The sequence below is a fragment of the Mirounga angustirostris genome, unplaced genomic scaffold (assembly GCF_029215605.1).
Source record: "Mirounga angustirostris isolate CCGP_5_RB_7025 unplaced genomic scaffold, mMirAng1.0.hap1 SCAF_7, whole genome shotgun sequence".
NCBI lineage: Eukaryota > Metazoa > Chordata > Mammalia > Carnivora > Phocidae > Mirounga > Mirounga angustirostris.
The window spans coordinates 133,664,279-133,736,367 of NW_026991715.1; the positions used below are offsets into that span (position 1 = coordinate 133,664,279).

Here is a 72,089-nt window from a genome sequence, read left to right on the forward strand (position 1 = left end):
AGTATAATCAATTAAAGATTTAGTTCCATTAAATAATATAATTTAAGTATAAGACAAAAACCAGGTTTTAGGAGTTATATCCTTGTTTTACTTCTATGACCTGATATTTAGCTATTTACCTTCATCACATATCTTAGTTTGCTGGTTTCCAGGAATAATGTTCCTTTGCTTTACAACCATATATTCCATTTTCCTTCAATGCCTTCACCATTCTACACCTAACATTTCTTCTTTAGGACTTTTTAATTCTACTTTAGAGTTCCCAACATTTAAATTGTAATAAACATGGCTGTCAATCATCACTCAACAATGAACTTAACATTAATGAACTCTATATTTTCTTCACACTGCATTTCATATCCAAAAAAAGAGGGCTATAACTCATTATAAAATATGAGGTTTATTTCTTTTCAAAATATGAAGCTTAAAGTGATTATTTCTGCTTACAATAATCTAGCATTTCCTACTCTGAGAAAATTCTACTATGGTATCAACTGTATGAAAGCAGAATCAAGAATGGAAGAACCAACTTCTGTGCAGAAAAAAGTAATAATTTTGTACAGTTTTTCTCAGTGAACTGATTAAATGAGACTGTAACTCTCATAGAATGAGCATATGTTATAGAGTCAGCCATACTTATTATCTATCTGAAATGTATTTTCAACATCTTGCTTTCACAGTTCAACTACACCCACATACTGAAGTGGATGCTAGTCCTTCCCATTAAAATAAACAAAACAAAACACACACACACACACACACAGAGCAATAACAAAGTATCTCTTTTTGCCACATACTTCTCTATTCTGCTCCTAGTCCATTTCTTTCCTCTAAAGTTCTATATTCACAATTTCTTTCATAACACTTAACAACCTACCATAATACATCACTGAACCTAAATTTCACCCCCAAAGTTACTGACTTTCACAGTGATAAATTCAATGGGCGTATCAGTTTTCATGTTTATATTATCTCAACATTCTTCTCTTGCTTTTGATGGTTCTGCATTATGTGTGTGTATGTGTACACATATAAGTTTTTAGGAATTGTCTGTTCTGTTTTTAACTCCATACAAAAAGCATAACTTTTTGCCTTAAAAACTGCTCAATAAATGCTTACTGAGTGAATAAATAAAACTGTAAATTAATAAGTTAACGAATAGGAGTTAAAAAGTTGCCTAGAGGAATAATCTTAGGTAAATTTATCCCTAAATTTATATTCTCAAACGTAGTAAAGGGAGAGACGTCTTCTATATTGAAGAATTTTTACAAAAATTACATTTGACTATTAAAGTAATACTTAAAATATACAATTATTTCAATCTGCAGACCTTAAGGTACTTACAAAAGATTAAAGTGAAAGTCCAAAAATATTTGTAAATTATTCAAGAGAAAGCATTACTTAAGAAATAATCAGAGAGAGAAGTCTGTACATTCACTGTCTTAGACAGCCGTTCCCCATTGTATAGTGGAGGGGAAGGGAGGTATGCAGTGTGCACATGCATGTTTTGGGTAAGTTTCAATTACTGAGGCTATATATTATTTAAAGTAAAAATGCTTATGCATGGTCCTGGATGCAGTTTTTGCTTACCTACATCAGAGAATCTCAATGTTCTTTAAGTGGCTAAAAAGAAAAAAAAATCCTTTGAATTATTAGCACTATACTCTATCCTAATGAGCTTACTGACCCAAAACATTCTGTTCTTATCTTGCACAGAAAACGGGGAAAAGAGATTAGAGATAGCCAGCATTCCATGACTATTCAAATTTTACTTTAACTTTTATGGGAAAACTTTAGGGTGTTTGAAACAGAAAAGTAAGTTGAATTCATTTATACTTTACAAAATATCCAGGAAGATTTTTCTCTAAGATTGGCATTATTCACCACTGCACCATTGGCTTTAGCCAGTGCAATAGGTAAAGAAGAAGAAAAAGATGGTATAAGAAATTTTAAAAGGGGGCGCCTGGGTGGCTCAGTTGTTAAGCGTCTGCCTTCAGCTCAGGTCACGATCCCAGGGTCCTGGAATCAAGCCCCACATCGGGCTCTCTGCTCCGTGGGAAGCCTGCTTCTCTCTCTCCCACTCCCCCTGCTTGTGTTCCCTCTCTCACTGTGTCTCTCTCTGTCAAATAAATAAAATCTTTAAAAAAAAAAAAAAAGAAATTTTAAAAGGAATTATTACCAGAAGATAGTATGTTCTATTCTCTGTAATTAAAAAAAAAAAAAAAAATGTCCTGAAGTGTCATTCAATTTAAATGGATCCAAAAACTTACCTGTTTGCAAGGCCACTGATTATAATCAATGCATTTCAATATTTCAGTGATACAAAACATGATTTTTAGAAATGATATAATGCATATGAATGAAAAATATCAAATGCCTGGGTAAAAATTCCAAAACAGATATGCCAGACTCTGTGCAGAAAATTATAGGACATTATTGCAAGACATTAATGAAAACCTAAATTAGTGGATGGTTGCTAAAAGTATTATAAGTCTTACCGTTGTAAAGATGTTTTTCTCAAAATTGTCTATTGATTCAACTGCATCCCAATCATAACCTCATCAAAAATACTTGCTAGATTTTGAACATCTGGTTCTAAAATTTATATGGACTACATTCCTACCAGAAGAGCCAAAATATTCTTGAAAATGAAAAAAAAAACTGGGGATTTACTCTGCAAGATTTTATAAATGCTATAACAATGAAATAATGTGGGTTTGTCATAAGGACACACTTATAGCCCAACACATAAAGAGACCAAAAGGACACCAGTATTTATAAAAATGTCATTTCAGAGCAGAATAAGAAAGCCAGTCTTTTTAATAAATGGTAATTATTAAATTAGAACATCCATATAAAAATATAAATAAAACACTTGATGCATACCTTAACTGTTCACAGTAATCAGATACCGGTAAAATTTATATGTAAAAGAGAATGTTAAAAAAATGATTACATTAGATGATATATAAGAATGTTTTCACTAATTTGATGAAATATATTTTATTATTAACCCAATCTTTTGGCATATGATTTTGCATTTCTCCCCTAAAGACATGAAGTAGATTGACCTCCTGTCCCCTCTGAACTTTGGATTTGATAATTTGATTTACTTTGTTAATTAAAATAAACTAGAGAGGCGCCTGGGTGGCTCAGTCAGTTGAACGTCTGCCTTCAGCTGGGGTCATAATCCCAGAGTCCTGGGATCCAGTCCCAGCTCAGCGGGGAGTCTGCTTCTCTGCCCCTCCCCTGGTTCATTCTCTGTCTCTCTGTCCACGCCCCCCGTCTTGCTCGCTCTCTCTCTCAAATAAATAAATAAATAAAATTTTAAAACATAAAATAAACTAGACATAACAGTACCGTTTGCAAGCTCTAGACTTAGGAGGCTTTGAGTGTTTCCTCTTCCACTTTGCTCTTGCCTAGAGAAGAAGGTGCACCAGCAAGCCCTCTGGTCCTGGGAGGAAGATGAGAGGCACTTGGAGGGCCATTCCGTCTGAGCTGAAGCCTGAAGCAGAGGCAACACAGCTGTACCACATATGTTTGGTGAGAAACAGAGTCACCCTACCAACACTAACCCTCCTGCATACTTGTTAGGAAAAATTATTGTTGTTTGAGGCCATTAAATACTGGGATGCTTTCATATGGAGCACCACTTTCAGAATAGCTAACTTATGAATTTCAGGGGAAAAACTCTTTTTAAACAGAAATCAACACTAACATGAAAAATATTAGTAACTGAGCTACATTAAAATTAACAACTTTTGTTATCAAAAATTATCATTAGGAGAGTAAAATTTAAAGGGGATCTTGTTTTCCAGGAAACATGAAGAACTTTCACAAATCAACAGAAAAAAGACATTAAAATAGAAAAACATGTAAGAAATTTTCAGACACTTCACTAAACACTATATGCAAATGACCAATAAACATTTTAAAAGATGCCTCATTTTATTATCAATTGCACTTATATAAATTAAAAACAAATTCATGGAAATTCATGATTCATTAATGAAAATTAAAAGAAATATGAGATACCATTACACACCCAATATTAACAAAATATAAAGGCCCCAAAACAACAGATGTTGGATGTGAAGCAACTTAAACTCTCCTATGTTGCTTGTGGTACTATAGATCAGTAGGGCAACTTTGAAAAACCATTTGACACTATCTAGTAAATTTATGAATGCATGCACTCACAACTGATCATTCTACTCATAGGTATACATGAGTGTTCATGAATACTGAGACATCACAAGGACGTTCAGGGCCCCATGATTTATAAAGGGAGGTAGGTGGAAACAGACCAAATGTTCACCAAAGTGTAATGATAGAAAATATATGAAATATACTCAGCAAGGATGACTCTTATGAGATAATGTTGGAGAAAAAAGCCACACAAAGTATGCATATTTTATAATTCATTTTATACTAATTTAAAACCACATGGAAGTACCATAGTGTTAGAAGGCAAGATGGTAGCTATCATCATGGGGTAGGGAATGTATAATTAACTGAAAAACGAGAATAGCTTCTGCAATATGGGTAACAGTCTATTTCTTGACTTGTACCATGATTATAGAGGTCCACAAATTATGAAGTTTGTTCAACTGCTCATTTAAAAACCATATATTTTTGAGATTATTATGCTTCGGTGAAAACTTAACTTGTAATGCCCTGTAGAGGAGAGACTATAGTCAGCCTCAGGTAGAGTCAGAAATGCCAGTCAAGTGCTGGTTGGGATTAGGTTATTAGTAGTGAGGATGTTGAGTATCCATGAGCTGCAGTAGGAAGCTTTGGATGCAATTAACCCTAGGTTGGCTTATGATTATGGTAAACATGAACCTCATTTAATGATTTTGTTGCAGCCCATGAAAACTCCACCAAAATGCCTTTTTTCCTCCTATATTTGGGACCATTTTTGGTTTAAGATTTAACAGAAAATACTTGTTCTGAGCATTGTAAGTATAGACATTACTACAAGAGTTCTTTTGATTTTAGAATATCATCACTTTATAGCCACTGATTATGGAATTGATTAGCAGGCTTTTTGACTACTCCACATTTTTTTGGATAATCTGGCACACTATAAACCCATAAAAAATAAATTTATTTATAATAGGCTACCTTGACAGACCATGTATGTACTGCTAAAAGCTTTTTATAAATCAAGACCCTCCATTAACATTCCACTAGTGAAAACCATTACACTGTTTATCAGGAATTCTGATATAATATATTTTTCCCCAAGATTTGACTTAAATTTCTCCTTCTGAGACATCTGTGGTAGAGTACAAATAAAAATCAATCACTAGAAAACTCCACCCACTTGGAACAAAACGCTTCTATGTAACCTATGATTTATAAGAAATATTAAAACAAAATTAAATGAAGGATAATGAAGAAACAACATATGAAACTTATAAGATACAGTTATACTTAGCTCAGAGGATATTTCATAGCCTTTAGTGCATACATTTATATCAAAACACAGAAATTCATTGACTAAATATACCATCTCAAGATGCCAGAAAAAAATAATAAAATGTAAAAATTCAGAATGGAGGAAATAATAAAAAAGAACATAACTTAATAAGAACAAATAAACTGCATAATATAGTAAAACTGAAACAAAGATAATAGTTCTTTGAAAATATTATTAATTTTGGTAATTCTTCCATAAAAATGATGAAGAAAATGAACTTAAAAAATATAAAGCACAGGGACGCCTGGGTGGCTCAGTGGTTAAGCGTCTGCCTTCGGCTCAGGTCATGATCCCAGGGTCCTGGGATCCAGCCCCGCATCGGGATCCCTCCTCCGCGGGAAGCCTGCTTCTCCCTCTCCCACTCCCCCTGCTTGTGTTCCCTCTCTCGTTCTGTCTCTCTCTGTCAAATAAATAAATAAAATCTTCAAAAAAAAATTAAAAAATATAAAAAATATAAAGTACCAGTAAGAGCAATGAAAAAGGGAACTTCCTCATGCATTTAATAAGAGACTAAACAATTTAGAGTCGATAAAGTCGATAATTCTTAGTAAATGGAAAATTATTTTAATAAAATTATTAAAAAATATAAAATTATAAAAACTGCTAGAGCTATGGCAATCTAAGTGGAACAGTGGAAAGAAAGATAGCAACAAATAGATCTTGTAAAAAAAGAGCACAGCAATACATAAACTTTTTCTGCCAGAAATTTTATGAAATGATTGTTTCAATCTGGTTGAAATGATAAGTGAAATATCTTTTAAAATGGAAGTGAAAGAGATTTTAAAGATGTGATAGTTTTTTCTGGAAGAAAAAAACAAAAAACAAAAACCTGTCCTCTCTCATGGCTTAGTGTAACTTCTGTTTCTACATTAAGAAATGCAAAAGTTCTTAAGTGACACAGACTCATTTTTAATACATTTTTATGAACCTCCACAAGTTGCTCAGCCTCCAATTACTATTTTTATTGCTATATAGGGAAAGTGTTATATTCCAAAATACACAGGCCTGTATTAAACTGCATTTTGTGTTTTCCAAGGAAAATTAATCCCCAAATAGTACAAGATGATTATTATGACTTAAATGACACCAATTTTGAGAAACACAGCTTTGTCACTGTGCACAGGACACTCTTTCACCAGTCAGTTAAGATACAAAAGATAATAAAATTAAATAATATCTTGGTGGCAAATTCTTTTCCAAATATTAATATATTACTTCAAAACTTTGAATCCAGCCACAGAGTTGGCCAAGTCCAACAATTATCATTCAAATTAATTCTAGCTCTACTAATTTTGAAGTCATTAAATATAGGATTTTTTTTTAGTACTTATAGAAAAGTCAACACTATCTTGACCAAATAAATTCACAAGATATATAATTTATACCATGTAGGAGATATTATTTGAAATGTACCCTAACATTATATGATATGTGTTTAGACCAGACACTGTAGAAAAAATACCATAGTACAAAACTTTTTCATTCTAAAGCTTGGCTTCAAAATAGAAAAAGAATATATCTAGAAACAAAATTTATGTTTTTCAAAACAATTTAATGACAAATACGCCACCTATTTCTGTATAATGATAAAAGAAAAGATGCTTAACTTTATATTAATATATTGGAGATACTTATCATTTCCTTGTACACGATTATTTATCAAACACTGCTAAAACAGAGAAAAGCTCTAACAAATTACAGAAGTAATTTTGTGTCTCCCAAACATTAATATCAAGTAGAAAAGCAGCAAGGAATGATGAGCTATGTTCATACACTATTTTAATAACCTAAGAGGTAACTTTGAATACAACTACTTGATTTTTTTTCACATGATTTTGTTAATGACATTATTAAAAACATCATTTTAAAGTATGAATTTTATCATGTCTCTAAGGTTTCTACATGGTTACATTTTGATTAATCCCACAGTGTATTTTTGTAATTGGCAAAACAAAAAAAAATTAGAAATAAGAGTCAATATGTTGGGTTGTGAAAACAGTAAGTGGAATTATATATATGTGTGTGTGTATTTGTGTGTACTCACAAAAGCACAGTTACGGCTAATGAATTAAAATGAATGACATTGGTCTGGGCATCAAAATGAAGTTGCAGGTGTTCATTCATTTTTTCCCCCTCAATTAAATTTTAGTTGATTTTTCTACTTAATTATCTCCTTTAAGGCTTTGGAAGCTACTTGACTCTTGTACTTTATCACAGTGAATTTTCTTCCCCACCATGAGCTCTCGGCAAACATCCAATAATGATAGGAAAGTTGTATGAATCTGTATGAACCAGTGAAAGCAAGGCTGTGGAACTAGTCAGAACATAGGTCTCTCCTCCTTGCCTAGATACCCACTTTAATAACAGGAACCATCTGTTATTAATTATGTTTGTTTTTCTTCTATTAAACATAGTTCCTGATATTTTTAAAGCATTTGTTGTATATTCATACATGAAGGAGAAAGTAGATGAACAAAAATGTATATGTTCACTAACACGGTTAGACTTTTACAACTTTTGTATGTTTTTGTTTTTGCTGATGCTAATGTTGTTTTAAAAATAGCTGCATGTATTCACTGACCCTATCTTAATATTTAATGGTTTATTTATTATTTTTCAGGGCCTGATTGAGAGGATGCAAGTGATGCCTTACAATAATAGCAATGATGATGATAACGAAAAAAGATCACATTACCTTTCTATTCAATGAAACTATTACTACGCAAATTAAAACAAAGGCTGATGTGCAGTATAGCCTGATAAATGTCATGGTAATATACAGGAGTAGTTGTGTTCTCTCTCCTGGTATCAGCAACTGTTAGGAAAGTCTGCCGAAATGAAGTAATTAACCATCTTATTCTTAAAAATAAGAAATATTTAGTTCTTCAGTGGTTGGGGGATGAGTAATGAGTAGGAGATGAAACTGAAAAAGGAGACAAGAGTCAGTTGCGGAAGGTTTTATGTCAAATTAATTAGCTTAGATTGTACTTCATTGCTGGTGATTGATTTTAAATAGAGCAGTGGCAGTGGAGATGAATATTTTTGACTGACAAATTACTTGACTAACGTTGATACAATTAAAGAATATATTAATTTTAGTTGATCAACATTCCATGGTAATTTTAAAAACTAGTCAGTGATATAATACATAAATACAAGTGAAGCTATATTTACCCTAAGTTTGCTGTTGTTATATCATGCTGTTATACCTAAATTGTCTTTAACCAACTGAGCCACCAAGGAGCCCCCCTAAATTGTCTTTAAAGAAAGGTAATTCTTCCTTCCTTGGGTTTCTTTTTTTCCGGCTTATTAAGATATAATTGATATATAACACTGTATAAGTTTAATGTGTACAGCATGAAATGACTTGACATGCATATATACTGCAAAATAATTATAGGAAATTTAGTTAACATCCATCACCTCACAGAGTTGCAGTTTTTTTTTTCTTTGTGATGAAAACTTTTAGGATCTACTCTTCTTAGAGATTTTATTTATTTATTTGACAGAGAGAGAGACACAGCGAGAGAGGGAACACAAGAAGGGGGAGTGGGAGAGGGAGAAGCAGGCTTCCCGCGGAGCAGGGAGCCCAATGTAGGGCTCGATCCCAGGACCCTGGGATCATGACCTGAGCCAAAGGCAGACACTTAATGACTGAGCCACCCAGGCGCCTGAGGATCTACTCTTTTACCAACTTTCAAATATACCATACCGCACTGTTAGCTATAATCATCATGTTGTACATTACATCCCAGTATATCTTATAACTGGAAGTTTGTACTCTTTGACCACTTTTACCTAATTTTCCCATCTCCAACATCTGGCAACAACAAATCTGTTACTTTTTTCCATAAGTTTGGTTTCATTTTAGATTCCACATATAATTGAAATCATACAGTATTTGTCTCACTTACTTCACTTAGCATAATGCCCTCAAGATCCACCCATGTTTTCCCAAATGGGAAGATTTCTTTCTTTTTTATGGCTTAATGGTATCCCTATACATTGCTATATATGTTGTGATAGACAGATAGGTAGGTAGGTAGACAGACAGAAGAATAGTACATTGTCTTCATCCATTCATCTGTTGATTCACACTTAGGTTGTTTCCATGTCCTGGCTATTACAAATAATGCTGCAAGGAGGGGCGCCTGGGTGGCTCAGCCGTTTAGCGTCTGCCTTCGGCTCAGGTCATGATCCCAGGGTCCTGGGATCGAGCCCCGCATGGGGCTCCCTGCTCGGCGGGAAGCCTGCTTCTCCCTCTCCTGCTCCCCCTGCTTCTCTCTCTCTGTCAAAAAAATAAATAAAAAATAAATAAATAAACAAATAATGCTGCAAGGAACATGGGGGTGCAGATATCTCTTCAATGTAGTGATTTCATTCCCTTTGGATAAATACCAACAAGTGAAATTGCTGAATCATATGGTATTTCTATTTTTAATTTTTTGAGGAATCTCCATACTGTTTTCCATAGTGACTGCATCAACTTACATTCCCACCAACAGTGTAAAAACCATCCTCACCAGCATGTTATCTCTTGTCTTTCTGATGGTAGCCACTTTAACAGGTGTGAGGTGCTATCTCATGGTGGTTTTGATCTGCATTCTCCTAATTATTAGTGATGTTGAGCACCTTTTCCTATACTTGTTGGCCATTTAAATATCTTCTTTAGAACAATGACTATTCAGGTCCTTTGCCCATTTTTTAAATTGCTTTATTGAAGTTTTTTTTGCAATTGACTTTTATGAGTTCTTTGTATATTTTGGAATATTAACCCTTTATCAGATATATAGGATCTACAAATATTTTCTCCCATTCTATAGATGTCTTTTCACTTTGCTGATTATTTCTTTTGCTGTACAGGAACTTTTTAGTTTGTTGTAATCCTTGATTTCAGATTTTGTTGCTTGTGTCTTAGGTGTTATTTCTAAAAAATCATTGCCAAGACCCATGTCATTAAGCTTTTTCCCTGTTTCTTTCTGTGAGTTTCACAGTGTAAGGCTTTACATTTATGCCTTTAATCCATTTGGAGTGAATTTTTATGAGTGATGTAAGGTAGGGGTCTAGTTTCATTCTTTACATGTAAATACCCAATCTCCCCAGCACCATTTATTAAAGACACTGGCTTTTTTTCAATGAATATTTTAGGTTCCCTTTTCAAATATTAGTTGACCATATATCCATGCATTTATTGAGTTTCTTTTCTAAAATTTTACATGGTAAAAAAACTAGATAAAAGAAAACTCAGATAATAGAAATTGGGACAAATATATGTATGGCTTATAGCTGATGATAATAATGTTTCTTGTGTGAATTAGAAAATTGCTGCTTTTTTTGGATTATGAAGTGGCAAACTAATTTTATACCTATGAACAATGGACAATATGCAATATATTATAAAAAAAAATGGTATCTCTTGGGGCGCCTGGGTGGCTCAGTCATTAAGTATCTGCCTTTGGCTCAGGTCATGGTCCCCGAGTCCTGGGGTCGAGCCCCGCATCGGCCTCCCTTTTCAGCGGGAAGCCTGCTTCTCCCTCTCCCACTCCCCCTGCTTGTGTTCCCTCTCTCGCTGTGTCTCTCTCTGTCACATAAATAAATAAAAATCTTTAATAAAAAATAAAAAAAAGGGCACCTGGGTGGCTCAGTTGGTTAAGCGACTGCCTTCAGCTCAGGTCATGATCCCAGGGTCCTGGGATCGAGTCCCGCATCGGGCTCCCTGCTCTGCGGGGAGCCTGCTTCTCCCTCTCCCACTCCTCCTGCTTGTGTTCCCTCTCTCGCTGTGTCTCTCTCTGTCAAATAAATAAATAAAATCTTTAAAAAAATAAAAAATTAAATTAAAAAAATGGTATCTCTTTTAATTCCCGTAACAGATATACCCACCTCTTTTTCACATAGGTATGTATTTGCTGAATGAATGAAAAACTGTCATTAATAATTCTACTGATAATCTAAATCTTCTGAATTGAGGGAGGCTGGGATCGAGCCCCACATGGGGCTCCCTGCTCCGCGGGAAGCCTGCTTCTCCCTCTCCCACTCCCCCTGCTTGTGTTCCCTCTCTCGCTGTGTCTCTGTCAAATAAATACATAAAATCTTAAAAAAAAAAAAAAAATGAATTGAGGGAGGCATTGACCTCAATTGTCTGTTTTTAGGAGGTAAGGAACATCATTTGCTGATCCCAAAAGGGGATTTCACTATTGCAAAATTATTTCAGAAAGACCTTTGGCAACACTCCTCTTTAGAAACTGCATTTGATTATGTGCTGAAATTATATTTTTCTGTAAATTCATAAAGACCTTACCTTATACTTTTATAATCTACTCTTAAAATACACTTTCTTTAAAACAGTTAAAGATATTTTAAAAAATTGGGTTATAGTCTCAACATTTATTTTTCCAAAGATGCTGAGAAGAGCACATTATAATTTACCATTGCTGGGCGCCTGGGTGGCTCAGCCGGTTAAGCGACTGCCTTCGGCTCAGGTCATGATCTTGGAGTCCTGGGATCGAGTCCCGCATCGGGCTCCCTGCTCGGCGAGGAGCCTGCTTCTCCCTCTGACCCTCCCCCCTCTCATGTACTCTCTCTCATTCTCACTCTCTCAAATAAATAAATAAAATCTTTAAAAAATAAATAAATAAATAATTTACCATTATCTAAAATTAAGGAATTATGGTAATAAAGGTAGCAGGAACTTATAAATCTCCCCAAGTAATCAAAATATTTTAACATTATATTATGTTCAATTTCACAGATTTTGTCTGAATTCCTAAAGAAAGTAATGTTTCTTTTTATTTTTACAAAATCCTCTAACTATATAGATAGATCTACCCAAAACATTATAAATTTGTTTCAGACTATGTTTTACTGTCTTAAGGACCAGATATTTATATAAGCCATGATGATGATTTAGAACTGGAAAGATAGAAAGGTTAAGATACAGAATTGTAACATTAGTAATTTAAGTCTTTAAAAAATCTATTTATGGTAGCATATAAATTCAAGAAATGCTAATCTCAAGATAATAGCTCTATAGCAAATTTGTTCAATATCCATTTTGGACTGGTTGAGTAGAAAATAAAATTGAAGAAGGTATTTTCTGTGACCTTCAAAGACACATGAATTAATATTAACATAAATTTAGCAGTTAAATTAGGAGTGCCCACAGAAAAGCCTTGTGGTATCTATTATAAAGTTGTGTTTCCATTAAGTCTGAGGATTTCAGTGAGTCCTTGTTTTACTTAGAAAAAATAAAATAAATTATGTATGAGTAATGAAAATATTACAAGATAATTTGTACAGCTATATCATCAAAATGAAATACTTGAAAATGTAATTTCTTCTCTAAAGTCCATACCTGAAGTAAATTACCATAACTTGTGTATGCTTATCTGTGTTATGATATGCATGTAGGAAAAGTATTATCTACTGGATAAATTACCATTACTATGAAAAGATGATGATTTCTATATATTTTCAAGCACAAAAATATCATGTTAAATTTAAATTTATTGCCTTTTTTAGCCCCTAAAAATAATGTTTCTGTTTTATTAAATCATGCCAAGGATAAAATTTTTTTTTAAAATCCAGTATTGAAGACTCTGATTTGGGATTTCAATTAAGATAGAAAAGAAGTGATGTTTTTGCCCATTCCCCCAGGCTAAAATACACTGTGAATAAAGGAATGAAGGAAAAACAGAAAATAAAGCTACATATCCTATAAAACAAGAAAACACACAATTCTAACAGATTATATATGAAGAAGAACTGTTAAGAGATGTAAAATAAAAAACCAGACACAGGGAGATCATGCAGTGAGGAAGTATGTATGTGGAAATCTGGGCAAAAACAAAAACAGTAAAAGACAGATACAAATTAAAACCCACAAAAATTATACTATGAAACAGCTTAATGATGATTATAGATATTAATGATTTATTACATATTATATATAAATATGGTATATATAATTATTATCTGTCATAATCTATAACAGATATAAATTATAAACAATTTGGTGGAGTAGGAAGCTCTAAGAATCAGTTCCTCCACTTAAATAACTATTGAGCTAGCAAGAGCTGTCAGTATAAACTATTTCAGAAATTTGTTATCTTGTCAAACACTTGCAGTGTCTAGGGGAGTGCTTATTGAAGAAAGAAACTGGTGTATTTTGAATTTTGGTGTTTTACGTAGCATGGCCTAATTCTTAGCCTATGGCAGACCGTACTGGAGAGGGTTGTTTGCATTCTTCCATGTGGTACACTGGTGCCACAGTGAACATAAAGACCTTGTCCTCCAAAAATTTGGGTTGTGTGTTTTGACCAGTCTGAAGGTTCACAGGTATACAGGCTGAACATTGTTTCACCACACTGGGCTGAAATGACTTCTTGGAAGGCATCTATCAAAATAAAAAGGAAGAATAGTTTTTTATTTAGCTTTTATTATTGAATCCAGACATTTAAGGAGATGTCTCTGAGGTTACTGAGTGACCACCAAGTTAATGAAACAGAGATTTGAGTGACCACACAGAACAAGGAATACAGTCATTGCAAAAATAGTTTGGAAAGGTCACTAAACCAAGGTGAGCTGGATGACTGTAGCTCTCGAAAAACAACAGCAAACACTAGGGACAGAGAAAATCTGATTTCTAACATTACCAAATATAATTTTCAATATATTCAGTTATCAACAAATATAAAAAATTACAAAGCACACAAAGAAACACAAAAGAAAAAAAGAATGAAGAAAAATGACCAGAGTTGGGACCTATGGGACATCATCAAAGGTACCAACATACACATTATGTGAATTTCAGAAGAAGGTGGGGGAGAGGGGCAAGACATTTGAAACTCTCTGTTGACCATCAAAGCCAAAGAGTGTATCTTGAAAGTAGCAAGAGAGAAGTGATTCAATAAATACAGGATATTTTAGTCAGGTTTATCCAGGGGAAAAAAAAAAATTGGGATACAGGAGATGATATAGATATGGATATAGATATATGATATCTATCTATCTATCTATCTATCTATCTATCTATCTATATTGAGATCTTTTGGACATTTTTTGCAAGATGGGGGTGGAGGGTGCTGGCACATATGCAGGGCATGCTGGCAGGTTGGAAATTCAGGTAGAAGTTGATATTGCAGTCTTGAGTCACAATTCCAGAATGCAGAGATAAGACAAACAAGTATAGTCAACTGAATTTTTCCAAGGGGACCAAGTTATTCAATGGGAAAGAATAGTCTCTTAAATAAATAGTGCCAAAACTTGGTAACTACATGCAAAATAATGAAATTAGATCCCTACCTAAATGCATATACAAAGATTAACTCAAAACTGATTAACAGCCTAAATATAAGTTGTAAAACTATAAAACTCTTAGAAGAATACATAGGGGTAAATCTTCATGAGCTCTGATTTAGCAGTGGATTCTTGTATTTTACACCAAATTAAAAAAAAAAAAACTGATAAGTTGGATGGCATAAAAATTTCTAATTTTTGTGCATCAAAGAATATTAAGAAACAGAAAAGATAACATAGGGAATGGGAAAATCCTTATAAGTTATATATCTGATAAAAGTTTAACATAAAGAAGATATAAAGTATTATAAATTAACAAGACAACACAAATTAAAAGGTGCAAAAGACTTGAATAGACATTTCTTGAAGAAGATATACAAAAGACCACCAAATACATGAGAAGATGTTCAACGTCACTGGTCAAAAAGAAAATGCGGGTGCCTGGGTGGCTCAGTCGGTTAAGCAACTGCCTTCGGCTCAGGTCATGATCCTGGAGACCCTGGATCGAGTCCCGCATCGGGCTCCCTGCTCGGCAGGGAGTCTGCTTCTCCCTCTCCCACTCCCCCTGCTTGTGTTCCCTCTCTCACTGTGTCTTTCTCTGTCAAATAAATAAATAAAATCTTTAAAAAAAAAAATGCAAATCAAAACCACAATGAGATGCCACTTCACACCCACTGGAATGGCTAAAATACGAATAAAGAAAAATAGCAAATGGTGGTTTGTCTCCTCCCTTCATCCTCTCATTTGATTAATTAGACCAATCATTTTCAATCCTCATTCTGTTCCTATCCAGTTCTTACTCAAACCACAGATTTTCAGGCTCCAGTGACTGTGAACTGCACAGTCACCTGGTTGAAAAATGATGGGTCTAACTTTGGGCTTTATGGTCCTTGTATCTATGACCTCCATATCTGCTCAAGGCAACCTGTAGTCTGTATATAATCCAGCCACCCAACCACAAGAACTGTTAGCTCTCACTAACGTGCCCTCTCAAAAACATTAATCACCCACTGACAAGGTACCCATTTCATTACTGGCTTTTCTGAACAAATATTTCATCATCATGGGAGCCCATTCAATTCCTTCAATCATACAATGGCACAGAATCTACTTCATATGAGCAGCCACTGTGCTTCCTATGAATACCATCAACAAGTATCTCAGGAAAGAATTAGGCTATTACTCATCAGCAGAAGAGTTAGCAGGTACATGGACACCATTCTCAACATCCTGTGAAGAAATATGCTTTGATTTCACAAGTGCGTGTACTATGGTTCTAGAGTCCAGCAGAGAACCATCTCTTTGTGGCTCTTTCATTTTATAAACATGCTTGAGAGGTGGTAGTCAGGTTGTGGGAGATACTTGTTTGGGGTAAAAACATCAAGCAGCCTAAGCCTGGGAATGGCATGTTTAGGGAGTTCTTAGAAATACCCAGAAAAAGCAAATTTAATTTTGGTGCCATGGGAAGTTGAGTCTAGGTAGGAATTGTGAGGAATTCGAAGATTTTGTTATCAGGCAAAGAGAAGGATGGTTCAGCAATCATATTTTTCTTCAAAATATTCAACAGTAGTATGTGAATTTGATTTATCGTTATTGTATATAAACAACTATGTATTTTAAAAATCAGAATAAATCAAAATTTTAATTATTTTTTAAACTTAAAACTTTTTATAGAGTTGGAGTTGCCTCTAAACTGCATTAAATATCTACAATCTTTTGATAATTCGGTAAAGGATTATAGACACTAGGAAGGTACATTTAAAATAAGGGAGAGTGTATACTTTTTGGATACTAAACTTAGAGTGTAATTGAATGCACTTACATATTACCAACTTAGTTCTGAGGCCTGATTGTTCACAGGGCCTCCAACTTTCCACTCTATTTCAGGCAGTGAATGGAAAAACAGCATGAAAATGCAATGACTCTAAATTCTTTTACTTGGAACCATTTAAATAAGTGAAGGGATATTTACTCTAGCTCTTTCTATTACTGTATAAGGCATGCTTTTCATAGGGCATTGCAACTCACTCAAGTTAACTATAGAAACCATAAAATAAAGCTAACTTAGAAGACAGGAGGAAAAGAACTAAATCCTCTTCAAACTATCCTCCCGAGACAATGTTGAAAAGAGACCTAAGTTTAAACTGTGACACTAACACTTACTCTTTTTTAGAAAAATTTCCTACATCTCTAAATTTTGTCTTTAAACTGGCAGTATGACTCTTGCTGCACTGTATTATTCAGAGTTCTCCAGAGAAACAGAACCAACAGGGTATGTATACATACAGAGAGAAAAATGTATTTTAAGGAATTGGCTAACATGACTGTACAGGCTAACAAGTCCAAAATCTGCCAGGTGGGCTGGCAGGCTAGCAATGCAGGGAAAAGCTGATGTTGTAGTTTGATTCCAAGGGCAATCTGGATGCAGAAGTCTCTCTTTCTTGGGGGATCTCAATCTGTTTTCTGTTAAGGCTTTCAAATGATTGGATGAGGCCCACTCACGTTACGGAGGGTAGTCTGCTTTACTCAAAGTTGGCTGATTTAAATGCTAATCTCATGTAAAAAATACCTTCACAGAAACATCCAGACTGTATTTGACCAAATGTCTGGATGCCATGGCCCAATCAAGTTGACACATAAAATTAACTGTCACATATACCTAATAATAAAGTAAGGTGGACTAATGAATAACTGATTTTCTTCTCTGGACCTTTAGTTTGCAGAGCTTAAGGGATATACATAAACTTACAGGTGAACCAGCTAGTGTTGAGAGTGTCTTCAGTTGTATATGCTAAAAATAAGTCAGAGAACAGCACAAGACACCAATGGCAAGCATTTCTGTTGTAAAGCTAAAGAAAAAGGGGAAAAAATAAGAAATCACTGGAAAGAAAGAATTTTTCAAAGTATGGGAGGAAATATACCTATATTAGCAAATCAAATTAAGTCAAAAACTTTTGGTCTTGTTAGAGAAAGTATGTATTATCAGCTTGTATCTATCTTCCTTTTCATAATTCTATGTTATTTACATTTTCATAGCATACTTTCAAGCATTTTTTTATATATATATGAAGGATTGATATCAACTGAATTAAAACTTCAGTGGTTAGATACTTCTCTACTTTAATAACCATATCAGCTTTAAGCAGATGCTACCATCTGTTTTAAAGCCTCTAGGAAAATTTAAACTAAGTTTAAACTATAAACAGAGGATGACTTATTTCTCATTAAAGAGAGGGGGAAGCTGATGATGTAGGTAAAATCATTTAGAACAATTTGCCAATGTTCCTCCAATTAAAATACTGTCAATCAAAATTGGTTATAGAGATTCCACAATGTGAAAAATTTTACTTCATTTTATGCTCCCTCATTTGCAACCTTTTGCCTTTAGATCTGAATGTTCTCAAATCTTTCCTTTCCACATATTTATGTGCTACACAAAAGTGGGGCAGGGGGAGAGCGATAAAGATATGATATCCAATAAAGAGGAAATACAATCTGGAAAAGAAATGAGGGAAATAGCTTACAAAAAGGTAAGAGTATCTTGGAGAAATACGTAGAGATCAACCCATGCAGATAGAAAGACATAGAAATCTAGGAGAAACCAAAAAATAGAATATTTGATATAGACTATTTCATAGATGTTTCCAAATTCTGTCAAAGAACTAGAGATAAATTAGTGGAAAAAATATATGTATATGACCACATAGGGGAATGATTCATCTAAATCACTGTACAAGAAAATGAATGTGGTATTACTTCAGTTGGCAGTAAATAATGTTTAAACTTAAAATAAATAATAAATACCAATACAACCAAAAGCTGTCACTAAATTATATTGTGAAGATAGGAGAAAGTAAAATGTTTTTGTTTTTACTGAAACATGTAGAAGAGAGTAAAATTCAAATTGACTATTGGAGAGATACAACAGATAATGTATACAATAAAAGTAAAAATCAAGAAATAATTGTGTAAGTTAGTTAAAAGAAGGTAAATAGCAGAAGAGAAAGAGGTAGTGACATTAAAGGACACCTCCATTTCCTAACTCTAGTATCAGAGCTGTGAATTTTCTCTAATAAGCTCTAATATTTAATTTTAGTGGGAGACACCCAGCAGTTCCTGTTTGGAATGACAAATGGTGAGTGCTCTTCACTGAAGTCTTTTATTACCTTCAAATCTATCTAACTTGGCTTTGTTCTTCATGTTTATCCCACAATCTTAATGGCTAAGATTATATAAATTCTCCAGAATTTTGTCTGTATGTTACAGATAGACCGTGGTCTTACAGGTGAGTTACAATTGAAGCTTTTCCAGTAATTTGTCTTTTAATTAGCTTTTTGGTAATTAGAGGAACAGCCTGAGATTATTTCCAGAGGGGCTGCAAATCATTCTTCTTTACAGCAGATGTCCAGAGAAGAGGAAAGGAGGAACTTCAGATTGGAAAATTGTAACCTTCCCTTCTCTATCCTATCTGGTAATTTTATCTGGCTTCTTGTACTGAAAGTCAGTCAGATTTTGAACTCTATATTTTTCTGCAAATATATATATTAAATATAAAAATATTATAAATTTATACATATAAATATTAACTTATTTATATATAACATATAAAATACCCTTGAGTTATTAAGATTGTATAAGTTCATCTTTTTGAAGATATGACACTTCTTTTTAAAATGTTTAATGTTTAAGAATCAATTCTTCCCTGAAATGTATACAGAAGTTTTTTCTACAACAAAAGGTAAGGTACTCAACATTAGTCATCATCAGGGAAATACAAATCAAAACTACAATGAGATATCACCTCACACCTGTCAGAATGGCTGAAATTAACACAGGAAACAGGTGTTGGTGAGGATGTGGAGAAAGGGGAACCCTCGTGCATTGTAGGTGGGAATGCAAACTGGTGCAGCCACTGTGGAAAATAGTATAGAGGTTTCTCAGAAAGTTAAAAGTAGAGCTACCTTATAACCCAGCAGTTGCACTACTAGGTACTTACCCAAAGAATACAAAAATATTGATTTAAAGGGACACATGCACCCCAAATTTTATAGCAGCATTATCAACAATAGCCAAATTATGGAAAGAACCCAAATGTCCATCGACTGATGAATGGATAAAGAGGCGGTATGTGTGTGTACATATATATGTATACACAATGGAATATCACTCAGCCATAAAAAAAGAATGAAATCTTACCATTTGCAATGACATGGATAGAGCTAGAGAGTATTATGCTAAACGAAATAAGTCAGTCAGTGAAGGACAAATACCGTATGATTTCACTCATAGGTACAATTTAAGAAACAAAACAAATGAACATGGGGGTAAAAAAAAAAAAGAGAGAGAGAGGCAAACCAAGAAACAGACTCTTAACTATAGAGAACAAACTGATGGTTACCAGAGGGGAAGTGGGCAGGGGGATCGATTAAATGGGTGATGGGTATTAAGGAGAGCACTTGTGATAAGCACTGGGTATTATATATAAATGATGAATCACTAAATTCTACACCTGAAACTAATATTACACTATATGTTAATGAACCGGAATTTAAATAAAAACCTGGAAAGAAAAAAAAAAAGTAAGGTAGTTACTGATTTAAAACAACATTAAGAATGGTAGCCAACCATCAACAGTTGGCAGCATGTCCATTTCACTATGATGAATTTGAGCCATTTTCTTCCTTAGGGTTAATATTATTTTTACACAATTTAAGTTAAGAACCATAGACTATTTTCAACTTGACAAGTATCGGATTTTATTACCTGATACAATGTTTGTCCCCTGGATGGAGACAGAATTTTATCTTATTTATTTTATGGAAAGACTCTTGGCTCATCCTATCTGGAATGCAAAATTTCTTTTTTCTTCAAATTTCAGTGCGCCATAATAAACCACAGCATATTTCAAAATTACATATAGGTCAGCAAGTATAACAAGGGAAAATGGGAATGGGAAGAATGACCAAATGTTTTACCCACCATGTTTCAACAAAATAATTACATTCTCACAAAGGAAGCCTCACATTTTTACTTAATAACCTATCAGAGCACTGAATTTACTCACAATCTTATCAGGCTGACCATGCTAGAATTTTTATAAAATTCTTGGCTAAACAGCAGAAGAGCATTCTTTCTCCATGCCAGGCACTATATTCAATGATTCATTTTATCATTCAAAGATTCAGACATCAACAAGACAAACACAATTTTTATGATTTGTATTAAAAATTATTTTCCCTTTTATTGTTTTACTCAAGATAGTGCTTCCTGGGATTTCTGGTCATTATATTTCTTTCCTTTAATTCTTTCACATATCTGAGCAGTGACGATCCTTCCCATTAACAGTTGCAGACAGGGCGCCTGGGTGGCTCAGTCGGTTAAGCGGCTGCCTTCGGCTCAGGTCATGATCCCAGGGTCCTGGGATCGAGTCCCGCATCGGGCTCCGTGCTCAGTGGGGAGCCTGCTTCTCCCTCTCCCACTCCCCCTGCTTGTGTTCCCTCTCTCACTGTGTCCCTCTCTGTCAAATAAATAAATAAAATCTTAAAAAAAAAAAAACCAAAAAACAGTTGCAGACAAACAGGGATTCATTCCTTGTGATATTCCATGGACAAGTCCTCTCTACGTTGGTTGTTAAAAGTGAAACAACCACTGAGATTAATATTTTTAAGAAAAAAAATAGGTTTATTAGATTGACATAAAACAGTAACACTCCATTAGAATACCATGTGTGTAGGAGATATTAAATAGCGTATTTTCCCATCTAGCTATCTTTTCCTCCTATTCTTGTCTGACACTCATTTGTTCAGTCTGCTTCTGCTTTCCAGTATGTCTGTCCCTGAAAACAGGCTGAGTCAAAAGAAAACTAGTTAATCTAAGCAACCCCTAACATAGCCTTTTTGTAACTCAGTGTTGAAATAAATGTGAATTATGGTGAAATAAATGTGAATCATTTAACTTAAAATGATTATAAACATGTAGGAAGTATCTTTTTGATTGGCAAGAAAGACATGTTAAGAACTGTCAAGTGTATGTGGAATACATATAGAAAAAATATATAATGATATAATTTATATATAAATATATACTTAACCAGGAATAGGCCTGCACAAGCCATGTCTTAAGTAAATGGAGTTTGGACTCCAAAATGGACATCTCAATGACATAGGCATATATGCTGAGAGGAATGAAAGAAGTATAGCCCTATTTTTGCTAAGTGTATATATAAAAACACTCTATGTATTAATCAAGGATTTGCTTCTAGCTGCTTGATATATGCCTAGACCAGTTTGACTGGATAATGGAGATAGCATCGTGAAAAACTCTTGGTAGAACTATTCCAGAACTCTTAACATATCCCAATAAGTACCAGTAGGTCTGAAAATACATCTTACCACTTGCAGTTTAATCACCATACAGATATCTGGCCTACTACTTTGGACACTCACGGTTTGTATCCACGGACACATTCTTCAGGAATTTCTTCCTTCCATAAAACTGGAAACTCAAACATTCTTGAGCTAACTACCATAAATATTTAACTGAGAATTATAAGCTCTTATGAAAAAGCACACTATTGGGCTTTTACATTTTTTCAGGTTTATTGAGATATAGTGTAAGTTTAAGGTGTACAATGAGTTGATTTGATGTGTTTTATATTATCAACTGCTTTTTAAAAATTGGTTTTGGAACACTTCTGGATTTTAAAAATTTAGGCAGTGTTATATGCACAGAACATGCATAATTCAGTGAAAGTAACACAGCTGAGCCATGAGGTTTTTCTTTTTTGGCTTAAAAGTAAAATTTTCATTGGGAAATGGTCACATAAATATAAGAAATATTAGAGTAAAAACTGCCAAATAAGAACTATAAACTCTATCACCACTAACAAACTATTCTGAAAATTGAGCAATATCTGGAAAATCAAATTGTAATTAGATCAAGGTTAGCTTGATACATGACTACTGCATATTCCTAATTATTCAATATATAAGAATTTATTAATTCCTAAATAACTGATTAATCAAACCTTAATTAATCGATTTATTTTTTTTAAGATTTTTATTTATATATTTGAGAGAGAGAGAGAGAGAAATCACGAGCAGGGGGAGGGGCAGAGGGAGAAGGAGAAGCAGGTTCCCTGTTCAGCAGGGAGCCCAACATGGGGCTCCATCCCAGGACCCTGGGATCATGACCTGAGCTGAAGGTAGACCCTTAACTGACTGAGCCACGCAGGCACCCCTAATTAATCAATTTATTGATATCGCATCAATAAATTAAACTTTAAACTTTCTCAACTCTTTTCTTGTTTTCGAGAGGGAGAGAAAGAGGGGGGCAGAGAATCTCAAGCAGGCTCCATGCCCAGCACAGAGCCCCACACAGGGCTCCATCTCACAACCCTAAGATCATGACCTGAGCTGAAATAGAGTTGGTCCCTTAACTGACTGAGCCACCCAGGAGCCCTGAAAGGTTCTGAACTCTTGAATTCCCTTTTTTCTTTGCAGTCATGTAATTTAAGAAATTTTAAAATGTGATGTTGAATTTAAGTATCTTGAATTACAAGTGATAACTGACTTCCTAACTGTCATGCAAGATAAGTCCATTCTACGTCACTACTTGCATGCGGTAGCACTGTTGGTAAATTCCACATTGTCACATATCATGGGTTAAGAAACTGGTTCACTTAGAGAAGGAGAAAAATCACAGAGCCAGTTCAAAAAGTAAAAGACGCAGGTTCCCAACTCTCCCATTGTTTGCATAAAGATAAGTCAGGGTTGAGGTAATTTGTTATATAGTAAGTGTATATACATGATTTAGTAAATGAACTGTCTTCCACATTACTACAATTGTATATTCTACTAACACAAGTATAAAAGTGGCTTTATCCATGAAAGGTTCTACTAGATGACCTGGTACCAGCTTCTAGATTCAGGTACCAGCAATTCACAAGAGTTGTCTGGCATCAGCTGTTTCCCACATCCTGGAAGTCTTGGGGGCCACCGGATATTGTAGCCCCCCTACCAGAATGTGGAAGCCACAGGACACAGGGGAAACAGAGGTTACATGCATGCTCTCTGACTATAAGAAGTCTAAGGCAAGTTCCCTTCAACTAATATTGTCCAGACAACCCAGATCAAGCACACAGAGCTACTTTTGGATAACCTGCTTTCTGAAATCAAGTAACATCACTATTAATGGTGACATATCTAAAATACAACGTTCTGTTATGAAAGCACTCCAGTTACTACTACGTGTAACAAACCACCCCAAACTTAGCATCATAAACTGACATTTGATTATTCTTATGAATTCTATGGCCAGGAATTTAGAGTAATGTGTTTCTACACTGTGACTTATCACCATGGCACTAGAATTATCTGGAATTGCCTTTAATCATATGTCTGAAATTGCATATGTGCTGGAATCTGCAACCTCAATTAAGCTGTCAATCCTAATAACCACACCTAGCTATTCCACGTGAGCTTTGTGCACAGGATAGTTTAAGTTTTCTCGCACAACTGCATCTAGGTTCAAAGAATAAGCATCCTAAGAAAGAAAGGTGAAAACTTCATGACATTTTTATAATATAGTCTCAGAATTCAAAAACATCACTTTTGCCATATTCTATTGATCAAAACAGACCCACTGGGCTTGTGGGAGAGTGAAATCAAGGTGATTCTCATGATAGAAGAGTGTGGAAGTTCTAGAAGAGCTAAAGGATTTGGGGATATTGTTTTGGCATCTTTGGGAAATGTAATATGCCACAGAGAGTTAGATGCCTTTATATCATACAATTATGCTCAATTATCATAAAGACATTTGAATTTACCATTTCCAACCTTTAATCAAGTTTATTTTGTTTTTGCCTGGAAAGCATTATTGTCACATAGGTAAAAGAAACTTAAAAGAGACCACTGCAGAAAAGCAAAATGACTGGATTCTGAAAGTGCTAAGCAAAGTATATTCTGTATTTGTCCACTGACCAACAAATACTGAAACAAACCTAAAACAGGTATTAAACCCAGGTTAAGAGAAACTTCCTTCCCTTCCTAATTTTCTTTCTTTTTTTTTTTTTCTGTTTCTTTTTGTGCATATATATTCATCAGCCTTTGACTTTGGAGTTGTTTTTGGACCTCTAGAAAAACTCACGAGAAACTTTATAAGGAACAGGTATTTTGTCATCTGGGATTTTGTGTTGTGCTTGTTTTTTCTTAGCACTTAATCTTTAGTGCTTGGGTTTTGAAGAAAACAAAGCCATCAGAATATTTCTTATGGGAGTTAATTATGTAAGATTTGTTCTACTTAGTAAGAAGGTAGCAAATAAATATGTGTCTGATGAATGTATTCTCTAGATTTCCTTTCATATTGCTTGACTCAAATCAATTGGGAGGAAGGCAAACAATGATTGATTCTATTTGAACAGATCACAGAATTTAGTACATAAAGGTAGAAAAGCATAACAAAGTCTAATAATATTTAAACATAATATATAAACATTATTAAATATTATTATTGAATTTATTAACAGATCACTTTACATGATAGTTATACTGTAGAGGTTTGGTGTAGCATTCTAGATATTGTTGTTTATACTTCTAATCAAAATAAATTATCAGATTTCATCTGATATGCCTGATAAGGCATTCCTATGTGCCAAGATTTGACTATCGTTCATGGAGACGAACCATGAGAGACTGTAGACTCTGAGAAACAAACAGGGATTTAGAGGGGAGGGGGGTGGGGGGAAGGGTTATCCCAGTGATGGGTATTAAGGAGGGCACTTGCTGCATGGAGCACTGGGTGTTATATGCAAACAATGAATCATGGAACACTACATCAAAAACCAATGATGTATTATATGGTGACAAACATAACATAATAAAATTAAATTAAATTAAAAAAAAAAAAAGACCTACACCCATGCCAATGGATGCAACCTGACCTCCTGGTTTTAACTTCCTGTAGTTATGCCAGACTCTACTTTCAGATGGCATGCATCCATTATTGTGTAATTGTAGCTTAATTAAGATTGATTTATGACTCTATTGCTCTAATTAGATATTTTGATATCACTGTTATCTCACTGCGGATTATGACAGAGATATGTCTTATTAATAAAGTATGCTCTATTCTGATCCCAATTTAGCCCACTGTTAATTTTGGTTTGAATCTTTGAACACCCTAATAGTACATATAATTCCATATGAAAAAGGGTCTTCCATTTAGGAAGAAAAAAAAAAATTCTCTCGCATTTTCGATTCCCACAATATCTTTCAAGGAATAGGTATAATTCCTATAAGGGCTTTGGGAAATAAGGCATTCCTATGTGCCAAGATTTGACTATCATTCATCAAAATTAAAAGAAATACACAAAACTAACTAGGAAGAAATGAAATACTGAATAGATTTTATAATGTTGCCTAAATTTACCAAAGAATCGTTAACTATTTTCTGTTAACTTGTAGTTGTAATGTGGTACATAGCTTACCTAGATTACCAAAGATAAAGCCAAACTATTTGATTAGAAAATTTAAATCATCATCAGAAAAAAAAACGTAGTTTAAACTAACAAGACATTATTATTACAACCGTCTGAAGTTCTATTAAAAGCAAGATTCCACAAAGTATCTGACATCTACACACACCCCAAAGGATTTAACTACATAACCCATTGCTGAAATGAATGAATACACCTACCTAAGGGTCAACATTTTTCAGATATGTGAATTTAAGTGTTCTCATTCACATTCATAGTTACTCATGGTGATATGGAAGAACACATATGACAATGCAGCTCTGATCCTTAAATCATTCCTATTAAGTACTGATTTTTTTTCCTGTTTCTAAATCAAACCTTTTCTTGTATCATAATCCTAGTCCATTAATATACTGACATATGTTTAGATTACATATCTCACCCTAATTGCTATAAACTGTATCACTTACTTATTTCCCTTCCATTTCCAATGGAACCATGTAGTTTATGTTTTACCTTATGCTAACTCCCTCTTGCTGATTTCTCAGGATCCCATCTTCCCTAACTTCAACCAATTCTGTTGTCTCCAGTGATCATTTCTAAGGACTTAATGATTGTATTGAATTTTTCCACCTCTCAGAAACATTTAGTGGGCTTTTTATACTATATTAAAGAAAAAAATCCTACTCTCCTTACCAACTCTAGTGCAACATAGAGTTGCATATAAAAGATACAGCCTCTGTATTTTCTATGCCTCCATAATCCCTTCAGCCAAATCTGCTTCTCAAAAACCTACTCAGACTTATGTTATTGAGTGAACACTGAACAAAGGGATTCCTACAGGGCTAGTGTTTCTCTACCAGTAATTAGCAATTTGGTCACAGCAATCCGAGTCTGTCTCATGAATATTCAACCTCAGAAGACATACAGAAACCTGGAGTAAGCACTTTCCATTTTTTGTGTAGAGGAACACTGGACCATTAAACTGTATTTACTGAGCAGCCAATATGTGCCAAACACCATATTAAATGGTATTAATACAGTAGTACCCTCAAAACAGTCTTTCCCTTTTTAATCTTGTGTCAACACCCAATCCTCAGTGAAAAGAATGTAGTAACCACTAAGAGAGAAGGAAGAGTGACAGTTTTGCTAAGCAGGTGCAAAATCATAGCTGGTTCTTTAGTTTCTGGTTGCTTTCCAGTTTCATGTTCCAATCTGTCATTAAGTCTGACATAAGCTGTTTCCTTCATTTTTTTGGTGAAATGCCAGAATTCCACTTCACAGATGAGCCAATTGTCCAGTTATGCAATACAGGCTATGCAAGACGCTCCCAGTTTATCTTACATCGATGTTTCCCTGCTGCTGTATACCAGTATTGCTCCAGCCGGTGATGGGATATAGCTGAAGAGCTTTTTGACTTTGGGGCATTTGGATATCCACTCTATTATGAATATGTTATCTTGTAGCCAGATTTGATTTATGTCTCACAATGTGCTACCTAACCAGCCAGCCTCATGCCATAAACTCCAAGGCTTAAGAGCTACATTTTCCTCTTATAATACTGGTTTTTTGGCAACCTGCCTCCTCTTTTCAGGTGCAAACATTTAATGTAACTAATTAGTCACAAGAGAATATTAGAGAGTTACAGTGATGAGACCTAGAGACATGTAGGATGGAGGAGGGGAACACAGGGATACTGGACTTTATGAAATTAAATACATCTTCATTAAAAGTGAGTAAAGCTTAGTCACCAGAGACCATCACCCTAACAAAAGATATTACTTTATATATTTTTTAAAATTTTCCTGTAACCAAGTGGCCCCTGACTACAATATTATTCAATATTATCATATTACTGTTAGAATAATATATGCTCTCCATAAAATAAGTTAAGAACACAATACTACTTATCTCCCTGACACTGTATCCCACAGAGACCCTCACTTACCACCTCTCCTATTTCACTAGTATGAATCCCACCTATGCTGAAATTAGCTCATCTTTCTAATCATTGATTTCACCTACAATACATATTTTGTCTGTTTCTTGACTAGTGCTTTAATGGGCTAACTTCTACTCTTCCTTCTTATAAACTATGGGTCTTATGTTCTCTAGCTGATCTTTAACTGACCTTTTTTGACTACACACTCCTCCCCAATTTGCATTCATAAATTTTTCTTAAATGTCTCTCTTATGTACAGCTATAACACCCTCTCCATACTGATACCAGAACCGTGATAAAATGTTGTATATATTCCTTATTTTTTTGCCTATTTATGTCACTGAACTGAGATGGTATGAAAAATGAATGATACTAATTCTTACATTATCTGTGTAAAGCACCTTTGGCAGATAGGCATTTGGTAATTATTTGTTGAATGACAGAATATTCTGCCTCAATCACATTGGTCTAGACAAGTCATTGCATCCTTTTACCCCTAAATTCTACATCGCTACCTTTGGATTAACACTGCCTTGAATCTGAATTTCAGCATAGCAACTAACTGTAGGTCTTTGAGCATGGCTTTTACACCAATGAATCCTAGTTTCATCATCTATAAAAATAGACAGCCAGTTTTGATTCTTTCATATTTGAGGTGATCAAGCCACCAAAGATGAGTGGGAGAGTACAGAGAAGGAACAATAAATATAAAGTATATAATGTAAAGCTGCAATGTAATTGAAGCATACCCTAACTCCTAAGCTATGTGAAAAGTCTTCATTTTATAAGGTATATAGTTATAATGCAGTGATGTAGAGGATAAAGAATAATGATGGATGGAAAGATTAATATAAGACAATGAACAACAGAACAATATCATCCTTACCTTTTTCCCCATCACTATTCCACACTATCCTTATTACTATCTTATATATCCTCTTATTCTTTATTGTATTCTTCATTTTGCTAACTTCCTCTGAGTGTGACTAGTACTAGATCTTTGTATAAAATGTTTTTCTTTTCATTTTCCTTTGTTGTACTTGCATATTCAACTTCTCAATTTCTCTCCTATTTTCCATGTAATTGAGAATCAACTTAAGAGCTTTAGCGTGCATAGTAATTTAAAAAGGAAAAGAATATTATGGTAAAACCATCTGTTTGTATACTGCAATTCCTCAAAGAATTTTCTTGTGTCCCTATGTATTTGAAAAATCAAGTACTGCATTTGATCAGATTGGAATGATTTATAATTTATTAGCCTTATTTATACTAGAAGTATTTCAAAATAAAATTTACAAGAATATTTAACATCTTATGGTAGTGTAAAATCTGGTGACACAAAAGTTGTTACAGCATTTTCTCTTATTTCCAAGAGTGAGAAGACCAATAGTCCACAACTAAATAGTTTTGCTTATTTGCTATTAAAAAGTAAACATCATTTTACATGATCATTTAACATATAAGAGGACATTTAACTTTATTAATAATCAGGAAAAGCAAATTAAATTCACAGTGAGAGTCTGCAGTACTGATCCTGCCTGAAAATATGCCAGCACTAAATATGTGGTAGCTAAGCTTTCATTTGGAGTCCATACTGTTTTCTAGTTCTTCACCGCCAAAGAAGCCATACCATTAACTGCTATTTCTATGAGGCCTCCAGATTATCCTTACATTTGTATTTATACCTTTCACTATTAATTAATTTTAGATGATTATATCATATTGCCCTCCCTAGCTTGTAAAATCCTCAGATATTTAGTAGAAGCTAGCTTATTTCCTTATACTAAACAAATATTGGTTGAACGACTAACTAGTTTATCCATCTATTTTAGTTAGCATGATTAAAATTTTCAGTTAATTATTCCTCTTTCCTCAAGAGCTAATCTCCATTCCCGTCTATGGCATTCCCAGCCTACCATACATTATTTAATTTCCTCCAAGGTTACATAAATAAACCTTTAATAAACCTCTTGGATTCCACTTATCATTCCCCCACTAACATGCACTGTAGCTAAGCAATAGGGAAAATACTTCCAGGAAGACGGTCCAAAGGTAATATCATTCTTACCTTACAGCTTTCAACCTTCTTTCACATTACCATTTTGTTTAATCTTCACAGAAATGAAAATTATTGTTAACTCTATTCTGCAAAAGAAAAAAAAAAAACTTTACTTTTTTAAAGTACCTACTTCAAAACACATACTTATTTTTAAGGCATTCCTTTACGCCTATAGTATATGTGACCCTACCTAATACATTAACTCATGTATTCCTTTGAATATTGGGGTCACCTATTTAGCTAAATAATCTTGTCAAGATAATAAGTACAAATGATGGCTTCTCTGTTTTCTTTTAAATGACAACTATTTTGGTAATCTTTGTCAACATGAAAAGTATAACTAGGTTTAAAGTCCAATTCAAGTAATTAAGAGACATCACTTCGGACAAGATAACTCATGCTAATTTTGAAACCAAACTACTGAAGTCTGTAACTTAATAACAGTGTTTACTTTTTAGCTAGATAAGGTGCTAATATTTAGAGATTTAACAAACTAGTCATGTCAAATTCCTCAATGGTTACAGAATCTTATAAATAACAAGTTAGTAAAATCCTTTCAATCCTTTCACTTTAGTATATAGTATGTGCTCTAAATAAATATACTAAGAGTCAAATTGGAGTCTAGAAACCAATGAGTTAGTGTAATGCCAAATGTACATAAAGATAGGTTCTGTAAATTTTCCATGCGAGATGATTCATTACTTTGAAGATGTCGATCAGACAGATGTTACATTTAGTTATTTCCTCTATTTTCTCTCATTTATCCCTCACTTGCCAGTATGTGAGAAATAAGTTTTTCTAGACTGATATTCCTCCCTAATGTTCATCTTTTGCTCTCAGTTCCTGGGCTTTGAACATGCATGCATCTATTTTTGCAAGGAAATGATGGCATAATTAATCTTTAAATAGTAATATTCTCTGAATAATTATTCAGTAAATAATCATCTAGCATTATTCACAACTGTATATATTTGCAAGAGAAACAGTTATACTTTGAAATCTTGTCTGAGGTACATCAACATATTAAAAGTGAATTATTTTATGTGTTAAGTCTATATTTGTTTACAATTTCAGTTTTTATTTCATTGTATTAAGGATATTTATTGTGTTCATTATCATCCCTGCCTAGGGTTTTATTTTTCTATTTCTGTCAAAAATACCATTGGGATTTTGACAGGGATAGCACTGAATCTGTAGATAATTTTTGGTAGTATGGATGTTTTAACAATATTAAGTCCTCCAATCTATGAACATGGATATCCTATTTATTTGTGTCCTCTTCAATTTCTTTCATCAAAATTTTGTAGTTTTCAGTGTATAAGTCTTTCAGTTCCTTGATTAAGTTTATTCCTCAGTATTTTATTTTTTTGGATGCTATTGTAATAGGATTATTTTCTTAATGATTTTTAGGTTAGTTCATAGTGTATGGAAATGCAACTGATTTCTACATGTTGATTTTTGCATTTTGCAACTTTCCTGAATTTATTAGTTCAAACTATTTTTGTGGAATCTTTAGGGTTTTCTACATGTAATATGTTATCTGCAAACATGTAATTTTACTTCTTCCTTCCTAATATGGATGCTTTTTATTCTTTGTCTTATCTAGTTGCTCTGGCCAAGACTTCCAGGACTACACTGAATAGAAGTGGTGAGAGTGGGCATCCTTGCCTTGTTCTTGATCTTAGAGAACAAGCTTTCAGTTTTTCAGCAATTGAGTATGACATCAGGTATGGACTTTTCATATATGGTTATGTTGACAGTTTTTCTCACAAAAAGGTGCTAAATTTCATCAAATGCTTTTTCTACATCTATTGAGATGACTGTGTGACTTTTATCCTACATTCTATTAATGTGGTATATTGCATTATTTGATTTGCCTATGTTGAACCATCCTTGCATCCCAGGGATAAATCCCACTTTGTCATGATGTATGATGATCCTTTAATGTGCTGGTGAATTTGATTTGCTAATTTGGAACCACAAAAGATACCAAAAGTCAAAGCAATCTTGAGTAAAAAAGAGCAAAGCTGGAGGCATCACATTTCCTGATTTCAAAATATATTACAAAGCTACAGTAATTAAAACAGTACAGCACTGAAATAAAAACAGACATATAAACCAAAGGAACAGAAGAGAATACAGAGATGAACTCATGAATATGTGGCCTACTAACTGTTGACAAGAGTACCAAGAATACACAATGGGGAAAAGGAGTGTCTTCTACAATGGTGTTGGGAAAACTGCATATCCACATGCAAAAGAATGAAATTAGGTCCTTATTTTTCACCATACACAGAAATCAACTGAAAATGGTTAAAGATTAAATTAAGACCTGAAACTATAAAATTCCTATAAGAAAACAAAGGGGAAAACTTCATGACATGGGTCCTGGCAACGATTTCTCAGATACAATATCAAAAGCACAAGACCAAAAGCAAAAATATACAACTGAAAGTACATCAAACTAAATAGCTTCTGCAAAGCATAGGAAACAATCAAGAGGAAAAAAAAAAAAAAAAAAAAACCTACAAAATGGGAGAAAATATTAGCAAACTATATATCTGACTAGAGATTAATCTCCAAAATATATAAGTAACTTCTACAATTTAATAACATAAAAAACAAATATCCCTATTTTTAAAAATGTGCTAAGGACATGAAGAGACATTTAACCAAAGAATACATATAAATGACCACAGCGTGTAAAAGATACTAAATGTGACTAGTCATCAGGGAAATGCAAATCAAAACAATGAAATACCACTTCCCATCTGTTAAAATGGCAAGAGAAAGAAGAAAGAAAGATAGAAAGAAAGAAGAGAAGCAAGCAAGCATTGGTGAGGATGTGAAGAAAATGGAACATTTTTACACTGTTGGTGGGAATGAAAAATAGTACAACTACTGTGAAAATTAGTATGGAGGTTCCTCAAAAATTAAAAATAGAACTATTATATTACCTAGCAATCCCATTTCTGGGTATATATTCAAAAGAATTAAATCAGAATCTCTAAGAGTTATCTGTACTCCCACATCATTGCAGTATTATTCACAGTAACCAAAATACTGAAATACTAAATGTCCATCAGCAGATGAATGGAGAAAGTAAATGCGGTACATAAATACCATGGAATATAACTCAAACTTTAAAAAGAAGGAAATCCTGCCATATGTGATAACATGAATGAATTTGGAAACTATTATGCCAAGTGAAATAAGCCAGTCACAGGACAAATGCTGAAGAACGGCTCTTATATAAGTAATCTAAAATATTCAAAGTCACAAAAACAGAGAGTAATGGGTTTGTGAGGGGTGGGGAAGGAGGAAATGGGCAGTTGCTGTTCAATGGGTATCTAGATACAGTTTACGGAAGACGAGTAAGTTCTAGGTATCTTCTGTACAACACTATGTCTATAGTTAACAATACTGTATTATACACTTAAAAATTTGTCAAGAGAGTATAGCTCATGTAAAGTGTTCTCTTCCTAATAATAATAAAAGTCATCCATGCCTAGCCCAGAACAAAGACAGAATGTTATCCATTAAAATGTATGAATGAATATGGTTTTAGCAGAAAGTTAGCAGTCTTTGGTACCATCAAACTTAAGTACACATCCTAAATTTCACACTTGCTCAAATATAAATCGCACTGAAATACCAGTTAATCAATTAAGGTGTGTTTCAGAAAGGAGCAACAGCGTGGAAATTAGGCCAGTCCTGAGGTAGCTAAAGTTAAAGAATAAAAATTGAACTGTGAATCAAGGACAGCTGTGTCCCAGAAATAGCTGAAGCTAATTTCTGAAGAAGGAGTGCTCCATGTTCTCACTTATACTTTTATATTTGAGGCTGTTGACCCAACTTATCTCCAGTAATCTTACCCATGTGATGGTTTTAGCTTTCAGGAAAACTGTTTGTATAATTCACTCTCATGTATTTTTCATCAACATTAAAGTCATTTTTTAAAAATATATACTGAATAAAGAAGATGTGGTATATATATACAATGGAATATTATGCAGCCATCAAAAGGAATGAGATCTTGCCATTTGCAACGACGTGGATGGAACTGGAGGGTATTATGTTGAGTGAAATAAGTCAAACAGAGAAAGACATGTATCATATGATCTCACTGATACGAGGAATTCTTAATCGCAGGAAACAAACTGAGGGTTGCTGGAGTGGGGGGTGGGGTGGGAGGGATGGGGTGACTGGGTGATAGACACTGGGGAGGGTATGTGCTCTGGTAAGCGCTGTGAATTGTGCAAGACTGTTGAATCTCAGATCTGTACCCCTGAAACAAATAATGCAATATATGTTAAGAAAAAAAAAAGAAGAAGAAGAAGGTAGCGGGAGGGGAAGAATGAAGCGGGGGAAATCGGAGGGGTAGACGAACCATGAGAGACGATGGACTCTGAAAAACAAACAGGGTTCTAGAGGGGAGGGGGGTGGGAGGATGGGTTAGCCTGGTGGTGGGTATTGAGGAGGGCACATTCTGCATGGAGCACTGGGTGTTATGCACAAACAATGAATCATGGAACACTTCATCTAAAACTAATGATGTAATGTATGGGGATTAACATAAGAATAAAAATAAATAAATAAATATAAAAAAATATATATATATATACTGAATTCAGTATGTTGAACTGCACATTGATCATATGAGCAGATCTGTCATAATGGAATGTGTTTAGAAACTTTTAAATACTTCTTTTCAACAAGTCCCCATTGAAAGAGCATGCACCTGGGACCATGGAAATGTGTGTTTAAACCATGGCTTTGCTACATGTCTGTCACTAAATTACACTGAACAACTTATCCTTCTGAGACTTAGGATTTTAACTCTAAACTAGATTTAAAAAAGGAATACATTCTGGAGGTACTGGGAAGACTAGCAGTATTGCATATGAAATATTATAACAGAATTTATGATGTTATAAATGATTATAAAAATTAATAACCAGGGGTGAATGTATAGAGGTGCCTTGAAGATTGAACCCTTATAAAAGAAAATTGTTTGGCCTGGATTAAGAAACTCTGTCTTAATAATCTTAATAGCTGTAAGAATATCCATGCCAGATAATTTTATCTATGTTAATCATACTATCTTATGGGTAGCTATTTGGGGTAAAATCAGGAAAAACAACAAATCACCGAATACAGCTCATCTCCTCACAGCAGGTACTCCCCACTAGAATCTGTGTTTATTCACTATCAGGTGCCTTCAGGTAGCTTGCTTTTTATGCTATGTTTGGAATTTATAGTTGTTATCTGCAAGGTCTTTCTGATAAGACCTTACTCAGCCCTCACTGGGAGTAGAAGTTCCACAGATCTCTTCTGAAGATGTAAATGTGATCATTCGTAAAAGACACATCGTTCTTAGAATAAAGCTCCAAGTATTAGATGTGCCTGATTCTTAATAATTCTACTACAGCAGAGGCTTCTGCTTTCCACCCTGAATTTCTCAACATGATTCATTTATGCTGGCCTTCTATCATCTTGTAATCTCCTTTTGTTTCTCTAAGGCTTTTGTTTATGCAGTTCTATCTACAAGAATGCCTTCCCCTTTCTTCTCCACCTAACTGCTTTGCTGAAATGTGTTTTCCTCAGAAAAGTCAACATTATTGTCCCATTCAAAATTAGGATCCACTCAAAACTTCCTCATAGCATTTTCCAATTTTTCCTCAGTCTTGTATGGTTACTTAGGTAATCCCTTATATTTACAAGTTCAGGTATTTAAGGTTAATCATTGCAAGGAATGTACTAATTATATGCACTTGTTCTCACATAGTAAAAGCATAATAAATATTTGTAAAATGAAATGAACAAATGATTGAATCCTAAATGAGACCACATGATTTTACCTCATGTGCTTGTTTGCTTCATCATTAGGTACGGTTTGGTTTTCTATTTCAACATTACTTACAATGCATTAACACACTCAAAGAACTTTGGTTAAAATGACTTATCAAAGCTATCCTTCTGGCTACCTTCCCCCTGAAAGTGATTGAAAAAAAAAAAAAAAAGGGTTTGGGTGTTTTATATTTTCACATTTTAACATTCTACTTTTGTGGAAACTTAGGGCAAAATTAAATAATTATTATTAAAATAATTTAAGTAAAATAATGTTGGTTTAATTAACTTTATCAGTAAATTTGGGGGAATAAGATCATATTTATTTCAGTATCACATTTTTTAAAAAGTTATCAAATTTTCAAGTATGCTACAGGAAATTAATTTTCAATTCATTAACTCTACTTAAGACTAGAGAAGATTTATCCAAAAGAAATGAAAATATATGGGGTGCCTAGGTGGCTCAGTCATTAAGCTTCTGCCTTCGGCTCAGGTCATGATCTCAGGGTCCTGGGATTGAACCCCGCATTGGGCACCCTGCTCAGCGGGGAGTCTGCTTCTCCCTCTCCCACTCCCCCTGCTTGTGTTCCCTCTCTCGCTGTCTCTCTCTGTCAAATAAATAAATAAAATCTTTAAAAAATGAAAATATAGTATGTAAATAGTATATTACCTTGTTATAAACTTCTGAAATACGGATAAAATCTTGTTTTCAGATTTATTAATTGATCTTTATATGTATTTCCTACAAAGCAGCTTAGATAGATCTTAGCAACAGCTTCTCTGTGTATCAACATATAGCATATATAAAATATATAAAGTGAATTCTCCATCCTGTTCTTTGATAAAGCCATCCTCCTAGATTTGCATTATGTGGAATTGGGAGTTTTGTGTAAGATTCCTCTGCTCCCATAGTACCCTGTGCTTCAACCTCTCATTAAAATTCTCCACTTCATTCTGTTACGTTCCTGTCCTGACTCCTTTCCTTGCAGAGTGTGTTCTACTTGAGGATAAGAAAATACTTTTATTTCACTTATCTTAAAATCTAATACTTTCATTGTTATAATAACTGAAATCAGGCTTTATAGGCAAAATGGCACAAGAAGATGAGAGTTATAAAAAGGTTTACAGAGTTAGAATACCCTCCAGACATCTATGAAAGCATGCGACTGGAGGCTCTATTGAATGTGGGTAAGAAGAAAACACAAAAATCTGAGAGCAATTTGGCAGGCAACCAGGAAAACACTAAAGCAAATACAGTTCTTTAATGATATGAGATGATATGAAATCTAACAATAGATGGACTTTCTCTATCACAACACTCCACTCTGCTTATTGACTTTCGTTAATGACACTGTGAGGAAGTCCACATCAATCTGATTTGAAAGTAGGTGATCGGGCACCTGGGTGGCTCAGTTGGTTAAGCGACTGCCTTCAGCTCAGGTCATGATCCTGGAGTCCCAGAATCGAGTTCCGCATCGGGCTCCCTGCTCGGCAGGGAGTCTGCTTCTCCCTCTGACCTTCCTCCCTCTCATGCTCTCTGTCTCTCATTCTCTCTCTCAAATAAATAAATAAAATCTTTAAAAAAAAAAAAAAAGAAAGTAGGTGATCACTACAAAGGAATAAAAGACAATAAATTTTGTGTTTTAAGCCAGATTATATCCACGATTATGACAGAAATTATCTAAAAGGACATGGAAATCAGCAGAACAAGTTTCCTTACTTGTTTCCAGATGGAAAACCTTGGAGGAGAAAAGTCTAAGATAAATGTAAAGACAGAAATTAAGAGTTGCTAGAGGGGAATTTGGGAAAGATGACATGGACAGCAGACACAAGCATATTTTTTTTTTTCAAACAGTGAATTTTTACATAACAAAAAGAGCAAAACCCAAAACCCCTGTACACCATTTACAACAAAGTGAAAAATTATTCCAACACCCCCAAAATATGAGCAGATGTTGATAAACTGTCAACACATACAAGCTGTGCATGGTATCAACATCTGTGGACTAAAGAAGAAAACATACAGACAGAATCTGGTGCACTTGAAAAAAGGAAAATAGTAGGATAGCCAACAGATAGTCACTAAAAAGCAGGTGAAAATGAGGGGTGTTTACCTTCTCCACTGCCAGATGAATGCAAGAGGACCAATAAGAATCGAGGGAGCTAGAGACATGTGGTGCCTTAGCAGTCTTAAAACTGACCCACTAAGCTCCTTTCTATACAGAAGGAAAGAGGAGATCCAAATCAAAACGGGGTTAAGTAGCCCCAGAAAAATCTGAGGACAGAAAGCAAAAATATTTTTGGAAACGACACAAAATATAAGGGGGAAAGCTGTGACATCAGAAAAATGTCCTGAACCTTGCTCCATTCTAAAAGTTGGAAAACCTAATTTCAAATGGAAATGAGGAACGTAATAGTATCAATGGAAAATCTTAAAGAAAAGTACTAGGAGAAAGAGAACAAAAGAATTACCTCCCTACAAACAATAAAAGTACGCCAGAAATATGTTCACACAAAAAATGATTTAAAAGATTAACATATTCTCTCAAAATGAGTTAAAACAAGAAAACAGCAAAAAACATTAAACTACAACATAAATCAGAATTAGATAAACTCAGAATTAGATGACGAGAAGTAGATACAAAAGAAAATCATGAGCTACTTTTAGACGAACTAAAAGTAACACAAGAGCAAATAAGCCTAGCAAATAAGAGAAATAAGAAGAGGAAAAGAAGAAGAAAATAAAAAATTCAAAATAAAGAAGCTCCCAGCAAGTAGATAACATTGACTGGATATTCCCTCCTACCTGAAACAAACAAACAAAAGCAGAAGAAATATATACAAAGCTATGTTTTCCAAAGCACTGGACAACAGGCAAAGGACATTCCTGAGAGATGAGAAACACATGAGGTAAGCCCTACAAGTGGTCCAGCCCCGTGCCTTGAGGGCTTCTACGATGCAGTACAGAGGGGAACCAGCACAGACAACAGTAGACTCCCACAACTGAAGAGATGAAATTAAGAATGGCACTGCGTGGGCGCCTGGGTGGCTCAGTTGGTTAAGCGACTGCCTTCGGCTCAGGTCATGATCCTGGAGTCCCGGGATCGAGTCCCATATCGGGCTCCTTGCTCAGCAGGGGGTCTGCTTCCTCCTCTGACCCTCCCCCCTCTCATGTGCTCTCTCTCTCTCATTCTCTCAAATAAAAAAAAAAAAAAAAAAGACTCACTTTAAAAAAAAAAAAAAAGAATGGCACTGCGTTGCACAGCAGATCTCTATAACTTACTCATTTTGTATTGTATCCCCTTCCTCCATCCCCCAGCAACCACCAATATGTTATCTGCCTCTGTAAGTTCGACTATTTGATATACCTCACATAAGAATGACAGGTGTGTACATATATCCATCTCATCAAAACATATACACTATATATGTGCAATTTTCTGTATATCAATAATACCTCAGTAAAGGTGGAACAAAGAGAAACTTTGCCAATTTATAGAATAAAAAAAAAAGAGAGAGAGTCTTGGAACACCAAGGAGGTTAGTCTCACAAAATAAGAGAAACAAAGGTGCACAAAGAAAACCCTAAAGATGTGTGCAGGGTGTGCAGCAGAGTTCTGATCAGCACATGTGGAAATGACTTAAGGCTGGGTAAATAACTTATCTGAAAGGATTGGAACTATACAGGAGAACTGGAATGGGGCTAAGGAATAGTACCTATCCCCCTCAACCTTACCGGCAAACCTCAAAATTCGTATCACACTGAGTATTCACAGTGGTCTTGCCCCAGTATTGAGGAATAGCCTGACTCAATGTTTATATCCCATCTAACATACCCAAAATAGGTATGTACTTAATGACAGGGTTTCAAAATGAACCGAACAGAGAAGCAAAAATTGCACAAACTGAAAAAAAAAGACAAATCAACAATCATACTCAGGGATTTCAACATCCTTCTCAGTACTTTATAGAACAATAGATACTGCATTAAATGAGCAAGGTTACAGTAGACCTGAACACCACCATCAACCAACATGATCTAACAGGCATTTATAAAACACTCCACAACAGAATACATATTCTTTCAAAGGGCTCACTGAATATTAATCAAGACTGACCATGTTCCAAGCTACAAAGCATGTCTCAATGAATTTAACAGATTTCATGTAATATAAGATATGATCCTTGAGACTAATGGAATTAACTTAGAAATCAATAACATAAACATATCTCAAAATGCCCTAACATGTGGATAGTAAATACACACTTTTAACCAACCAATGGGTGAAAAATCAATCAAAAGAGAAGGGTCTTCTTGAAATTAATTAAAATAAAAGCACAACCTACCAAAATGTGTGGGATGCCATTAAAACAGCACTTGCGGTGTCTTATATTCGAATACTTATATTCATTCAAAATAAAGTTCTCAAATCATTGTCTAAATACTTATAAATACTTATATTCAAAATAAAATTCTCAAATCATTGTCAGGAGATCAGTAAAGAAATAGAGGATTTAAACAAATCTATCAGCCAAGTTAATCTAATAGACATTTGTAAATTCACCACCCCAAAGGAGTATAGAATATACACCCTTTCAAATGCACATGGAGCACTTACCAAGACAGACCATATTGTGACCCATAAAATAGATCCTGATAAATTTAAAATAATTTAAGGCAGATAAACTATGTTTTCTGATCCCAATGGAATTACATTAAACATCAATAACAGGTGGTAGGAATGCAAACTGGGGCAACCACTGTGGAAAACAGTATGGAGATTCCTCACAAAGTTAAAAACAGTACTATCTATGATCTAGGAATCACACTTTTTTTTTACCCAAAGAATAGAAAGACGTTAATTCAAAGGGATACACACACCCGTATGTTTACAGCAGCATTATTTATAATAGCCAAATTATGGAAGCAGCCCAAGTGGCTATCAATAAATGAATAAAGAAGATGTGATGTGTATATATATATATACAATGAAATATAACTCAGCCATTAAAAAAAGAATGAAATCTCGCCATTTACAATGAAATGGAAGAGCTAGAGAGTATAATGCTGAGCAAAAGAAGCCAGAGAAAGACAAATACCGTATGATTTCACTCATATATGGAATTTAAGAAACAAAACAAATAAGCAAGGGGAAAAAAAGAGAGACAAACCAAGAAACAGATTCTTAACTATAGAAAACAAACTGATAGTTCCCAGAGGCGGGGTGGGTGGGGAGATGACGGAAATAGGGGATGGGGATTAAAGAGTACACTTACCATGATAGATAAAATAAATAAAAATAAAAATAAAATGATAAAATTTTTAAAAATCTCTATATGATGATTTCCCCATATGTTTTGGTTAGCCATTTTTCCAAGCACTTACAACAATTTCATGGTCATTTTACTTGTAACACCACACAACTGGAAATAACCCAAATGTTCATCCACAGGCCAATGAATAAAACTGTGGTATATATATAGTAGAATCCTACTCAGTAATATAAATGAATTAAATATGTGCAAGGAAACATGGGGAATGTCAAAATAATTATGCTGAGTTAAGGAGGCCAAACAGAAAGAGGATGTTCTCTATAACTCCACTGATATAAAATTATAGGAAATGCAAACTAATATATAATGATAGAAAACAGTGGCTAGCTAGGGAGAGAAGTCTGGGGCAGGGAGAGGTGAAAGAAAGGGAGTACAAAGGGGTTTGAGGAAACTTAGGGGAGCTAATAAATATGTTTATTATTTTGATTTTGGTAATGGTTTCATAGGTGTTACATAATGTCAAAACATTTCATCTCAATTTTTGAAGAAATACTGTGTGTTATATTCTTCAATAAGACACAGCTTTCATATGAGGGATAAAGGTAATGACATATTTAGTCACAAATTCCTTTTAGATATAAAATATGAAAACTCATGAGTTTTCAAAAAAATCTATACTGAAGATGCAAAGGCTTAAACATTTAAGCATTCGTAAAGAGTTAACAAAACACACAATAAACTCACTGCAAAACAGTGACAGAACACCAAGTGAAACAAAATCTCTAAATCTGAAAAGGTACATATTGTGCATTGTCGTTTATAAACAGAAGAGCCCACATTAAAATGGAATATCTTGGGGTGCCTGGGTGGCTCTGTCAGTTAAGCATCTGCCTTCAGCTCAGGTCATGATCTCCAGGTCCTGGAATCCAGCCCCAAGTTGGGCTTCCTGCTCAGCAGTAAGTCTGCTTCCCCCTCGCCCTCTGCCCCTCCCCCCCAGCCCCCGCTTGGTCATGATCGCACAAGCTCTCTGTCTCTCAAATAAATAAATAAATAATCTTTAAAAAAATAAAATGGAATACCTTTCAAGTTCAGAGAAAAACTAGTTTTTAAGATATTGGGAATTTTGTGTTCTATAAAGAATTATCTGATATATAATTCAAAAGGCCAGTGCATTAATCCAAAATATTCACTAAAACATAATTAAAGCATTATGTGTAATCAAAATGATCTTACAGTAGATTGTGTTTTATTTTATCTTAGTTGCAAGTGCTTAAGGAAATTTAATTATGGGAACTGGTACATAAAAGCATTACAGAAAATCTGAGGAAAGTCAGAAGGTGTTAAGAGGATAATGCTACAGATTTAGTTGTTATCTAATTTCACTTGGAATATATGCCTTTCTTTTTCCTTGATAAGTACATAGTGAGTTAAAGACACCTGTGCATCATAAAACTAAAACATTATAATACTACGACTTTATCTTTTTATTTCAGGATTAATAAGGCACCATAGTAACTGACACATATTCTACCTGATGCTCAAGTAAAAGCAAATGTTATTACTCTTTCAAATACCTAAACATGCACATATAATCAAGTTGGGTATTAGTAACCTTGGTTCTGAACATTACATTATTTTTAGAGGGAAGAAAGGCATTTTCAGGTGTAGCCCCAAAAAGCAAGTCAGTAGAGTTTCTGACACATTTTGCCAAGTGGTCAGAAGAGAGGTATGCAAAGGTGAATCACCAGAACTCACTTATTTAATAGTATGGTTTTTAAAAATGAGATTTTGAAATGATTTTAAAATGAAAGGCAACAGGACAAGCTGAAAAACAAAGGTATTAGAGTTATAGCAATATGTAAAAGAATATTATGAATGAAGGGCATTCTTCACATTTACTGTGCTAAAAAATACTCTGGTAAACTCCAAAACTATTAACCTCCCAGATAAGTGAAAGTTTACATTCACTACTTAGTTTAACAGATTGAACAAATTATTGAGAATAGCACTCTCTTTATAAACACTTATGCATCCATAAAGGGTACTTGGTAAAACTTTCAAACTCAATGAAGCCATATCCCCAGGCACCTTCTGAAACCACCTAGTTAGGACTCCAAGAAATATTAGTTTTGCTTTGGGAAAATAAAAACAAAGACACATTCCAATTTTTATTCAGGATAATCCTGGTTCAATTTGTTCATTTCTATTTCAAAGAGTCCATGGGATTAAACAAGTTGGCCATCCTAGTTACATATTCAAACACTCTTCTAAATGTTATTTTAGGAAGTACATTTACAGACAGTAAACAGCACAGTAAATTAAAGGAAATAAAACCAATATTTTAAAATACCTGAAGCTATTTTGTTTGGTTTTGTTTTACTGTTTGTTTCTTCTTTAACATTTCAGAGTGTACTTTCAATCTATCGTGAATATAGCATTTTGGCAGCATAGTGATTTTATGTTCTATTAAGAAATGATTACTTTTCAAACAAAAAAAAAGAAAAAAAATTACCTTATAGCAGTTTTACCCCTACAATTACCTAGACCCTAAGTCATATTTAACTTCCTCTGTCTTGCCTCTGGATGAATAGAGCAGGCCATACTTTAGAGAAAGGAGGGATGCTGGTTTAAACAGATGGCTTTGTGTCATCCCTGATTCATGAGGAACCATGGCAACGAGCAAAGAGGGGGTGTTGCTTAGCAACTGAAAACAATAAGGAAGAGATTTCCAAACTTATGTAGACAAAAAAGTGCTTTGGAAGAACTTTGGTACTTGGCATAAGGGTGCACCAAAATTCATTTAAGAAACATGCTGAGGGCATAATCACAAATCTGGAAAGCATAATGCTTTATAAGGGAAAAAAATATAAAATAAGTAGCTTATTAGACAATTTCTCTAGAACGTATTTCTGTATTCATAAATAGCATTTATGACAAAATACAGCAAAACTGCTAAAATAACAAGTGTTTTATCTTGAGATGTAATAAGAAAAGTTAGGTTAATTACAAAATCTATTACTATCGAATAATAAAATAGAACCTGAGATTGCAGGTAGGGTCAGACATTCATCGAGTTGAGCCGTTGTGTAGTGCCAAATCTGCAAATGTACATGACGTGGTCCCCGAAACATTTCAGGGTGTTCTTTCCCAGGTTAGAATAGGCACTGCAGGGCGCCTGGGTGGCTCAGTTGGTTGAGCGACTGCCTTCGGCTCAGGTCATGATCCCAGGGTCCTGGGATCGAGTCCGCATCGGGCTCCCTGCTCGGCGGGGGGTCTGCTTCTCCCTCTGACCCTCCCCCCTCTCATGTGCTCTCTCTCTCAAATCAATAAATAAAATCTTAAAAAAAAAAAAAAAAAAGAATAGGCACTGCAGTTACAAACTTTTAATGTCTGTGTTAGCTAAAAATGTATTTTCACCTTGAAAATGTCTTTCTTATTAGTATTCTCCCCTGTATTACACCTTAAAATTAATATTGAAAAGGTGGCTTTCATACAATATTTTTTTTCTTCTGGAGTTGTGAAAATAGAGCCAAACTGGGTCTCTAAGATAAATATGTAACTATTTTATTATTGTTGTGTTTTATGTGTTCCTGTATTTAAATATATATATATATATATATTTTTTTTTTAAGATTTTATTTTTATTTATTTGACAGAGACACAGCGAGAGAGGGGACACAAGCAGGGGGAGTGGGAGAGGGAGAAGCAGGCTTCCCGCGGAAAAGAGCCTGATGTGGGGCTCGATCCCAGGACCCTGGGATCATGACCTGAGCCGAAGGCAGTCGCTTAACCAACTGAGCCACCCAGGCGCCCTCCAGCTAGCTTTTAACTGAAAATTCTAGTGGAACATGACAAATGTTAGAAACCAGAAAAATAGATGAAATTTCAGGTAAATCTGCATAATTACTAAATTCCATTATTTCTATAATAAAGTTTTTTTTTAAGATTTTATTTATTTATTTGACAGAGAGAGACACAGCGAGAGAGGGAACACAAGCAGGGGGAGTGGGAGAGGGAGAAGCAGGCTCTCTGCCGAGCAGGGAGCCCGATGCGGGGCTCGATCCCAGGACCCCGGGATCATGACCTGAGCCCAAGGCAGACGCTTAACGACTGAGCCACCCAGGCGCCCCTAAATATAAATTTTAATGGATAAGCCATGTTAGGTTTGACAGAGTGTGTATGTTTATATATATATATAATTTTATTATTTGAAATGTTTTTTCAAGTGTCTATCAATGTATTAGCAATTGTTTTATAATAATTATTACATCGTCTACTTCATATCTTAAAATTTACTCAATGACATATAGGAACTTATAATGCACCGATATTTTGCTAAGCACTATGGTAAATATTAAACATCACAGAGGAAAAATACCTTTCTGGGTTTGTCCTCCACTACCACCGTCAACGTTTCCCGGCTCCGGCCACCAAATGCGTGCTTTTCCTTACACCAAGCAATTCTGCAACACCAGCTGGGTGTCCTACAACAATTTAACTCAATTCCCATACGATAGTTGCCTCTTACCCCTCGGAAAACGTTCCAAGACCCAATTAACCAGCAGGGACTTCAGTTCAAAACTCACCTCTGTGCAGTCTTGTGCCACTTATTAAACCTCTCTGCTCCTCAGTTTCTCCATTTTTGTTCAAGTTAATCAAACAAGACCATTAGCTTGCGGTGACCCTCATACTTTGGCGGCTGACGTACACAAGCCCAATCTGAGCCGCAAACGCCTCGAAGTTACGAACCCGGAACCTCAAGGCAACCAATCACAAACCGCTATCTAGTCTTTAAGCAGCTGTAGCCAATCAGTGATGCCCTTGCTTCGCTTGTGCCTTTTCTCCGTCAAAGTCTTTTCCCAGCTCCGGCGCGCGGTTGACGTTAGACGCGGTAGGCGATTCAAATGGGTCGATGTGCAACCTAAGTCTTTAGATGTTTACTGTGCCCCAGTTTACCTTTTAACACTGCATCAAGCTGCTAGGGGTTAATATACAAAAAGCGCAAATGAGTGAACGGCGAGAATTGAATGAATGAACGCATAGGGAGTTCTCTTGCGCTGGCCTATGCCAGCACATACTGTTGGTTTTTGTTGCTTTACGTTGGTATTGTTGTTGCTATTATTATTGTGTACACTTTCCAAATTAGCGGCTTTTCTGGGATTTAGAAGCAGTCGGGATTACTCTAAACTATAGGTTAAATAAAAGTAATTTGATAAATGTTATCTTAGTTTGGAAAACTTAGTTTGGAAAATGGAGTAGGAAATGTTTAGTGTTAAAAAAAAAAAACAAAACAAAAAGCAAGGAAATGTTGGGCACCTGCGTGGCTCAGTTGGTTAAGCCTCCCGTTCTTGATTTTGGCTCAGTTCCTGATCTCAGGGCCCTGAGATGAAGCCCCGTGTGGGGCTACCTGCTGAGCAGAGCCTGCTTAAGATTCTCTCCCTCTCTCGCTGTGCGCCCCCCACCCCCGCGCCCTCTCTCAAAATATAAATAAATAAATAAATAAATAGTAAATAAATAATAAACAGGAAATGTTTAGCATTAAAAAAATTTTAAAGATTCATTAGTTTAAAATTTTCTTCTTGGGCGCCTGGGTGGCTCAGGTGGTTAAGCGTCTGCCTTCGGCTCAGGTCATGATCCCAGGGTCCTGGGATCGAGTCCCGCATCGGGCTCCCTGCTCCTTGGGAGCCTGCTTCTCCCTCTGCCTTTCTCTCTCGCTCTGTCTCTCATGAATTAAAAAAAAAAAAAAAAAAATTTCTTCTTATGTGTAATAAATGATTCATCCAAAGTAAAGGTCCATGTTTTCCTTCTCAGCTCATTTTATTTATTGTTATGTTCCAGATATGCTATGCATTTCAGCCATATTGTCCCCTCTCTGCATCCGCCATACTATATTAGCTAGATAGACATCATTTATTCTCCTTCAGTTACCCTATTTGTACATCGACGAAGTGGCAGAAGCTGGATTCATACCTGTATCAGTTTTCTCTTGGTCTATAACTATCACAAACTTAAAGGAGTAAAGCAATACCCATTTATTGTGTCACAGTGAGGTCAGAATTGGATCTGATGCTCTGAGTTCTCTTCCAGTCAGGCTAAAATCAATGTATTGGCAGTGCCAGGCACTTGCTTAGAAGCTCTGGAGAAGAATCTGCTTCCACATTTATTTAGACTGTTAACAGAATATAGTTACTTGTGACTTTAAATCTGCCGTATCCATTTTTTGGCCAGCTGTCAGCAGAGGCCATCCTCCACCCCTAGAGGCTGCCTGTATTCCTTCTCACATGGCCCTTTTCACCTTCAAAGGCAGCAATGGACCATTCTTCTCATACCTATAATCTAATTTTCATTCTGCCACCAGCCAGAGAAAACTCTGTTTTTAAAGGGCTTTGTGATTTGATTAGGCCAACCCAACTAATCTCACTATTTTAAGGTTAACTTACAATGTTTATTACATCTGAACACTTTTGCCATGTAATGTAACATAATCGGAGAAATATCCAGTCCTATTTGTAAATTCTGCCCACAGGTAATGGGGTGATTTTACAAGGGAAGGGCCATTAGGGGTTATTTTTAGAATTCTGCCTATCCCAGCACCCAAGTCTATGATACCAGCGAGCATTTCTTTCTTTTTTTTTAAAGATTTTATTTATTTGAGAGAGAGCCCAAGCAGAGGGAGTGGCAGAGGGAGAGGGAGAGGGAGAGTCAGGTTCCTTGCTGAGCAAGGAGCCCGATGCAGGGCTCCATCCCAGGACCCCGAGATCATGACCTGAGCCAAAGGCAGACAGACGCTTAACCGACGGAGCCACCCAGGCGCCCCTATCACAGAGCATTTCTTAAATACTATGTAATAATGTGGGACCATATCCACAGTGATCCTAATGTCTGTTTGAATACGTAGGCATAGATATTCATAATAGAAGAATCATAACAGAAGAATCTATTGAATTGGATATACAACTAGATTAAAATAGAATTACCCCTGATTTCTCAGGTTTCCTTGGCTCCAAATATCACTTTCTCTTATGTTTTGAGAATGCTATCAAGATATCCAAATTAGTTGGTTTTTGGAGATCCAAATATGTCATTGGAAACTAAGATTAGTCTCAGAGAGCTCTCTTTTTCTGAGTTGTACAAAATTTATTCTATCATAAAAAACAATATATAATTATATACTGTGTTGGACATAAACAACCCACTTTATTCTCTTAATTTCATATGCTGAATAAGATGTTTCTATTATTAAGGGAAATTAATTTGTCATCATTTCTCTGTTCTTTCAAGTAATTATATCTTTTATTATGGTATCTTTCAAATAATTATCAGAATTGACATCTGATAAAATGTTACTGAAACATAAACCCTAAAATTAGTAACACTGATTACAATTGTGTGGAACATTTATCATTACTTTTAGTATGTACGTGCATGAGAGAAGTGTCAGTCTCAATTAAGTATGTGCCCCCAGTACATAATACAGTGCCTGTAGTACATCAGTTGTCCAGCAATAACAACAAAAAAGTTTTAAGTAAGAAAATTGAATAAACAATTATAAATGATTATAAATAATAAATTAATTCAAATGATCATCAAAAGTTTTAAATGCAGGTATATATAATTTTTCAGAATAAATTGTATGCCAGTTTAAACATTATCTTTAGAGCAATTTTTCCCAACTAAAATCTGCAATATAATTAACATAGCACTATTGCTTATTTCACCATCTTCTCTTAATAGCTTTTCTCTGTATATTTGCTGTACTATTATTATAAATAAAATCTAATTAAGTTCTCTTGCCTATTAAGTATTGTTCAAATTATGCTAATGTATCTGTGAAATAATCAGATATATATTGGTCATGCGTATTAAAGATCATATGTAGACTCTTTGTATTTTTCTTGTTTTAATTTTTAATCCTATTTTTTATTGTTGTCTTAAAAAATTTGCCCACAAGAATTACATGTAATGAGCTAGACATACCTGAAAACAACTAAATCAAAAACTGTAGTTGAGGACCAGGATTTCATAGCTTTTCTGTCTTTTCTCATGATTCTAATACATGGAATTGACAACCAATGACCGACTAATACTCTCAACTATGATATTTAAGTATCCTTTAAAATACAGCAGAAAAAAGAATGTCATAGTCAAAGAAGTTAAAAAGACTAACGCTCCTTCTAAATAAATGTAAAAAACAAAACAACACAAAACTTTTCCTCCTCTCCATCATTTATTCACTCCACAAATAGGAACTCCACCTACATCATGACAGTTACTATAATACTTACTGAGAATAAAAATAAACAGGATTCAGAATATGTTCTCAAGAATTTCAGGCTACTAATAATACTTATTAATCACGTATCAATCACTATATATGAAAGTTCATATCTTATTTAAATCATTTGAATCCATTTTCACAAGTTGATAGGTGCATATTTCTGTTATAAAGATATAAAAACTAAAACTCTATTCCTTAAGGTAACACCGAATATAACAAATGTTCATCCTAGAATTTGATTTAGTTCTATTTGATTCCTTGGAAGGAAGGACATACAATCCAGAACTGATGCAGGAGAAATTCTTCCCATCCACAAAAAAAATATATAAAATCAATGAATAATTAACATTAACATGGGTGCCTGGGTGGCTCAGTTGGTTAAGCGACTGCCTTCGGCTCAGGTCATAGTCCTGGAGTCCCAGGATCGAGTCCCGCATCGGGCTCCCTGCTCGGCAGGGAGTCTGCTTCTCCCTCTGGCCCTCCCCCCTCTCATGTGCTCTCTCTCATTCTCTCTCTCTCAAATAAATAAATAAAATCTTAAAAAAAAAATTAACATTCATCCAAGGAAGTTCTACTTCTAGATATAAACAAATAAAAAATGTAATACCTGCAAAATCAGATAAACAACATTTACAAAGAAAATTGTAAAAATTCATGTATTTAAAATTCTTAGAGAGGGGTGCCTGGGTGGTTCACTCGGTAAAGTGACCGACTCTTGGTTTTGGCTCAGGTTGTGATCTGGTGGATCATGAGATCGAGCCTGCATCGGGGTCTACACTCAGCAGGGAGTCTGCTTGAAGAGAGCATGCGCTCTCTCTCCCTCTCTCTCAAATCAATAAATAAATCTTTAAAATTCTTAGAGAAATTCAAAATGGAACCAAGTTGTATAAAAGGATATGAGATATGTAAAATGAAAGTTTGTTATAAAACAGAAAAAGTCAGAAATCTGGGAAATTAAATAATAAATATTAAAATGACCAAAGCAGCAACAAATCATTAAGAGGAAGTGCAGAGATGACACAGTAGACAAAAATAATGTTAAACTGTATCATGGTATAGTCCAAAAGAAACAAGGATAGAGAATATGAAAACAGTTTACAGCAATAGCGTCAACCCAAAAGCTTCAAAATACCTTTAATTAGAATTTTAAAAGAAAAAGTACTGAGTATGGAAAGTAGGCAACCTGTAAAGAAATAAAGGTCTCAAGTTTTACATAATAAATATGATGAATCTTCAGAATTATGTACTACTTCAAACAATAGCTACAACACCAATACAATAATCCAAGCAAACAAATTCCAGCAAGAACTACCATTCAGGCATTATAACAAAACTTCAATATCTTAAGGATAAACAGAAAACCCTAAGATTTATGAGAAAAAGAGTGCACTGCATACAATAAACGGGAATCAGTTTTGTTTGTTGCTAGCAAATGTTGAATCTTACAATGCCAGGCACCATTCTAAATGTGTGGGACATATAAATGATCTGAACAAAGATGGCTGCTCTCTGTCAATCTTTTAATCTAGGGGAAGGAGAAAGAGTACAGTCTATGGAGATAATAAATACATTATACTATGGAAACTGATCCTGGATGATGGACTGGGTAAGTTAGATAAGATTGTAAGGGTTAGGGGCAAGGCAGAAGTTAGGGTAATCTGCTTTGAGTAAGAGACAATGAAAAAAAAAAAAACCATGAAGGAAGCGAGGAAGACATCTATGCATTTGCCTCTGTGAAGATTATCTGAAACAGAAGGAACAGGTGGTGTAAAGGCTCACTATAGGAGTTTACCAAGCATGGCTGAAGAACAAGAGGCAAGTATAAGCAGGGAAAATGATAGGAGATAAGACTAGAAAAGGATCATGTTTTAAGATCATGAAAGCCTTTTTAGGTGACTATAAATATTTGTGATTTTACTCTGAATGATATGAGAATTTGAGGAGGATTCTAAATATAGGCGTGAATGTCATCAGACTCAGATTTTTAAAAGGACCACTCTCAATATTGTGTTGAGAATAGAATTTGGGAATTGGGCAAAGATGAAAGCAGAAAGACCAGGTAGAAGACAACTGTAATTGTATATCTGAGAGATTATGGTGACAAACACTGGCAAGGTAGCAGGGAACATAGGAGGAAGTGGCTAAATTCTGAGTTTTAAGAAATGAATTGAATATGTAAAAAAAGGATTCAAGGAGAATTCTAACTGGAAAAATAGAGTTGCCATCAAATGGAATAGGAAAGTCTATGAGTGAAAAGATTTGGAGCAGAAGATCAGAGGTTTATCTTGGACACGTTATTTTTTTTAAGATTTATTTATGTATCTGAGAGACAGAGTACATGCAAGTGGTGGGGGGTAGGGGCAGAAGGAGAGAGAGAGAATTTCAATCAGGCTCCATGATGAGCACAGAGCCCAACACAGAGCTCCATCCCAGGACCCCAAGATCATGACCTGAACCAAAATCAAGAGTTGGACGCTCAACCGAACTGAACCACTCAGGTGCCCCTATCTTGGACATGTTAAATTAGAAAAGCAATTATTTGACAATGTAAGAGGGGAATTCAGGTAAGAAGTTGAGTATATGTGTTGAGCTTGGGAGAGAGATTTGTGCTAAAGATATAAATTTGGAAGTTGTTCCGTAAAAACATGTTTCAGGTGTAAGAGCACATCAGTCACCTGATATATGGCCTCAGTGTAGATAGATAAGAAAAAGAACATCATGAAGTCATAGGAAACTCCAAACTTAAGGTATCTGGAAGAAGAGGAATAACCAATAAAGCGGACTTTGAGGAGACAGCCAGTGAAATAGGACAAAAACTCATGTGTTATCCTAATGATTAAATTTTATGAAGGAGTGTGATTAACTGTGACAACTAGTGCTGTTAGGTTAGACATACTGAAAACTGAGAAGTGGTCTTTGGAAATAGCAATATAGATATCATTTTGGTACCCTTGACAAAACCAAGTTAGATTGCTTGGTGAGGAAAAAGTGTTCACAGAGAGAATAGAAAAGAACCGGGAGACAATGTATATAGTTCATTCATTTGAGAAGTTCTGTTTGAAGGGAGGAAAACAAAATGTAACAGCTGGGGGGTAGGAAATTCTTCTTCCTCACCTTCTTCCTCCTTCACCGCTTCCTCTTCTTTCTCCTCCTTCTCCTCCTCTTTTAATTTGGAAGAATAATATTTTATTTTATAGCAGTGAAAATGATTTGATAGAAAGAAAAACAGTCTGCATTGGCAATGCAGGAAATTACTGGAGCTATAGGCTGGAGTAGGCAAAAAGAGAAGTAAATTAATACCCAAGTTATGACAGTAACTGTAAAGAAGATCATGAATGGTCCGTATATAATAACAGGCAGTAAAACAGATTACACGAATTGGGAGGTGGGAAATATGCTAATATGCAGAGGAATCTGGAGAAGTTCTCTTTCAAGTGCTTCACTTTCCTTAATAAAAGTAAGGTTATCAATTTAGACAAAGGCGGAGGAGGTGGTATTGATCATTGGAGGAGAGAAAAAGAGTGGAATAGTTGTCTAAGATAGTAGGAAAATTAATGGAATAAAAAATATAGTCAAGATGCCTAGAAACATAAAGACACACTTCAGGTTCCAGATTTTGAATTTAAAGTGTATTTTCTAGCATTCCAAGAGCTGCACTAATGGAGGTTCAGAAAAAGCGGAGGTGATACTTTACCATGGTGTGATTTTCCAAGCAAGTGGGATGGCACAAAAGAAGTAAGGGAGAATAATTATAATGATTGACCAAAGAATCTGATCTGGGTAAGGAGGGACAAGATGATCCCACAGAATTGTGGAAGAGGAAAAAGTTGGGTTTATCAATAGACTAGAGATTCCAAGGGTAGAGGAAGTTCCTTAGGATTGTGGTACAAGAGAGAGTGAGCACCACCCTGGCTGAGCCCCTTTACTTCAGAATCCATTAGGTCTTTCTTTATTCATTAGCATTTGGCTAGCTTCATTGCTTTGTGTGTGTGGTTGGTGTTAGTAAATTTTATTTTTCCTGAATCTAAAATTACTATATTATGTTATTTTTGGAGTAGGCAAAATCTGGGATGCAGGATCAATCTGCCATATTAACCGAACAATTTTTACCATTCTTTTGTTTCACCACTGTCTGTCTCCTCTCTCTCTCTTTTTCTCAGCTCCATCGCTCTCTTTTTTTTTTCCCCTCTCTCTCCTCTCTCTCAAGCATACACATGTATTTACAAAGAATGTACTTAAAAGAGAACTTTTCTTGGTTGATAAAATGTCTAAACCTATAATTTTGCTATGTCAACTTCTTGGTAATTTAATATAAAGAATTGAATCAAACTTCTAAAAATGTTTTGGTAAGATTAACATTGATTCATCTTCCTTTAAGGCATATGACTAGTTTTCTCAGGTAGTATAGATCATATAGTTATCAGGTACGAGAGAACATATAGTTGCTATTAGAGTGAGATTAAAATTGACACCTATTTATCCCACAACATTTTAAGGTATAATATTCACACACATCTTCCAGTAGTAGTTTCATTACAGTTGTAAAATTACTAGCCAGAAATTAAAGTGGAGAAATGACATCAAGCATAAGATATCCCAGGGAGAGAATTAATGTCAAAATAATTACATGGTTCACAGTCAAGGCTGTATGGTTATTAGCAACTCTAGAGAAGCTAATTAAGTAAGTCAAAAATTGTGGTTAAGCCAGTTAAATGGAAGTGTTTCTAGGGCTTCTGAACAAATAGGTAACACCTAAGAGCTGAGAATGTACTCATTAATCAAAGGAACTGAAAATTATATCATACTGATTAAAACCACATGTAGTAAAAATGCCTATTTAGTCTTCTTATAAAATGAGATCTTAGCAAAAGCTGAACTGCTACTACCTTTAATTTGATCCTACAATCAGACAAGTTTTTCATTTTGTTATTCTCTCACAAGTATTAATAATCACCTATTTTTAACCCCCGCTATTTTTAATCAATACCCATTCCTAGTTTTCAAATCAGAAAAAAAAAAAAAAAAATCACTCTTCTTTAAAATATAGACCCAACTTCTTGTTTGGAGACTGAAAACAAGGAAAAAAAAAAAAAGTAGAATGTGCAGTGGGGTATCAAATTTAACAAAAGAGCTAACATGCAACAAGTACTCGGTGCTGAAATAAAGCTTATTCTAGTTAGGTTTAAATGAATTTGCCCGTAAGGATTCCAAAGATTTTAGTTAGCAAAGAAAAACAACAGAAATCTCTTGTCTATACAACTGAGGCAGAATCCCAAGCTTTGGGGAAAAAGGAAGGCAGCATTTGAAGGACGAAAACAGACATCATGGATGTCATAAACACAGTGTCAGTGTCAGATTTTAAAATTTGCTGTTTGCAGGTCATGAATCTTGCTCCTTCATCAGAGTGCCTCAGTTATTGTGATTAATTTTGGAATACACCACAGCAAAATTTTTAGCAAGGTAATCCTCGGGTTCTCTTGAAATAAATACAACACGATAAATTAACTTACCAAATATTTTCAAGCTTTACATCTCATGACTTTAGTCCATAACCAGTTAGAGAGGAGAATATAAGGAATTATTCCAGAAAAATACTTCTTTTCAATAATATTTCAAATATTTCTTAAAGTGAAGTAAATCAAATTTTAACTTTGCATTCAAATAAAAATTGGAGACAATTTTGGAGTTAGATTTTTATACTGAATATTATAAATATAAAATATATTAGAAGTGGTAGAGGGCATATCTCTTTAAAAGAATATTGTGTGTTAAAGATTCCAGGAGACTATGTTTCAGTTAGGAAAGCATACCTGAAGAGTAGAAATATGTATTCCATGTTTTTATTCTTGAAGTAATGTTTTATTGTCAATCTCTTTAAATATAAATATATATATGCTTTAAATATATGAAGGCCAGCTAATACCCTCTAAAATTTATTCTAAATTTTTAGTGCTATTCCAAATTTGAATATTTTCCTTTTGCATAGATTTTAGTGGTAAGTATGTATTGCCTAAACTTAAAAATACTAGCACAAACAGGTTTGTGGGCAAATAGTTAATTTGCATTTTAATGGCTCCTAAATCTCTGAGATTGTGCAAGCTTCTAGAGGATAGAAAATTGCAAAGGATGAGTTTTGTTATCTGACACACCTTTTTTTTTAAACTTTTTTTTTCACCCTGGTTTTTAAAATTATAGATGTGTGACTTTGAACATATTACTTTAATTTTCTTAATATGTGCTTCATCTGCAAAGTGGGAATAGTAACATCTATCTTATTGAGCCACTTTGAGAATTGAAGAGAATTTATTTCAAACAAGTGACAATGTACTTGGTAAGGAAGGGAATTAAAAAATTCCTAGGCATTGAGATAGTCACTGCTTCCTTCAGTGGTTTTATATGTGGGCAGTACACCAGAAGCACCTGAAGAGCTTTTAAAATGTTGAAATAGCCATGCCATTCCCTAGACTAATTAAATTAGAATCTCTGTGGGAGGAGCCAAAGCATTGGTATCTATTTAAAACTTCTCAAATGATTATAAATTGCGGTCAGATTTGAGAATCACTGACTTAATGCAAAGCAAATTGGTATTGTTGCTTCATTGCACTAGTCATTTCTTAGTTATGTAAAGGAACGTAAAATAATTTCCCTCCTACTTTTCTAGGTTCTTGGCTGAGACAGCTACCTAATAAAAGAAAGATTAACAGGAGAAAAACAAATACAAGTTTAATAACATGTATACCTCCCATATCCATGGGATATGCCCAGAGAAACTGAGGAACTCTCAGTGAAATGGCCCAAGTCACCACCTTAGATAACATACAAAAGGAGATGCAGGGCGTGGGAGCAGGCTAGTTTTGGAAGGTTACCAGGGAAAACACTGTAAACAAGAGTATGGTTGTTTTGCAGATTTACTTGTCTTCTCTTTTGGGTTTCTAGAAATTTAGAGTCATCCACCTCTTCCTGATACGTAAGGGGGACACTCTTACAAATGGAGATTTCCCTTATAAATGTAAATGTATCTTACAAAAGGGTAACTTCTACTTAGTTTTCAGAACTTCTCCACTGTCTGCTGTTTCTTAAAAATAACCAGCCTAAAATATGCCAAAGAGGCATTTTTGGGGAGGTATGTGCTGCTCCTCTTCAGTTATAACTATAACAAATTCAGTATTACCCACCCGTAACAAGGTCAACAACAACACACACAAAGATCTTTATAGTTAACAAATGGAGGAAGAGAGGCTGCTTGAGAAGAAGGCAGAATTAAATTTCAAAAATGAGAGAAAATAAGATGAATCCATTGCTTTTAATTAGAAGGGAAATAATAGTCAAGAAGCAGTATGTTTTGAAGGAAAATTGAGGCATGGTAGTATTGGTGCAATCCTTCCATATATTTATACATTTCTGATCAAAAGAAAGGCAAATCCTAAGGTTAAATTTCCGAAGTTGGGCGCCTGGGTGGCTGAGTTGGTTGAGCGACTGCCTTCGGCTCAGGTCATGATCCTGGAGTCACGGGATCGAGTCCCGCATCGGGCTCCCTGCTCAGCAGGGAGTTCTCCCTCTGACCTTCTTCCCTCTCGTGCTCTCTATCTCTCATTCTCTCTCTCAAATAAATAAATAAAATCTTTAAAAAAAAAATTTCTGAAGTTATATCTAATGAGGCAAAAAAAACAAAAACAACAAAAACAAAAACCCACCATATAATTACAATATACAAAATGGGTAATTTTGCATGCAATCTGTAATTTCCTATTGTTTAATTTGAAGGTTAGCTAAATTACTTTCTCTGTAGAGTTTTAGGTTGCTTTTTTTTTTTTTAACCTTTTAAGATAGTCTAAAGTTATTCATCTATATTTGCCTTAAAGATTTAAAAACTGATTTTAATTCAATATTTATCTGTTCCAGGTGGACCCAGGTGTGTTTTAATAGCCTTTATGAAATGAAAATGGGCTTGACTACAAATTTTTCATGTATGATTTTGTCAAAGAAATTATGAATTACTAAAGACACTGGGAAAACTACATGATTTGTTCTCATACACAGATGGAAGTAAAATTTTTTAGAAAGTGAACATTGTACATCTGCTCTTTGAAATATTCCTAGAAAAGAAATATACACACATACACACGAGATGCCTTTGTTTACTTAACAATTTGAAAGAATAATCTGATTATCTGCTTATTTTAAAATGTAGTAGAAATACTTATTTGTGAATGAAATATTTGTTTATGTATAACATTTTCTTTAAGGTTAGTATAGTATTTATACTGCCATATATTTTGCATGTGTTTTATTCAAATGTCCAACCCTGGAGCACCAGTTTTCTTATAATTTCTCTTCTAACATTCTTTTTTTTTTTTTAATTTTTTTTTTTTTTAAGATTTTATTTATTTGCGAGAGAGAGAATGAGAGACAGAGAGATTGAGGGGGAGGAGGGTCAGAGGGAGAAGCAGACTCCCTGCCGAGCAGGGAGCCCGATGCGGGACTCGATCCAGGGACTCCAGGATCATGACCTGAGCTGAAGGCAGTCCCTTAACCAACTGAGCCACCCAGGCGCCCCTCTCTTCTAACATTCTAATAATATGAAAGAACTAATGCTTATTTAAGGGTGGACCTTCCAGTTCACTGGAGCAGTGATTTATTAAATAGCACCCTGTGGACTTAAAAACCAAACACATTTCTTCCAATTTTTTTACTTTCAGACAAGAATTAGATTCTCCACACAACAACTGTAGCCCGTTAAATACCACCAATTTGCAGAGTTGTATTTTTAAAATGTATTATAGATAAACACACACAAATAGAATTCTGCCCTTATTAAAGGTCCACATCTTAATGATGTAGAAAAGACATTAGGGTTCGAAGCCAAGGGCCAAGAAAGAATTCTTGAGATGTTTTTGGTGCAAAGAGGTGGTTTTATGAAAGCACAGGGACAGGACCTGTGGGTAAGAAGAGCTGCACTGGGGTTGTGAGGGGTGGTGATTATATACCTTCAAGTTGGGAGGGAGCTAGGGATAGAGTAAGTCTCTAAGGAATTTTGAAAACAAGGTTTCCAGGAACTTGAGGGGGCTAGCTATTGTTAGGTAAAGGTCATTTATTACTGTCCAATAAAATCTTAGTCATGAGACTCTTCAGATGTTAAATATCAGTGGGTCAGATGCTTAGGAGATGACTGCTAACAAATACCTTGGAGGGGGAGGTAAAGATAAAGGATGTTTTCAAAGGAATTTTTATATGTTAAGGTATCACAGGATCCTGGGGGGTCAGGCTAAGATTGCCTTTTACCTTTAGCAAAGTATTAACATCAGACAGTTGAGTCCCTAGAGAAATGTCACTCTGCCTGTTTTAAGGACTTGTCAATTGGCTGCAAGTAGTAAGGAAATTTAAATTTTATTTTGCCTTTGTTTCCCACATCATTAATACCTAGAATCTGTGAATATATTACTTTACACTACAAATGTGATTATGATAAGAATTTTGAGGTAGGGAGATTATCCTGGATTATACAGGCTGGCTCAATGAAATCACAAAACTTGTTTGTTTTGTTTTGTTTTAAGATTTTATTTATTTATTTGAGAGAGTTCATGAGCGGGTGGGGGGAGGGGAAGGTAGAGGGAGAAGCAGACTCCCAGCTGAGCAGGAGACAGACTTCTGTGGGGCTCTATCCCAGGACCCTGGGATCATGACCTGAGCCAAAGGCAGACACTTAACTGATTGACCCACCCAGGAGTCTGAAATCACAAAACTTTTTAAAAAATGGAAGTGAGAGACAAAAGAAAAGTCAATGTCAGAGTAATGCGATGTGAGGAAGGGACTAACTGTTGTTGACTTTGAAGACGGAAGATATAAGTCAAGGAATGTGCACACAAACAGGGGTAAACAGATTCCTCCCTAGAGTTTCCAGAGGGAGCATATCCCTGCCAGCACCTTGATTTTGGCCCACTAAAACCCATTTTCTGTTTCTGACATCCAGACTATAAGATACAATATTTGCATACTTTGAAATCTCTTTGTTTTGATAATTTGCTACAGCAGCAATAGGAACATAGTATCTGTGCATGTATAATTGTAGTTGTATATACACATAATACTAGATATTGTATAGTACACATTTATTTATTTGTATTTATATAGTGTTCTTAAAGAATACTTCTCAATATGGAAGATGATAGTCTGACTTACCATTCTACAATGAATTTTCTCAACTGAAGTCCAGGTAGATTTGGGAGCAAAAGTCCTAGGAAGCTGAAAGAAGGAACTACACAGCATTGTCATATTGTTTATTTTATTTTATTATTATTGTTATTATTTAATCAAGCATCTGCCTGTATGCAGGAAAGATTTTTGAGAGAAAGCCATGTTGTTCTCTAAGTTCTGATAGAAGGAAACTGACAAGCCAACTACTGTTGGGGGTTAAGGGGCCTGTAATAGTAACATCCTGGACTGACATTTATTTTACTGACATTTACTGACATTTACTGACATTTACTGACATTTTCTGGGCATGGATAGATTTCAGAGCACTTTTAAAGAATAGAATGCTTAAAAAGTTAGATTCTCAGTCAAAAAGTACTAGCTGGTCTTTTAAGAATGGTGAATTAGTAGGAATATTTTGCTCTTGAATAATCAGCTTCTGTCCTTAATCACCTTCTGCTTTTTCATCTGTAAAATAAGAATGGTAACATCAATGTCAAAGTTAATTGTGAAGATAAAGAGATAATATAAAATAGGGGTGCCTGGTGGTGCCCTGGTGGTGCAATAGGTTAAGTGTCAGACTCTTGGTTTTGGTTCAGGTCATGATCTCAGGGTCATGAGATCAAGCCCCACGTTGGGTTCCATGCTCAGTGTGGAGTCTGCTTGAGACTCTCTCTCTTTCTCTCTCCCTCTGCCCCTCCCACTTATACTCTCTCTCTCTCTCAAATAAATAAATCTTAAAAAGAGAGAGAGAGAGCATATAAAATAAAATGATTAGTCTGGTATATAACACACACACCAAAATATTTGATCCATTTACTTCTGTATCCAGACAGTGCCTAGTACTATCTTGAGTAGACACAATAAAAATGATATATATAGTTAAGAAAAATAAGCCTCGGTTGGTTGACTTTTAAAGGTGTGTAACTGCTTGAGGTTTAATAAAATATTCTAAGAAAGTTGAGCATAAATGATGGCAAGTATTTCAAGTTGAATTCTATCTTTCATTTGAGGAGGTAAGCTGTTCATCTTACCTTCACCTAAAGATACATGTTACTCTAGGAGTATATTTTTTTCTAGAAATGAGGAACATGAAAAATATCAGATCTATCAAACTGTCAAAGCCTTATTCAGTTTTAAGCTCTATGACACCCCATTTTTCATAATGGGATAAACCTTGAAAACAGGTACAACTGGCAATAGAGAAACACAATTTTCTGCTTCAAATAATATTAGTGAAAAACAATATTTGAAAAGTGGTTGGGACACCCCATTTATTTTCTACTTAAGAGTCATATCTCTCCGAATAAATATTCAGTCATATAATTTCCACAAATTTATAAAAATAATATTCCAGACCATTGCTGGAAGTTACTAGTTTCAAATATCTTCTATATTCCATCTTTTATTTCAAAATTAGGAAAGTTTTCAAGTAAAAAAAATTAGCTTATTTTATAGATCCACACCAAAAGTCATTTTATTTACTAATTCTGTGCATAATTTGTTTCTTTATTTACCCATTTATATGTTAGGTTAACCTTTCAGTGTGTCCTGGATACTTTACAAATTGCTATTATGCTTATATGAGAATAAGAAAAAAATAGAATCATTGAGAAAAGAAAATGAAAGAAAAAGAAAATAAATGTATTCATAAATATTTATTAGGGGTCTACCACTTATTGCATGCTTATAAGCTCTTGGCAAACATCATGTGACTAAAATAGACAAAGGTCTTTCTCCTTAAGTCCTAAAATGTCAGCAGGGGAAACTGACAATGAAAAATAAGCACAATTAAAAAGTCAATTGTGTCATATTTTTAAAAATTGGAATGAAAAAATAAAAAAGTAGAACAGGTGAGGAATATAGGATTTTGTTCTTGCAGATTGATAGAATAAAAAATTAAAAGGCGAAAGTACTTATCAACTGATCGCCAGAAGTATTTTCACATATATTATCCTTTTTTTGATCTCCAAAACTCCCCAGTAGATATATCCTTATCAATAAGGATCTTTGAGTTGAAAGTTGAAAAACTGAATTAAAATTAAAATACCTGGCCTAGGACACTCAGCCTGCTATGAAAGTGCCTTTTCCTTAGTATGGAATGAAGTTTTGTCACACATTTTGTTGTTGATTTATGTGGGTTATTGGTTAATGTAAAAGAAGGGATGGAAAATGATGTCTTTTGAATATATATATATATATTTTTTTAACCTTTTAAATGTTATGAATCCCACCATCTTGGCAAAGGAATCAAGACTTACATTTCCAATTCCATCCACAGCTAGAACAGAGTCCTCGGTCACTCAGCTATGTCCACATGAGACTTCTCTCCATAAGGGAACAGCATGAATAAAGAAACTCAGGACAGTATTTTCATCTTTTGCAGATGTGAGCAATGATGGTCTTAGCTTTTATATTTAGCTGCAGGACAGGTGCCTAGTGGTTACCAATTTGCAGAATGGTATTAGTCTGGTGACAGCTATGGCCGTCTAATGAACATACTTATTTTATGCTCCTAGAAACAGAGGTGACATTTTATGCCCAGGGGAGTTCTTGCTGTGTGCTTCCCAGGAGGCATCTGGAAGGCAAGCAGGATCACAATTTCTCTGTTCCTCCGAACGAATCTGCAAGTTCCCTAATAATCATTAATGACTTCTTTTTCCACTTAACGGTAGATAGAGTGCTTTTGGTCATTTAGTAATCAAGAACTGATGCAATAAATTTAGAGTGAGAAAACTCCTGACTCTCTTTCCCTTATTTGAAAGTGGAAAGTGGTCCTTTTCCCTTTTTTCCCCCTCTTTAGGATCCCCACTGGAGGGCATGAGTGAGGAAATCTGAATTTACGGGTATTTGATCCCATCTCTCAAACCTATGACTGTCCACTTTGCATCTGCTCCTTAACATTCCATGTTATCTGTCCAGGTCACCCTTGTTTCCACCAAGGTACTCACCCTGCTCATCTCTTAGTTTCGTCAGTGACCTTTTCCTTGCTCTCCAGGAAAAGAAGAGAAAATATACATTTCACCACTCAATATGCTTCTCACTACATTCAAGATTATTGTTTAGGATTTTGTGGCATGGCTTCTTCTGTATGAGGCACTTTTAGGATCCTTAGTTTCATAGTTCTGTTTTGTGCTATCTTCTTTCTTTTAATCCTCGGTCTTTGAAGTGTATTCCATCGAAATGAGCTGCATTTCTTCTGTAGTTATTCATGGTGAACTGGTTTTGTGATTTTTAAAAAAATTTATGTTATTTAACAAACAATTTAACAATGTTTGCTATGTGCCAGAGCTGTTTTCTTTCTGAGGACCTTATTAATTTCAATTGATTTAAAATTCACACAAATAGGATGAGGTAGGTAATATTTTATCCCATTTTGCAAATATCTGCATTGAGATGAAAGAAAGTTAGGTAACTTATCAAAGTCCCACAGGCAGTACATGGAGAAGCCATAATCAAAAGGAGAGTATGACCCAGGGTCTAGCCTATATTGCTCTTAACTATGTCACCATTTCCCTCCTTCATCTTATTAGTAGTCTACAAAAAGGAAATAATAATTTAGTCTCATTCTACTTTTACTGCAAAAATTATCTTTATTGCATTTTGCCTTTGATCTTTATCACTTAGGAAATATAAAAACAGAACTGTTCCTGTAATTCTCAGTTTTATTCTCTTCTCCATCCTAAATGTAACTTTTCCCTAAATATAGTAATTATTCTCAAAAGTCATCTGAAATCCTAGAGTTAAAAGATTCTCACTTGCTCTGAGTTCATGTCTTGTAATGTAGACTTATCCCAGACTCAAATAAGAACTTACATAAACTGATTGAAATAAACACTTCTATTTTTTAAGCTCTTAAGACAGATGCCTATTTACTGGGGAAGAGTGCATTAATGCATAAATAGTGCCACTAACCCGCTCATGTAATGGATTTTTTTAGTGTGGCCACTTACTTCAACTCAGATTAATATAGTCCAATCTCCATCTTGGTTATTTATGTTGGGGAGTTAGGATGCTGCAGAGAATTAAGAGCCAAGATATGTTTTGTTATTGTTGTTTTGAGCCAAGATATGTTTTATAAAGTGTTTTCTAAATAAGGAATATATACACTTGAAGAGGCTCAGATATGTACATAGGATTTAATTTTCTTATACAAAATTCTCACTGTCCATATTAGCAAGTTATTTTCCCAGTCCAACTTCCAAATCTGTTATTTCAGTGGTGGAGATGGATTGCCCATTGGCTCATACCACCTCAGTTTGCCACGTTAAAAGAACAGCACACTCAATTTTGAGTATAAAACTATAATATATATCTAGTGTAGTATATACTATACTTATATAATTCTAATATAATACTAATAACTATATACTAATATAACAGTACATTATATATTATTAGAATATATAATTATATATACCATTACAATAATATAATTTTAATTTCTAGTATAAAACAAAATTAAGAACGCTCCCTGAAAAAAAGTAGTCAGCAGTTATTGAATTGTATGGTTGACTTTGTTTTTTGCTAACTGGTGCTTATTAAAGGAGGCTCCTGCCTTTTCAGAGACTAGGAGGAGGAGATAAGGCCTCTACCTTGATGATTACACTTCATAGAGACAGTGCCTAAATTGTAAAAAAAAAAAAAAAAAAAATTCCTGAGTCGTAAAACTGGCAAAAGGCTGGGAGAAGATTTACATTTCAAAGGGGCAGAGGAAAAAATTACAATGGAGAGGTTTTTGTTTTTGTTTTTAAGTAAGTGCTCTAAGACAAGGGAGGTCAGGGGCCTGTAACCAGGAGGAAATCTGTCTAAAATTCAGTCAAGCTGAGGGGACTGTTAAGATCATTTTACTCAATATATATGAAAAGCAGCAAGGCACTTACCTCTCTTCACACAGAAAACCTAGGAACCTCAAAGTGAGGAATTAGCGTCTCGGGGAGAGGGAACAGAGGCACTTGAGTTTCATGTCAAACACAGGCTGCTTTTCAGGACACCACCGCTAATTGGTCAGGCAATCCTCTGTCTTGACTCCTCTTTCACTCCCCATCCCATGAGTCCTGTGAAGAAGCCTGAGAAGTCTGTAACAAGAAATAAATAGGGGCGCCTGGGTGGCTCAGTTGGTTAAGCGACTGCCTTCGGCTCAGGTCATGATCCTGGAGTCCCAGGATCGAGTCCCAGGATCGAGTCCCAGGATCGAGTCCCAGGATCGAGTCCCAGGATCGAGTCCCACATCGGGCTCCTTGCTCAGCAGGGAATCTGCTTCTCCCTCTGACCCTCCCCCCTCTCATGCTCTCTCTCTCTATCTCATTCTCTCTCAAATAAATAAATAAAATCGTAAAAAAAAAGAAATAAATAAATAGATCATTAAAATATCTGTGAGATAATGAGTGCTTAGAGCAATTTCCAAATTGTTGCCACTGTAACGGAGTGAAATAAAAGCGAAGAAGAAAAGGTTTTGCTCTAGTTCAGTGAAGTGACTGTGGGGAAAGAATGAGGATGTTAGAGGAGCAGAGTGCTGGACAATGAGAAGGATCAGGGACACAGTGGAACAGAAAGCCACCATGCTAGTGACAAGGATCTGAGCAGCAAGCCAAGTAGATTCTCTGAGGAGCAGAGAAGGAAAAAAAAAAGCTAATATAGAACTTGCTGGCATGTCAATGGATTGGATCCACAAGTGATCTCAGAAGTAAAAGTTGAGATCCATTTGTAACACGTACTGGTGGTCCTTAAAAACTTAGTTCCCTAGATTGTACTGGAATCACACTACTATTACCCTTACTACATGCAGACTAGTTCAATTCAGAGAAATCTGTTACATATATGACCTATTCATCATAGATCAGAGATGTTGAGAATTGATCATCATCTTTTATACTAAAACTGTTTTATGCATTTCACAAAGAATCACATTAAAGAAAAAATATATATTCAAACACAGTCTTTGAATGTCTTAGGAACAGAAACATTAAATTGTGTGTATTTTAAGCCACAATGAAAAGAACAGGCTGTGTGTAATACTAAACTGCATGATATTCCCAATAAATCTTGGCTTTTAGGAGAACTAATTACTAATGCTCTTCTGAACTTTTGGTAGTTGCTATTAATCCAGTAGGAAATTTTAAATTGTAACTTACCCTGAAGTCAACCACTCATAGAAATGAATGGAGTCCTCCTTCTAACAGGAATAATAACATCCTTCTATCCCTTCTTTTGAGCTAAAGGGGCTGAACATTGCATATAAATAGCATGTGTATTGTTTTCATGTAAGTATTCTTTTTTTGCTATATTATTTCATTTAAACCAGTGTAAAGTAAAAGAAAAAGTAGTGGGCATACTGTTTTCATTTTAATTGTTGTTATTTTGTACTTGTACTACAGGTAGACTAAGTATGATAAGGATCAGCAAAATAGGTATTTGTAATCTTTTTATCCACAACATTCACAGAAGAAATAGAAAAGTTTGTGTCTGTTTTAAAATAATACCCACTGGCTAGTCATTGTATCTTCTCACTAATATCATTTTTTCAGGGTTTAAAGATTGAATACTTTAGTAGCACAACCTACTAGTCAAACTTTTTGGGGGGCATTTTCAAGTATATATTTATATCACTTTCTGACTGGATACTTGGAAGAAAACTGAAAAGCTATAATTTGGATAAAACTGCATTTAGGATTTCAGAAAATAACCAATGATTTCTGATTTAAGAAAAAAATGCTTGTAAAATCTCAGAGTTTTGTGTGCACATATCTGAATGATTGCACTTCTGCTTCCCAAACCAGCAAGTGATCTTCCAAAAAACATTGTTACATGTCTCATTACATTAAATTATAAAGTAGCTAACACTGAAGATATTCTCTGGGGTAGTCTGAAATTAATTTTGGTGTTGGCATGTAGGTGGTGATTGATGGATGAATGTGTAATTCACTATTGTTACAGCGAAGAATCAAAGGATCAAGGCTCAGGGAACTTGCCAGTTCATAACTTGGAAATTGTAGTGTAAGATTTAGCATTGGAAAGGAACTTGCACTTAGGCAGCTTATATGAAATAAATAAACCCAAAGGGATTTTCATTTGCCTCAATATCTCATTTTCCACCCCTTTATTTGTTCATAGGGATACACACAGAGACAGCAGAAATCTTTCTCAAAGAGTTTTGTATTTAAAGTTAGCATCAGTTTCTGATATATGTATGATAATATTCACAATACAGTTTGTCTTCTACACCCAAATGGGAGACATTTCTATGAAAGCATATACTATGCCATAAAAAGGAAAAATCTTACATGGAAATGCCAGTTTCTTCCCTTTTCTTTTATCCTTATTTAATCAATACCATGAAATATGTTTTACAGCAACTCTGGGAAAACATCTCCATGTTTCCTAGGTACTTGCAAGGAAATAATAAATTTGCTAGGTGCAATATAAGATATCCTGTGAGAGCTCAATAAATACTTGTTGACTTGCTGACTAAAATAAAATATACCTTTTCTCATGAGAATGCAACTGCTAAATAGATATTAAACATATTCTAATTGAAATAATTCTAAAAATGTTTTGAATTGGTGAAATTCCACTTTATAGGCAGGAACCTTCATCAAAGCCTTACAGCAGTCAAATTAAGCAATCTATAAAACATATCAAAGAGACTATACTACATGGTGGCAGTAGAAAGAGTGGGTTTCACTCCAACTATTGTATTATTAAGAAAAGACTGGTTTCCAAGTTAATACTCTATTATTATTGCACAAGTGGGAATACGGGATTGACCTGAACATTTTTATTCCCACTTATGTGATTTTTATCACCTATTTTATGATAATTAAAACTTCTGATGAAAATAAGATACCAAAAAATTACAACATTAAAATAACTTTTAACACCGTTCTGAATCACCAAATGAAAGTAAAAGAATATACGCCAAGTTATGAGATAGTGAAGCCTACACAGTAAGCAGTGAAGGAATATTAGTACTTTTGAAAATTTAAGTCAATTTTATTGAAGTATAATTTACATGTAAAAAAACCCCACATCCATTTTGTGTCTTTTTAATGAATTTTGATAAATGCATATACCATGGTTTTTACTACCCTAATCATAATAGAAAGCATTTTTATAACTTCTAAAAGTGTCCTCATGCTCCTTTTCCCTAGTCCCAAGTAAAAACTGATAGGCTCTCTGATGCTGTAGATTAATTTCCTCTTCTACAACGTCGTATAAATGTGTTTGAACACCACATCATTTTGTGCCTGGCTTGTTTTGCCCAACATAATATGGTCTTAAATGCTTTTGAATTTATTGGCAGTTCACTATTTTCTATTGTTGATTAGTATTCCAATGTATTGGATTTATTATAATTTGTTAGTCCATTAGCCCATTGATTGGTATTTGGGTCACTACCAAGTTTTAGCTACTGTGAAGAATACTGCTATGAACTTTGATGTGAGTCTTTGTGTCCATATGTGTTTCCATTTAGTTTAGGTAAATATGTGTGAGTTAAATTGCTAGGTACTGTAGTAAGCATATGTTTACTTTTATACTTTTTTTTTTTTGCATTTTTAAATTCTTAAAAGACCTGAATTTTATTATAGTCTTTTGCTATAGCCCTTACTAAATATAATTTGGCATCAATAGCTAAGAATTAAACTGTGTTTAAGTAGCAACTCACTCATTTTAACCACTTAATATTTTATGTCTCTGGGATATTGGAAATAATAATAGAGTATGGGTCTGTTAAGTATTGCTGACAGTGGAGCAAGGATTGTCTTGCTTGTAATGTGGAATGACAAAAATTATCGCTATAGGGCGCCTGGGTGGCTCAGTCGTTAAGCGTCTGCCTTCTGCTCAGGTCATGATCCCAGGGTCCTGGGATCGAGCCCCGCATCGGGCTCCCTGCCCAGCAGGAAGCCTGCTTCTCCCTCTCCCACTCCCCTTGCTTGTGTTCCCTCTCTCACTGTGTCTCTCTCTGTAAAATAAATAAATAAAATCTTTAAAAAAAATTATCGCTATATTTCTTATCATCCAGAGGACATTCCAAGGCTTTCTCAGGCTGCTGGGATACTTCACACTATAATAATTTGGGGGAACAGATTTGTGTTTACTTAATTTTAAGGGTTTATGAGTAGCTTAGAAGTATATGACATTTAACTCAGTTGAGGAAGTTTTCTACTCTGAAGACTCTAATTTGCCATTGAGAGCTCTAACATTGTGTTACCAGTGCATCTGCTGTGAAACCAAGAGGTTATCAGCAGAACACTAAAGCTGATCAACACTCCATTTTCGAAATGAAAATAGGAGATGAGCTAAGAATATCAAAGGCATGTATTTTTCTTCAACACAGTGGGCTTTTCACTGAGCTATGGATGATGGTATAAATGGTTGATACCAGAATACTCATCCACCACACATAGAGCAACACACTTATTTGTAACGGTTGTTTGGAATTCTATGCAAAGAATTTCTGAGATTGTTTACAGCATCTTTTTTTATTTTAAAGATTTTATTTATTTATTTATTTGAGAGAGAGAGAGCTGGAGCAGCGCGGAGAGGGAGAAGCAGGCTCCCTGCTGAGCAGGGGGCTCCACATGGGGCTCGATACCAGGACTCCAGGATCATGACCCCAGCCTAGGCAGACGCTCAACCCCAGCTGAGCCACCCAGGTGCCCCAAAGCCTGTAACACCCGGTATTCCCAGGCGGTCTCCCATCCAAATACTAACCAGGCCCAACCCTGCTTAGCTTGCAAGATCAGATGAGATCGGGCTCGTTCAGGGTGGTATTAAACAATACAGTAATAAGAGTCATAAGCAAAATATATAAATATAAGACATTAATGACTTTTCCCATTTGTCTTCTATAGCAAAATATATAAATATAAGACATTAATGACTTTTCCTATTTGTCTTCTATTTTTTTCTGTATCTGGTAATTAGCCTAAGTTTAGTTCCAAAATATATAAAACAGTCTTGGGCATTTTGCAGTATCTCAGTTACCTAGTTCACTTTATTCTATTATATTTTCATAAAAGCAGGGCCAATGTTTTCTTTTTCATAGGATTAGTTTAACATGCATACTCACTTGGATATCATAAAATGCACAAAGTTTAAAATATAATTGATTATAATAGGGATGTATCCAATTTTGTTTATTCAAAAATATTTATGTGGATAATACAATAAACAGATTGATCCAATTAATCTCAGAGTTTTTATACAATCCAAAATAGTTACTTTAGTTTGCAAAAGCTAACCAAATTAGCATTGCCCTTGTTTTCTTTCAAATTTGTATTTATTTTCTACACCAATAACAAATTCAGACATACATAGACACAAATTCACATACATAAATACATCTTATTTCCCATAGGACATGGTTGGGGGCATTAACTGATAGACTCTAATATCCATCAAACTATCCTCTGAAATTGTGTTTGCATAACACATGTATGTGTATGTATATGAGTGTGGGTGTGAGAAGTTGGAATGGGATAATTAACTTGATAGAGGTGAATAAATTAATCAAAATTTAGCCTCAAAATGTGTTTAAAAATATATTTTATAGAAATATTATTCAATAACTTATATATAGGTTCAGACAAAACAACTAACACTCATACTGTGTAATTGATCTTGCATATTTACTTGTTTAAATACATTGCACAATTTTATAATTTGCCTCAAAATATTTCATTATGTGCTCTTTTTTAAAAAAATAAGAAATACAGAGTAAAGGATATAATCCGTTCAACTAAAATTTCCTGAGATATTCTAAAAATAAAGTTAAATAGTATATGGTACTATTGTCAAAGATCTAACCGATATTTGAAGAGACCAATATTAAATAATGCATTGAATAAGAATGCAAATATTAGGAAATATTCTAGATTGCCAATTCTTATTGTTTTGGTAATTCCTAACCCATCCATCAGAGGCTCCAACTCCTCTCGGGGAGGGATGGTTCACAGAAAAGACTGGTTTAATTTTTTTCCTGCCATTCTATCAAGATGGTGATGCAGTAAGAAATCCAGTTGTGTGTGTGTGTGTGTGTGTGTGTACGTGTGCATGTTATAAGTCTATTTCTTGCAAATCTAAATTTGAAGGCAGAGAACCACTCCCAATTCATGTGGAAACTTGACACATCACAGACAAAAGTTCCTAGGATCACATATATGCACAAAGAGCTATTAACAACATCTAGAATTACAATCAATTACTTTTGATGTAATAATCAAGGGCCTTTTTGATAACAAATGCATGGTAAAAAGGTTGTAATAAGTTATAGCCATTGTAGGGAGACCAGTGGACCACTTTGAGACTGAGTTGACAATGTTGTGACTAATGAATGCATGTTTTAAAAATCCCTGAGTAAGTACAGTGTGGCTGGTAAAGGAAGGAAGGAAGGAAGGAAGGAAGGAAGGAAGGAAGGAAGGAAGGAAGGAAGGAAGGAAGGAAGAAAAGGGAAGGAAAAGAAAAAAGAGAAGAGAAAAAGGAAAAGGAACAGAAAAAGGAGCAAAAAGGAAAGAAAAGAAAGGAAGAAAGAAAGGAGAGAGGGGGGAAAGAAGGAAGGAAGGTAGGAAAGAAGGAAGGAAGGGAGGGAGGAAGGAAGGGAGAAAGAAAAGGAAAAGAAAAGCAAATTGTTTAGATTTGTTAATAAGAATAAATTTTCTTTTTTTTTTTAAAGATTTTATTTATTTATTTGACAGAGAAAGACACACGAGAGAGGGAACACAAGCAGGGGGAGTGGGAGAGGGAGAAGCAGACTTCCCACAGAGCAGGGAGCCTGAAGTGGGGCTCGGTCCAAGGACCCTGGGATCATGACCTGAGCCGAAGGCAGACGCTTAATGACTGAGCCACCCAGGCTCCCCATAAGAATAAATTTTCTAGTTATCTCAGGAAATTATCTGAAATGAGAAGGCATAGAATTACTTTTTTAAGGCTCCTACTTTGGAGTCAGAATTTCACAGATAAGTAAAAGTCTCCCTAGAATTATAGGGCACAGCTCAAACTCAAGCTTGACAAGTAGAGATGGAATTTACAAATCTAGACTGGTTCTTTTGAGTATTCAGGCTAGTTATCTGTGCGATATAATATATGCTGGCACCCTTTCTCCAGCTATGTTACAATACATTTCAAGAGCAATATTACAACACAAATGGACCCTGGTATTTCACCAGGAATATATGTCAATTAATCATCTGCAGTATAGTTACCTGAAAGTAGACTGTGCCTTAGAGAAGGAGACTAAACTCTG

At 34.8% G+C, this 72,089-nt stretch overlaps 1 long non-coding RNA gene and 1 pseudogene across 1 annotated transcript; both read right to left on the reverse strand.

Annotated features, from left to right (window-relative positions):
* Nucleotides 1-12,956: 12,956 nt before the first annotated feature.
* LOC123853524 (uncharacterized) lies at nucleotides 12,957-46,089 on the reverse strand. The gene is made up of 3 exons (XR_006793160.3): nucleotides 45,963-46,089; nucleotides 30,263-30,339; nucleotides 12,957-13,877 (listed from the first exon to the last, which is right to left on the reverse strand). It is a non-coding gene; the product is annotated as an uncharacterized LOC123853524 (long non-coding RNA).
* Nucleotides 46,090-69,510: 23,421 nt separating this feature from the next.
* On the reverse strand, nucleotides 69,511-69,628 carry LOC123836733 (5S ribosomal RNA; annotated as a pseudogene).
* Nucleotides 69,629-72,089: the final 2,461 nt, after the last annotated feature.